This window comes from Haemaphysalis longicornis, unplaced genomic scaffold (assembly GCF_048455015.1).
Source record: "Haemaphysalis longicornis isolate Haplotype H1 unplaced genomic scaffold, Haemaphysalis longicornis Haplotype H1 scaffold_2, whole genome shotgun sequence".
Taxonomy (NCBI): Eukaryota; Metazoa; Arthropoda; class Arachnida; order Ixodida; family Ixodidae; genus Haemaphysalis; species Haemaphysalis longicornis.
In genome coordinates this window covers 229474964-229546411 of record NW_027526295.1, presented here as the reverse complement: position 1 = coordinate 229546411, position 71448 = coordinate 229474964, and the positions used below count along the sequence as shown (strand labels likewise).

Sequence of the window (71448 nt, the reverse complement as noted above, 5' to 3'; positions counted from 1 at the left end):
TAGTGAAAGACCGGGAGGCGAGGCTCATCCGGAGGCAGCAAGACATACACTGGGCGCGCGAAGCCCGAATCGTCCGTTTTCCATCCTTCGGCGGCAACCAAGTAAAAATGAAATAATTTCTCCTTAAACAAAGCTCTAATCCATTTATCACGCCACGACTGAAATGGTAGGGGGAGAGCTTCACGAATGGTCGATGAAGAGAAGAGGGCCGGTGCAGCCGGGGCGACAAACCATCGTCATTCGATGACATTTGCAGCAAAGCAAGCATATACGCGGCCAACATTTTTTCATTTCCGATCATAAAAACCCATCCGACGTTTATTATGTAAAAAAAAATATGTTGCTCTAGGTGATGTATTTACATTTTCCTTCAAATATGCCTAATGGTTCCCTTGCGATAAATAATGTGGACATACATGATTCGCGGCAGAAGTTTTAGTGGTCTGGAACGCTTTCGCCTAAAAAACTGGCCGAATGTCTGCTTCCTTCGTTGCAATTGTCGTCGAAAGACGATGGTCTACAGCCGCCCCTGCTGCATCAGTCCTCGTCTCTCCTTTGTCCACCCGCGATGCTCTTCGTCTACCATTTCCGTCGTGGCATGGTAAATGAAATGGAGGTTGGCGCATGATAAATGGCGCATGATACACCTGGCGCATGATGAATGCGCCAGGTGTGTGGTATCATCATGCGCCAGGTGTGCGGTACTGCGTCCGCGTGCGCCTCGCCTCACGGTCTTTCGCTAGCCGCTCGGCACGCTGATGACACGTTTCCTGGGCACGCTTGAGACGACGGGCGCCGGCACGCCGGCAATGTCCTCCTCGGTGTTTACATTGCGTTTTGTGAGCATGTCTTCGCGTCTAGACCTGGCCCTTCATCCCCACTGCCATGGTCATTGAAGGATGGAAAATCGCGTATCTGTCGCCGTCCTTTCCAGAGCTATGTGCTCTCCGAACACAACGAAATTCGACTCCGCGTAGTGGAGACAACTAACACAAATCGCGCAACGCAACGGCAAAGATATGTCTCTTGGCGCTGGTGGAGTCACCTGGCATTGGCCCTGAGAAACGCACAATGGCGCGCACCCAGGGCCACTGCCAGCTGGTGTTTTTTGTTTGCGTGCAATCTTTTTCTACTGTGGCTGTAGTGCTTCATTTGCTCGCGCGAAAATCAAGCATCCACGTATTTTCAATTAAGGAACACTGCAAAGTTCTCTCATGTATTAATTTTTTTTGCCTCAGATATGCTGGTTCAATAGTGTCGACCAAGATCAGCATTGCCACCCCACAAAATGGCTGTGGTTATCTAAACGTATCATTCAACATCTGCCTTAACATTCGCCGGTAGGCTGTATCAAGGGACAGACAGACAGACAGACAGACAGACAGAAAGACAGACAGACAGACAGACAGACAGACAGACAGACAGACAGACAGACAGACAGACAGACAGACAGACAGACAGACAGACAGACAGACAGACAGACAGAACAAAATTTCAGTGTTGAGGTAGCACAAGAAAGGCTACCGTCTATGAAAATAATGCGCTAAAAAGGCGTCATAGAGAGGCTTGAAAAATAAAAAAACTAAAAGAAATATTTCGGCTGGATGTGTTCCAAGCCTAACACAAACGGAAGGCTCGAACAGATGGTACGCAGGCATCGCGAACGCGGGAAAATTGAATTGGTGAACTATTATTGCATTCATAAATCAAGAAATGAGAGGGGACCGGAAGAGCGTGAGGGGCGTGGCAGATACGGTGAGAGGACGTGTGGAGAGAGGACAGGGTGGATACTTGCGAGAGGCAGCAGAAACTATCGCCTTTCAACATTTTCAGTGAAGCAACCAATACACGGCCAAATTGTAGTGACGATTCCTTTCAGGGAAGCACGCAAAGGCGAGATTTTCATTTCTTCAAGTTTCCAGAAGGTCGTCAACGAACTGAAAGAATGGTGATAATTTGGCTTAGATTTAGTGCACATTCCGAGTTTTGTGTAACTCTGCGCATTTTATAGGCGCCGCATATATGGCGAGCCCCAGCCAGTTCCTTAGCGTTCTTCCTTTTTTTTTTTTTTTTTTGGGGGGGGGGGGTGTTATTGGCGTAGCACTCTAGGGACATTACAGCGGCATTGCAGGAACCTCTGTACAAGAGGTGTACGTAGACTGGCCAGAAAGTACTTCTACAGCGAAGGCGTTTACAAATGTCCACGTTTGTCGATGCAGTACAACATTCGCGCGTAGGGAAATAACATTTGTTATTGATGGGACCCAATATCTGTTAATTAGAAGTTAACATTTCATTTGGCCAAAACAAAAAGAACATAGGCTGGACGAGGTATGATTGAAAGGCGCCAAACCCTTCATCTAGTTTAAGACCACCATGAGCTGAGAAGTGCAGCTCTAACCGTCGGTGAGGCCCGACGGTGCAATTGTTACCTCCTTCAGTCTGCGTAAACCACAGTTTATGGTGCATATATCTGAAAAAAAAGTTGTAATGCTTCTTCTAGTGCAGCTAGTCTAGCAGAGTACAAAACGACTTGTACCCCGCATATACCGGAAGCGTGCAGGACTTAATTGCACTTTACAAGTAACAAAATACTTATCAGTGGCTGGAAATGGCGATCTGTTTCGTGGTGAGCGCTTAGCAATCTACGCGGTCTCACGCAGGGCAGGGAGTCACAGAAGGCTTGTGAATATAAACTGTTGAGGTCAGATATCTTGCAATTTTCCTCCTGAGGCTACCATGTTGGGTTATGCGCCATTACTTGAGTGAACGAGTAGAATATTCCAAATGTAGAATATTTGTTTAGGGGCTTTGTGGCACCTTGGCAAGTACTCTGGCGGTGGGTGTTGGGGGGGAATGTTATAATTTGAGAAAAGAAACACGGCATAATATGTCAGTCCCCTTAGCTTAGCTGTGACCAATCATTCAGCAACGACTGCGGTATGGGGGAATTTCTAGGGGAATACCGGGTTTTCTCCGAAAAGCAAAACAACTGTACTTATGAAGAGCGCTCCCAAAATAGATTACCGATTGGAACGAAATTGAGTACAAAACTTAAAAATAAGTTATTCCGCACAAGTTGATGCTGCATCCGAAGGCACTCGGCTGGGCTATTCTGGGTCGACTGTTTTGACTGACGGTCACAATGGCGAGGTTAGAGGTTAATCATGCTCGATCGACGCCGGAGAATCCTCGAAGGTCCAAGCAAACACGTGCCAGGAGCGCATCCTGCAGCCCGGAAAACCATAAGCTGCCAAGTGTACGGGCTTTAATTAGGTTGGGAGAGTGAAGAGAACGAAGAATGGTTACTTATGCGACCCCGCGCCGTGATAGCGGAGCCAGAGGCGAGCTCCGTCAAGGACGACGATCAGCGCTACTCTGTAACGACGTTAATGCCCCTGACGGACAAAAGTGATGATCGTTTGCACAGAAAAAAAGCAATTACAATAAAAATAAAACGAACAAACAAACAAAAAACGTGTTTTTTATCTACGGTGTATTATTACTCAGATTTGTACATCTGTACTTGGTGCCTAGAGCATGTCAAAGGGCTAAAAATAGAGCCTACCAGTCGTAAATATGCTAGGCAAGCAGCGGAAACCCAATGTGGCACAAAACAAGTTGGCAGCAGAGGTGGCCAAATGACCTTACTGCTATGTCCTCATCCTTAACGCGAATCATAATTGTCTGTCTAGCTCAACCTTACCTTTGAGGTCGCGGATGGCCTAGAAGAAGAAGAAGAAGAAGAAGAAGAAAAGTTGATTGAAATGCAGTAGACAAGTAATACAAAAGTACAAATTTTTTCAGACAAGGGTCCCAAAGTCGAATACTGCACCGGGACCCTGGGTAAGTTAACAACAGGGGTAAACACTGAATAAACTTCAGGCAGCAAACAATAAATAGCGACAAGCAATAAATATCCAAAAAAATAACAAATAGCAGAAACAAAATCAATTGGAAATGTATGGCAATTACAACATAAAAAGAACTACAATATTTCGAGTAAACCATAGAAGCAGAAAAAAAGTGCGAGGTAGGTGTACAAGGCCGTCATATAAATTACACAATAGGTATGGCTAACAAGAACAAGAATAAAAAGCTCTGGAAACACAAAATAATTAGACAAGAGATGGTTTTCAAGGATGATTTAAATGAAGACCCGCGTTTATTGGATTTAACAGCAGCTGGTAGACTATTCAAAATTGATACGGTTGTGAAAATTGAAGTCATTTTGCCGTAATTAGTTAAAACACGTGGTAGTAGAAAATTTTTTACTTGAGGCAAATCTTGTGCTGTTCTGGTTTACTAAGAATCTGGGGTCGATGAAATTAAAGCGCAGTTGGGAACATAAAGACTTAAAAATATTATGCTTAAATTATATTAAAACAACTTGTTGATCGGTAACACATTATAATGGCGCAAACAATCCTGGAAATTGGACTGAGGATGGCTCCTGGTGATAATGCGAATTGATTGATTTTGGATAGGTTTGGCTGATGATGTATGACAATGATAGGTGTGCCCCATGCTACAATCTCATAATTTAAATGGCTACGAATCAAAGAAACGTAAAGTTATAAAAGCGCATCATTTGAGAAAAACGGAAGAGCTTTAATTAGGGCCCCAATACCTTATGCAGTTTTTGTCTTAATAAGGTTGATATGAGAATTAACTTTTAGGTTAGAGTCCAGTAAATCACCAAGAAACGGCACAGACTTACAAACAGCGATAAGATTGGTATCAATCGTTAAAGCAGGAATGGAGGGTATTTGTCTTTGATTAGTTCTAAAGATCATATACTTCGTTTTCTCACGGTTAATATACAAGCAATTATTACGGAACCAATTAACCATGTTCACGAGTTCAGTGTCTAACTTAGATGTAAGGCCATCGATGTAATTGTCTGAAGATGTCATTGTGGTATCATCCACACATAAAACGCAATGACGTGAATTCAGGCAATTAGGAAGATCATTGATGTACAATATGAACAGCAGGCGTCCAAGTATCGACCCCTGGGGCACGCCTTGATTAATAGTTTCTGATTCTGAAAACATACCGTTAGTGCACACAACGTGTTCCCTGTTCAAAGGGTAGTTTTTTGGAACTTTAGGCAAGCTCACACCACTTCCTGTGTAGCCCCACTTAGCTAACGCCATCAACCTCACCTTAAACTTCAGTTAGCTTAAACCAGATGCAAATAAACAGCTCCATTTGATGACCTGAGCTCTAAAGCTTTCTTCGAATGCCTAGCGCACTCTGTGCAAGTAAAGCTAGTACCTTGCCTACAACACTAATAAATGTGTGCTAATACTTTCAAGATACAATAAACGGTGATCTACTAAATGGTATACCACTGAATTTTGGAGCGAAAGGTTCGTCGCATAGGCTGCTTGCAGGTTCGACAGTGTTGTATAACCACACCCTTTTTCGAAGCGGTGAGTGTCAGGATTAAACAGCGCGTACGTATTCAGTGAGCCCCGAGGTACAGGTACAGTTAAAATAAAATATACGTATTAATAATATTGGGTTCACTTCTTGTAAAAATTTCACATTCCATGGGAGTTTCTATGCAAGATATGTTTGGTTTCTTTGTTTGTCATACTTGACCGGCAATGATGAAAAGAAGTCTGTGTAAAAAAATGGAGGCTAACACTAACGCGTAAGACGTGCAAGTACCTTCACGACCATCACGTCTGTTTAAGTCCACGATTGCAGCCGATTTGCTTCTTTTTCGCTGCTGCAATGATCTTTACCACCTTTGTTGCTACAACGGGGAAGAAGCAAATCGAAGAAGCAGAACGAATGAACGGAATGCGCACACTTAAACTAGACACCCGCAGGTGTGACGTGCACGTGTTCTGTGTCGTGCAGGTGGCGTGAGTGCTCTTCTCACAGTCACAACCGAGTGAGAAAGCCGTTTGACTCTCGGTCGTAGCCGAGTTCAATGTGACAACTATTTAAAGAAGCTATAAAAATTGTGGCCATAGAAAGATCCAGCTTCATAAAGCACTAAAAAAATAAAGGCAAGGACGTTACGCGACGATTTAAAGAAAACAACTTTGGAAGAAGGAAAAGCGCCTGGGTAGTTTAAAGAGGACATACGCAAACTCAAACGGCAGCTAGAGATAATAGACGAAGAATGCTACCGCGGGGCACTCGTTCGTGCGAGAGCCGAACGATTAGCAGTGGGAGAGACGCACACCAAACAGGCTCTTGGAATCGACAATGCACGTGCTCGACGAAATACGATCGACGAAATCGAATGGAATGGACGCGTGTCAGATGGACGACATCCACCAGTTTTTCTTTGAATATGATCAGTCTTTGCATACCGATGGCGTAATGTGGAAGGCTTTCGAAAAGAGTACCTGAGCTGTATACCAAGCCTTGAGGATGAAATAAGAGATAGCTTAGAACAGCCCATATATGTCGCAGAAGTCAAGTCAGCAATTGACAATTTAAACCCAGGGAAGTCGCCCAGCTCTGACGGGTTAAGCGCGGCCTTTTATAAGTACTTCAAAGAGGAGGTATCACCGGTTTTAATGGCGATGTTCTTGGAAGCATTTCGTCGGAAATCCCTTCCACCGTCGTTTTCGTCTTCCCACACGGTGCTGATACCGAAAACGGAAGAAACGGAAAAAACGAAAGTTTCTAACGGCGTACTGGCCATTCACTTTGTTGAACGCTGATTACAAAATATTGATGAAGGTGCTGGCGCAGTGGTTACAAACTGTAATCACACTTCTCGTAAAGCCACACCAGACGTGCGGCATCAGAGGTCGCAAAATCACAACGAATATACATACGGCGAAATGGGTTCTTGAGTGTTTTGACGCCGCTGGAGGCGCCGTCGCGCTTCTCCAGCTTGACCTTGAAAAGGCATTTGATTGCGTGGTTGCTTTGCCCGAATTCTTGTTTTCTACAAGTAGTATGACAGAGGGCATTTATGGATACTTTAAAGAGATTATTGTGTCATCCCGTTTTATGTTTGCTCGATTTTCGATGCACTATTTTGCCAATGTTTTTCGGAAAAAATTATGTAAAGATGTATGCGGTGTAGTCTTACTTGTACCAATATACACAGTTTTATACCGTGCAGGCCCAGGACAAGCTGTTCTAAAAAGGGTGACGAGAATGGAAGTATCACCAGGAGCGAAGTCTTTCTTCTTTAAACTACATATGGGCACGCTTTCAGATGCAACATGGATGAAGTATAATGGGATTTCTATCTCATGGGGAACTTACTGCTATATTCGCAAACAACCGGAAACTGTAGAGCATGCCTTTCTCAATTGTTGGGCAGCAGTGCTTCTATGGGATGTTCTCCAAAGGACACTTCGAAAGGACTTTCCACTGAACCCCCATCGCATACGGTTTTCGTCTATATATAGAGAGAGGATGGGGTGCCGTATGATCTTGTCATGTTGTTGGGCCTCCACAGTATTTGGCGGTCGCGCATGGCATGGCTGAACTGTGATGCAGACTCGCATCCGACGAGACAATATTTCCGCGAAATTGTTTCCGAGTTTATTGTTGTTCAAAGAACGAAATTTTCTGTTTCTGAGTGGCTGCCGAGGGTGGAACACCTCGCCACGGTTAGGGAATTTTAAAAGACAACGCCAGCCCACCATGGCACGGCGGCCTTATTGTTGATTGGGTTTTTTGCGTTGCACCTTTGCGTTGTGCTGTACTGTTGAAGACCGGCAATAAAAAAAATGGCCGTAGCTGTGTGGGTAAGACGGCTTACTCTAGCTCCGTTGATCTACCATACACAGGCTCGAATCTTGCCAGTGCCGGTGATTTTTGTTCTTTATACTATAATACTGAATTTTGTGAAACTCTGGAATCAACGAATTGCTAAACAGCCCCGCTTTTAAAAAGTAAGTGCTGTGATTTTTAACCTCAGCTTAGCCTTATCTCGAACCTCAAACTCGCTGTGTGAGGTTGAAAAATTTGCACACATATTCACTAACCAAGAAAATCTGAGCTGTTTATCTAATCTAAATCTCCTCTCTTGTGGTGAGGATGAGGTGCAATCGAGGTTGCGGTCCCGGGGTGTCGTAAACTCGTGATGTTTCTCGCTTCTCGTCGCTAGCAGCCAAGTGCAGTTTGAGTTCCAATAAGCTTCTTTGCTTTCTCTCCGTGCAGTCACAAGTTTGGGGTCTTTTTACACGTGTTTTCGTGCCTGACTTCCCAACACCTTGATTTTCTAAAACCCGTAATCTCTTGTTAAAGTGAACACAGAAGTGACGGTGCTTCGAGGTCTGGGGGCTTATTTTTTATAAGCGCCAATGTATCTACAGCATTATGACTTTCATTAATTTTTACTAACACGTAGAAAGACTACAACAGTTGCTTCACCAAGGCATTTTCACCTTAGAACAATGGAAAGCAGATCAGTCAATTTTGACAACACGGAGATTCGTCATTTATTCAATCAGTTACCGCTGTACTTGCCAGCCGTTCCCAGTATTTACTCTCCATGTAAGCTGTCGTCTTTTATTTATTCCTGTTCGTAACGCAGGCCCGTTCACAGCTAGAGCGCTTCTAAGAAGCATATAAGCTGATGAATTCAGTGAAGCGGATCGAGACGTACGAAGGAGCAACCAATATACGGCCAATGGTGGGTGTGCGTCAAGATGGCGGTGGAGGGTGAAGGCCACGACGTCCCCAAAGGAGACGCCGCGTCACGTCTTCTCTTGAGTTCGATGCCACCACCGGGCGTCGCTGACGCAGACGTGGAATACTAAAAACCGCTTTTACATTTTGGTGCGTCGCTCCTCTTCGCGTCAGATTTATTCCTGGCGGCGTCTTTGCAGGAACAAGTTACTCTCGCTTGCTCCCCCACCTTAGTTCCTCCTTTCAGCGTTCTTACGTTTCTCCTCATCCTCGCGTGGGAACTAAGCTAATCTTTTGATAAGCATCCATTTCTGGATTCTTCGGCTTCCCTTTCCCTCTCCGTCCCGTCTTTGACCCCGCTCTTTCCGGCGACGCAATGCCCTCCGCAAGAACCAGTGACGCTGGCTCCTGAAGAATGGCCCTGTCTTACAGCTATCTCAGTTTGACAGCCCGGCGCGGCGGGCGACTTAAGAGACGGCACTGTTGCGGGGAACACCGGCCTTTTCTTCCCCTGTAGACGCGACGGCTTTTTCTCGCTCTGCTCAGGCGGCGTTTGTGTGCATTGGTTGCGTGTCAGAGAAGCCGGTCATCGTTGGCCGCCAACCTTTCCCTCTCTAAACTGCTACCCACCCGGCCACCTGCGCCACCAGTGACTTTCCTCCACATAAGAGACATCCGCGCCAGCAGTGAGCTTGCACGTACGTGGTTTTCAGCCTCGGCCGTTTCTACCCAAGCTGTCTTTCGGTGACGTGAGTCGCGGCGGATAATAGGTAAGCTAGCTGCGGTAAGGGCTGTTGTGCTTGTTTAGGCCAGCGCTATATGATTATGAAACTATATATGTATAGTTTCATAAACTATTTAAACTAAGTATAAACTATATAAACATAAACTAAGTTTCATTAAACTATATATGTAATAAACTAACTACAAAAGCGACAGAGAGGCTGTTGGCGAGAATGAAGCTGCCGTGAAGTTGTGCCGAATATTGTATATGTCATTGTGAAGAATTCGCCAAGTTATAGTGTAGAAAATCTCCGATTGGAAGGACCCGTACGTAGTAGCCGATTTGTTAATTACAATTTGGCAGTTCCCATGTCAGGATGCCAGATATACGAGCCAGTGCGCTCAGCCTGCTCATTTCCAGGTCGAAGTGCTCTCGTTTAAGAAGCTTTCGGCAGTCCTTTGCGAAGTAATGTGTTATTTCTTATGTAAAGATTAAAAAAGAAACAAAGTATGTATTGCGCTGCCATCCCCCGTCCCGTATTACTGTGTAGCGCGTAAGCTAGAATGGAAAGGACGCTACCGTGCAACGCTTTCATGGTGACAGTGTCTGGGTTAGTTGGCTGTATACTTGCCCTTTGGAGAGCCAATATCGGGAGGAAACCCTTGACAGCTTTCTTTGCGACGTTCGTGTGCCCAGTGGTTGTCACGTAGATGATAAGAGACCGCGTTGCCGTCAGTCTAGACACGTTTTCCCTGCTTCGACACCGGGAAAAGCCCGTTATTTCAGCTCCTAGCACACACATGCCGATAGGAAAAGGACGTTGATCAGCGTTGTTTAGCAACATATAAGGTGGTTTTTTTGTCTTATCTTTAGCTGCAGTGTCTGTAGATAAAGCTCTAGCAGACCTAAAACACGTCTCCACTGAGTGTCATGTTTTCTCAGGCTAACAAAACGCTTCATTCGCCATGCAAAAGGAAGTGCTAGTGGGCATCTGTATCGGTGGTTTCCTGTCATGGCTGCTGCATAATCTGCAGAGGAGATTCTAACGTTCAGCTCTTTGTACCCGCCGACGATCTTTGCGCGCTCTTATTTTACATGCGTTATCTATGACGTGTGATCACGTACGGCGTGTGTGTTCTTTGAATACAGCTTAAGCCGTAAACCACCCGTAGCTGCGTCATTAAGGGTAACAAGACGGCCACGTATGGACCGTCTTTCCTGAGACCAGTTAAACTTTGAAACGGTCAAGCAATCACTTCGTTTGTTACTTCCCCGTGTGTGCTTAGTGTAGAAGGCTGCAAAAGAATGTGTAATAAGCGAAATCTCACTAACCCGCTTACTGGCATAGAATATTAAACGAAGCACTACAGACTCCTGAATCCTAATCTTGTTGCAGCATAAAGTTCGGTATCTTTACGTTTGCCCGGCTGATGGGACTTACTCAAAACTCACAGGACACACTCACCATTGTCCACTACGCCCGTCGTGGGTGATGTCTGAAGTGACGTGGAAATTGCTGAATAGAAGGAGGATTATGAGACGCAGTATTACTCCTCCTGATCGCAAAGCCGAAAACTGACAGAGTGGGAATTTATAAGCGCTAATGCCAGCACAGGGTGATAAAGACTGCGAGCCAAGGAACCCTGAGGTAAGGAGACCTGAGTTACTATCAGAAGAAACGCAGTTTAGCAGAAAAGCGAAGCTAGGCACACTGGTCAGGAATCAAAACCATTGGAAAAAAAAGCTGTCGCGTATTCTGCAAGCAATTGGCCCACCGAATCCACCAGCTAAGACTGATTGGGGCAGCAATCGGGGCTGATTAGGGCGGTAATGGCTGCAAATTTTGTTTTAATCAAAGATCCTTGGGCAGGCATCGGGTTTTCCATGTGCTTTCCTGATTCAGCAGATAGACGTACCATAGAGGTATACGCGGTGTAAGACTTTTCTGTAATTTAGATATGAATCAGTAATACAGAACGACAAGGTCGATTCGTGATTAAGATGCCCTTGGTAGACTAACCACGACTATCGCTTTGTTTTCTTGTCATGGTACCCGAGTATGCTTTCCCGCCTCATTGAGAAGGGCATTTCAGTGATTTTACATGGCTTCTGTTCCTGATTTGTTTTATGCCGATGGTGAATGACATGCCCAGACAACTACTGCCGCTATTTTTTGCCCATAGAATGCGATGCATGCCTGGTACCAGAGATGATTTGTCCGTACGCGCATCCTACACGAAGTCCGACCGTTTGTGAGCTCAACCTTCGCGACGGTGTATCGGTTAAACCCGCAATACATTGCAAAATAATTGCAAGCGAAGAAGAAAGCCAGAACTTTGAGTTGTTTCTTACGAATCTCGCTAACGCCGCGAGTATTGGCACGTCTTGGGCACAATCATTTTCTCTTGGACTATGAAGTATGTGTGCCTTTGAGGAAAGATGGCTTCCTCCGTGCATGCGTACGCCACAGTGCAATGTAGTGCGATCATCATGATCTCCTCCCACTAACCGAAAGCTGAAACGCTCCTCACTAACTCAACGGGAAGCAAAGGTGACTGCACACGAATCAAGTCTCCGCTTGCAAGAGGCCATGTCGGTTCGCTTGGACCCGCATTGACGCGGTGTAGGAGAGAGGAGTAGTTCAAACGGACACCCCTCGGAATGGGAGGATAATGTTCATTGAGTAGATCGTAGAAGAGAGGAAAGAGTGATAGTCTTTTTTGTGTGTCTGTTCTGGGCACTTTGTAGGCAGTCCAAAACTGTTCTCGCAATAGATATGCTATGGGGGAAAAAGAATACAGAGTTGCACTGGAGCCGTTCTGAGCAGTTCAGGATGACAAACAAGAGTGACTGCGAGACGCCACGATCTTTCTTCTTAGGGAACAGTATGGGGTCGTGTCGCAACATTTTCACTTACCCTAGATGAGGATAGGGGGGGGGGGGGGGTGAGGGGAGGTAATTGCGTTTGTTCGTATGCTTACAATACTCCTGTCACCACCTTCGGGGTTCGTGCAAGTTCATGTGGAAGAGGCATTGGGCCTTGACCTTCACTATAAAAACTTCAGAAGCGCTTAATAGTCTATACACAAGACGCGGAGAAAGTATAATCACTAGCGCTGACTTGCAACTCTCAAGTTCTTGGTCAGTGTTAATAGTGGTCATTTTTCTTCTTGTTATACATCCTCTGTTTTGTGCTATTTCGCTCTTTTTGCAACCACGAACCAACTTGTCCAAGCTTCAACTACAACAAGCTGGATTTTCGGTCAAATTCTGCTGAAACACAATCTAATTTACACGACCTCAACTGTCCTTCCGACACAGCGCCTGGCTCCTGTTAACCTCGACGGCGTTGCCAGTATCGTCTTCGCTTTCCGACTCTATCGCCACCATACGTGCGCCAACCGCAGTTGCTCCATCAAGGTCCCGTTGCCCTCCCTTTCACGGCGGCGCGTAATGTTTTCGTTCACTGGAAGCAGACGGAAAGAGGATACGCCGAAACAAAAAAGTGGAAAAAGCACGGGCTCATCCTTTCCGAAGCGGTGACTGGTGGTTTTATCTTTATTTCCTTGCTTTTTCAACCTTGTTTCCGCACCGCGCTGTAGCTTTGATTTCCCTCTCTCCCCGTGGGAGACGAAAAGAGAGAGCATTGAAAAAGGGCCGCGCTCGCCCGACACTTTTATTCAGGCTCCCGCGGTGCAGGTTCGTACAACAAGGCGGCCGGGTGTTGTTTCTCGGACACGGCTGACAGTGGGCGTGCGTGAAAAGAAGTGCTTCTTTTGCTGTCTTCGTTCTCTCATTCAAGGCTACCAAGTCAACCTCGCCGACCGCAGAAAAATAGGTGCGTGTACACCCCTACAATGTATCAGCCTCTAAAGAAGTTTCTGCACGCGTAGGCATTATCGCCATTACCTCTCGCCCTTTTTCCTGCCCATATCCTCGCCTGGTTATGCGATGTCAAAGACAATAGTATAATAACGTGGCAATTAAAAAAAATTGCTCCGGTAAAGGCTATCAGTTTGTATTCAGGGTTCTGCCAACCTTTTTATTCTATTTGAAAGCTAGACGGAGGGGTCAAAATGTATCGTTTGTTTCCTTCTTCACTTTAGTGTCGGAGGTGGGCTGGTATTTCCAAGGCATTGTTTAAAGCCGTCGGTGTCTTTGCAATCCATGAAAAGGTGAAGGGAATATCTCTCTTTTTTTTTTAGTGTTGCATATTTCTTTGGGCTGGCACCAGCGCGGATTGTGGGTGTAATTCGCGAAACTGGTTGATCGAAGCATTTATAGATGTATTACGTTAGAGGGATGATGTTTACATACGTCCTTTTGTACCCACCGGCTGGCCAGGAAGCAGGTTCCGCAATGCGTCGTGGTGTCGGCATTTAAGCTATCGAAATAGCTTTAAGGCGCGCCACGTCTGACACGTATTGTTAGTGACCGCCTTATTCTATCACCGTGTCCTTGAAATTGTTTTTTTTTTCCGGCTTTCTGTCACTGCAGTATTATAAATCTGAAATGGCATACATAAACATTGAAAACAACCTGCGAGGTCGCTTAAACAACAGCTACAACAAAATGAAAACGCACTTAAAACGCAAGAACCTGACGCCCAAAAAATAAGCCTCAGATGATAATTTTACCCTTCACCCCGCCCCTCCAAAATACAGCCTTGTTCACAGGCAGGAACAGACAGCATCCAGTTCTGTCGGCACGGAGTTACTTTGCATTCGTACACTGCTTTGAAGAAGGTATTGCTGGGGTTGACCTTATATCGCCAGAATAGATATCCGTTAGCTCTGCATATTGTGGGTTAGATGGATAGCATTGCATGCGTTTGGCAAATAATCTTGGCTACTCACTTTGAGATGTTTAAATACGCCTAGGTAGACATCCCAAAAAGTGCCTTTCGTTTGAACAAATTTGCATGCAGTTTGCAAGGTGGTTCTGACCAGTAATAATTTCTTGCTAGGACGCGCATGCCGCCATTTTGACCATAATTTTGGGACCATTAAAAAATAAAAGATGGGGGTACTTCGATCTCTAGATTAGGCACCCTTTTCTTAATGTTTATCTTAAAATGCACAGCACAAGTCTGTTTTTCCACGCTGTTTTTCTTTCTACGACTCCATTCGTGTGTTTGCGCTATTTAGTCGCGTCAAACTACCGGCAGAGTCATTATATGTTTTTGTGCAGTACCGGGATTACTTGGTGTTGACAAGTGGGCGTATATCTTTCCATAACTTTATAACACAACATTAGCAGGGCGTCACCAGAAGCGCCATCGTGGAACCTTACGAACCAATAATACTCCGTGATGCAATAGAAACTGTAAACCACAACGTCTAGTTCGACACATTATTCGCATTAATGCGACCTACACTCATATAAGTGCACTACTTGAAATAAACGTAGCGTGAAGACGGCTAAATAAATCTAGCCACATAAATCCCGGTGTTTCATTCATTGTCTAGGAGGCTGTCCAATTGATCGTTTAAATCCACGAAGAGTATGCCGTAAGACGTTGCGATTTGGTCCACACCAGAAATCTCTTGCCCTTGTTCACAATTTCCCCATAGTTCTACGTCATATTCAGTTAATTCGAGTGCATATTCAGTATCTTGGATGGCATAGCATCAACATAACATAATGTTCTATGCCCCACGTTGTTGTCTTAGTAAATCTTAAGAGAAAAACTCGGTCGGTGTATCGGTGCCTTTAATAATGTCTGGGGCTGATGACCTTTATGGAATAACCAAAAGGCCGGAGTTTTCGTTCAACGGGGTTTTCACTCTCTCTGGTTGCGTAGAATACAATCGTTTCAACGATTATTGTAGAACGCGCTGTAATAATGAATATAATGACTATAACGCGCGAAATAATGAAAATAATGACCAAGGCATTTTGGATTTTATGACTTACCGAGCTTGAAATTTCGTTAAAGTTATTTTTCACTCGTTGCGTTAATAAGGCCACTTGTTTTTACCTAACTTTCTCGTTTTGGGGCAGTTTACTGATATTTTCTTTGTAATGCTATTCCCGAAGGTACGAAAATGAAACGTTGGTAGACCTTTACGTTAAATACGGTATTACAATCGTCGATATCAAATTTGCATCAAGCCAACTGTGAATGGGTATGCCATTAAAATCGGGGCATGTTCAGGTCATCATGACCCCAAGCTTTTTCGGGAAGGTTTCTAGGAGTGGCCTCGCCAACTGCCGACAAGAGTATGCCTCGGGCCTCCCGAGGCCGTCAATGACACTCTAATTGTTTTAATACGAGCGTGCGCGTTGAAAGGGCATCGGCCCACAGGAAAGGCGAAAATCGCGTTTTGTGTAAAGTATGTTAACCTCTTTGAATGCCGGAAGTGTATGGCGTAGCCGAACTCTTTTTTTTTAGATTGCCGACTATTTATCACCTCCTGTATATACAGGATTTATGTGGACGAATTTATGTCTAGTTCCGGAATCATCAATCTGACCAGCGATATTTCTTCGGCTGTGATCTGTGTCAACGTCCTTCCGGGTAATCTTCTTAAATGAATACTAATCCAGCCCATCCGGATACATTTACCGGCGCAGCCCACAGCACATTTATTTCAAACCATGTTCTATGGGGCAGCCTCAGCGCCCGTCGAGCCAATCTAATTTTAACTTCTAAAGGCACATTCGTGAATAAATGCTCCACCCCGCAAAAAGAGTGGCTAGAGATTTAGACGAAGGATTTAGTTACTTTTGAGCATCACAGCTTGATAAACTAGGTTTTTTTATGACTGATCACGGCTGGTTTCAGTGAAACTAAAAGGAGTGGAATTTGGCATCACCAGTTCGTAGTTCACACGTTAATACGTCACCTGTGCAGAGCGCATATAGGCATATAGCGAAGCTTGGTTTAACTCATAGAGAAAGCAAGAGGATGATGTGTTTAGGGTCTCCATGCAGTGAACTGTTTCGAAGGACGAATTTCGATTGGTCAAAATCCTCAAAAGAGCGCAATCTTTATCACGAGGTGGTAAGGCTACAAAAGTGCAGAGGGGGGGGGGGGGGGGGGGGGTCGGGGTCTGCCAACCTCGGTAGCTAGAACTTGCACTACAGACTTTTCGCAATGAAATTGTTACATTTTCAACAAACTGCCTTGAGCAAGCCATGCAGACGCCAAAATGAGAATTGATTGATTGATTGATTGATTGATTGTGGGGATTTACGTGCCGACACTTACAGGCGATGGGGCGTGCTGTACTGGAGGGCTCCAGATTAATTTTGACCACCTGGGGATCTTTAACGTGTGCCGAAATCTCGAACACACGGGCGGTTTTGCTTTTCGCCCTCATCGAAATGAGAATCAGCTAGACAAACTGCTTTTTATGCAGTGGCATTGCGTGGTCGTTTTTGTGGCCATACACATTAGGAAAACACACTTCAGTGCGCTTGAGTCACTGCTAGCCTCATAAATGTTTTTGCTAAAGTACTGGACGTTAAGGTGTGGTCCTGCGTTCCACACTAAATCTGCCCTTGCCGTTAGTGTGGTAAGCCATAAAAAGCAGGGCACATCTACAGCTCCTACCTGCGCTCACAACGGTATAGTGAAAAGCACAATAAAACGGCCTAACTTCGTATGATGCCGCAAACCCTGGTGTGGCTTGGCATTACTCACACTAATCGCGTTAGTGAGGAGCACAGTACTGGGTAAGTCAATTCACCTTCTGTGTGGATGGGATTATTAAATGGGTAGGGCGTGTGAAAGCTGGCGGACACCAGTCTCGCACCTACATTGACCATTACACTGCAAGCAACAAATCGTTCTTATGATGAAAGCTCAAGCAGTGGAACGAAGTGGATCTGTTAGTGCGAAAATTTTCTTACGCCTGGTATAGAATAGCCCAGGTGTGTCGAACCCACTGCCCGCGGGCGCTTCCTAGCTGCCTAAGTGAAACACAAAAAGAAAGCTTACTCCACGAAAATACAAATGCCTCTGCGCAGGAAGTTCCCAGTACGAGGCTGGATGTCCCGCATGGCGTAGAAACTGCGAAGAGGGCCCAGCCAAGAGCTTAAGGCTGACATTTCTTCGCTCGTTACACCGAAGCATTGTCAGGTGTCGAAGCACCGTCTTTAGAACTTCATGCTTTCATCTCCTGCGTTTTGTGTGAAACAAGCTATTACGACTTCCATTGATGCTGTTACGCTCTATTTTAGGATACCTTTGGAGTCATGACGCAGTTTACACGAGTAATATGTGGAATTATTTGCATCCCCCAAGGGCGGAGCCAGGGGGTTGTTTCAATGCCAGAACACCCCGTGAAGTTTTTTGAGCGCCGCCTCACTACCTCACTTTTTTTCGCCTTTTTTTCACCTATGCTTTTTACAACCGAATCAATATGCCATAATGTAAAAACAAGAATAAGAAGAGTGTCCGTTTATTAAAGCCAAAAAATGACTAAAATTTTGTTCGGGCGCACGACCCACTTTTTTTCTTTTAAGTGTCGGGGAATAGCACACCATGAAAAATATTTGTGGCTACGCCGCTGCATCCCTCTCCCTGCCTTCCCATTGGAGTTCCTGCCTTTGGGACGATTCATTTTGAGACCACTAGAATAACCCCGTCCGTTTTACCAGTCCGGTTGTAGTACACTCAAAGCGCTTGTGCCCAATAATTTTTTCTTTCGAAACTTTATGTGGATCCAAGTCACAATACGCTAAGACGCCGGGGAAGACGCTACCGACTGTAGCACAAAGCCTCGGACAGTAGCAGTGAAAGCTTTGACAAAACGCTGTCAAGAATGACGGACAGCTAATACGATGTACTGAGACAATGCAGGTGAACAATCTGCGGCAGTGGCGGTCTCAGAAAGCCGGCACGTACCTTAGATTTCAGTCCGCTCCTTCTTCGACACGGGTTATGGCCGCTATGGTTCCCCCATCTGGACTCTGGGGTTTACCTCAGTCCACAGGTTTGATGTGCTGCAGTTGGGACTTTAAAACATGTTGCTGCCCCCTGACAAGTGCACCTCCATCCCCTGAATCGTTGGTGATCCTCAAAGTAAGCGGACCGTTATGAGGCCTTTTGTGAAAGAAAGCGCGGTGGCATGGGATGGTGGCTGTCGGCGGACGCAGGTTCATAGAGGTTTTCGGGTGATTTAGGCTTCTCAGTGGCATTTCTGTTGGTTCTGCTGGCATTTAATGAGTGGTTACTAAAGAGGAGGTACGGTTTGATAACCTTTTTTAGCATTCGTTTTTGTAGCACTTAATTTCATTAAAATATGCGAAGTTATTTCCTGGCACTTTTGCTTTCGACAAATTATTTTCGGTATTTCGTGCCACTCCTGTTAGTGTAAACGATATCATAAAGGAAGACTACTGCCCAGTTCAGAGTAGGATAGTGTACAATCACATGGAATCTAGTGTAGCAGAACGTACGTTTAATATGAAAAGCATTTACAAAGTAGATCGCCCTGTGTACGCCCACAACTTCGTCTCATAAGTCAAAACGTTTCAATATGGGCTTGAAAGGATGTGCTGGTGTCTAGGACGAGGGGGAGGCGGGTTGAGGGGCGCTGATTTTAGAAACAGACGTGTGGCCTGCGCATCACGCAGATATTGATCGAAAGCACGGGAAAACACCGAAGAAGCCCTTAAAAAGTGCCCAACACAAGAGCTATGACAGTGTCGTCCTAGATCCTAGATTATTCCCGTATTTCCTATTCAGACATCGTAAATTAAGTGACAGGGGGTCATCCTCCGCCATTACACTGTACATGATGCGTTACATTCCTCAGAAGGAAAGATTGCATACTCAAATTATGCAGATCTGCAGAGAACCTCATCGACATTTTACTTTGGCAGTAGTGGCCTACGATGTCCTTTTTTTTCGAAACAATAGGCTCAGCTGTTCACAACAAAATATCAGCCAAACGTCGCACGTGTCTAGCGATGCTATCAGGTTTGAATGACAGCTGCAGAACAGGCCTCCGCGAAAGTGCGAATCTGGGTTAGTTCTCCCCACCGCACGTGCGCGCCGGTATTGTCCACTTATAAGCTCGACTTCAAAAACGAAGAGCGGACACGACGTCAGCGGGGAACTGGGACAAACAAAAAAAAAATGTAGCGACTGCAAAAAGCTAACAAACGTGCATCCTTCAAGTAGCGCTCACCCAGGCACCACGAAAGAGGATGCACGGATTTTGTAATCACATGACAAGCAAAGCCGTTGCGCAACTTTGTTAGCATGGACAGCTTATTCCGCTTTTATCTCGGCTTACAACGTGCGGAGGAGACGGGTTAGGATAGAAAGGAAAGCAGGTAATGGGAAAGTTTGCTACAGGATAACGCGGGAATAGGAATTCATATTTTGCAGTTTCACACGCCGAAGCTACACTTGGACTATGAGGTGCGCCGCAGTGATGGCTACGGATTAATTTAGACCCCTCGGGATCTTTAGGGTGCCCTGAAATCTGGGCACAAAAGCGTTTTCGCTTATCGCATCCATAAAAAAAACGGCCGCCGCGACCCAAGTTGAGCGTTACTGAAACCTAGAATGCAAGCTCAGTGAAGCTAGAATAAATAAATGCAGTGTAGCTAGAATAAATCTAGAAAACTGCTCTCATGAAGTCCCACGGATTTCAAATACGGTATCAATGAACGCCGCTGTCCCGAAAGCTCCAGAGAACGGAGAAATTTCCTTTTAGCCGGGGACGTCGCCGAGCAAATTACCCGCACGTGTCGTCGCGGCTGCGCTATCGTAAGTGAACGTGCCTTCCGTGCGAGTAGCACTGCCTTCGCCGCCGACACCGAATATCGCAACCATGACGCGTCGCGGTCAGAGGCACAAGTAATCTCCGCTGTGTCAGGTTCCAGTCGACTTCCGTGCAGACGGGATGCGACAGCGATAACCTCGCCCGGCACGCAGGTCTTCTCGGCCAGACTGTGACGCTAGCTTCTCCGCCGGATATCCAATGCCGCGCCGTAATGTGTTGAGCTTCTTGTGTTGCTCCTCAGAAAACGGAACGTAACGAGCCTAAAAGAATCACTTCTGCCCGCATCCACGCGTATAGTATACGCTGTGCATCACCAATTCATTTCGGAGAATAAATTCTACGCAGTCGTAAGATGAAAACTTTAGTTATATTACAGATGCATTGTTACTCCTGCATGTTTGTGCACGTGTAGGCGCTCGTGTATGGTGGTGATGTTATTCTTTAACATTACAATATTTATGGAGACCGATTACCGACCGCACGACCGTGGAAAGAACCTAAACAACTAAGTTTAAGCATCAAAATTCCTTAAACTCGGTCCGCAAGCCCTCCTTTTTTTCGTAATACTGTTATACTACTACTTAGAAGGAAGGGGTCGGAACAGTCCTTAAAAACGTTTATATAAGGAAGCAGTAAAGCGATGGCACGCTGCCATCTCTATGGTTGTGTTTTGGTGAAGTGTTGCTTTCGATGCTTTTTGACGCGGTGCATGCCTGGCTCCAGTAAATGCCTGTCCCCAGGCAGCCTTCCCAATTCTACACCACTGGTTATTCCGCGCCCAGACCGTGAAGGCTAAGGCTAGAAAGCATGACAGTCTATTGCCAAAGTGGTGCGCTGCTGGGTGGCGTGCATTATTCCCCCGACCACAACAATTATATTACCGAAAGGGCCAATTACATTATTTAAAAACCGCATAACCGTTCTAGCGTAACTCCATGATGCGCCATTAAAGGCACATGATTTGTATGCTGTCTTGTGACCTATTTCAGATGCTTGAATTGTTTGTCGGTTGAGGTCAATATATCCGAGAAAACGATTTGCACCGTTACCACGTTGTGCGAGAGATATTAAGAGCAAGGTGAACAGTCTAAACAGTCACTTCTTCTAAAGGTCAACAGTCTCTATCCGCAGAAAAGTTCTAGATAAGCGGAGTTTCGAGTTAAGCGAACTATCGAACATATGTGGCCACGTCACTGAAATAAGAGCTAACGCTGGTAACAAAAGCCCCACTGCACAGGGGACCCTTTGTGGTAAAGGGGGAAAACCAATTTTTAGTATTGTGCAGGAGAGATAGAGAGACCAACATTTAGTATACTGGTTAGCAGGAGGATGTTCTTAGGGCCTCCACCCAGTGAGAGGCATCCTTAGTCCAAGATGCCCTGGTGATGGCTGGCCGTCCGGGCCCGCTCCACCAGACGGCGCTGGTCCGAGAGCTCGGAGCTGGTCAGCTGCTCCACCCACTGTCCATAGGTAGGGTCGGGATTCGGGGTAAGGGTATAGGCCTGTTTCCACACCTATACCACGTGGTATAGGTTGCCAGCAACAAGACAGAAGTTATAGGTGGCAGGGTATTGAGTGGGCTACATTGCGTTTAGTAGGGTGTTATGCGGATAGGAGCTGGTTTGTAGACGCCGGGAAGTGGTTGCTTCGTCTTTTTCGCGTTCGCATCTGGTCCCAGAAAAGCGTTCACGAGCTGTTCAATGCATCGCATCAATTCTGCGTCGCCACCGCTAGATTCTACCTTGTTCCCAAGCAGGGGCAGCGTGTTTCTTGCTTCGTCCGTTGTAGACATTTCTCGAGGCTCCTCGTCATCCACGTGATCAGCTGCGTCGTCCACAGCTATCTCAACGACGCAGGTGCCGGACAGCGGCTTCACACCTCGCGTACTCCACGTAAATATGCCGTTCTCGACCGTGCTCGGCGCGTAGTGGGAGCTGAGCGTTTGAACAGAGACTTGATCATCTGCTTGCAGCAGTCTGTGCCTTGCGTCCTCCCTGTCAATATTTCGAGATATCCGTGGTCCCCCGAAAAAAATCGAAATAAAGGGGGGCAAATATATATCACATATGGGAAATAAATGCACGGCGAGAAAATGTTTCGACTTAACCGATATTTCGAAATATCAGAGTTCGAGTTAACCAGGGATTGCTGTATATAGTTCGTTTTCTTGTTTTTATTCCACGGATCGATCCACTTGCAGGTTTGTCGATTTGTGTTCATCCTTACTAACATTGCAAAACCCAATTACACCCTGGGCCTTTTCCAACTAGCTATATTGCCCGTCGTGTTGATTTCAATATCGCGTTGTTGCTTTTTTTCTTTTTGGAAACACAAAATTCTGCGCTACAAAGTTACGCCGCGGGATTAGGGTGGCATGCGCTTTTTGGCCTGGCTAGTTTCACGCTGTCAAACTCAGGTATCTTTATAATCGCAGCCTGTGTTCACATAATGTGCCTTTATTAATTGCGTTCAAATAGAGCTTAATATTGCGTTTATTTTGCCGCGCTGGTAATTTTTTGTATGCAAGCATATCATACAGCTTCTATTTCATCTCGAGAAAAGTAAAACACAAATTTCCTCAACAAACAAAACGCTTTTTGCTTCATGGGAGGAGACATAAACCCATCAAGCTTCCGCCTCTGTGCCGCCTGCTGCTCTTTTTTCTGTCGTGTTGTGTTTGCCGCTCTTATCAAGGTCATTTGGTAGATTTCGCAAGCGGCGGCAGTATTTAGACGCTGTTACAATCTACGCAGATCGGCTTAAAACCAGCTGCTGTGTGTATTGCAGAAAAAAAATAGTCTTGTTTTGGTTGGCAAATAGGTAGCAACGCCGCAATAACATATGCCTCTCAAAAAATAAAAATAAAACAAAAGAATGAAGAACAGTGAGACGGATGGGATGGCGATTTACTTAACTTTGAAGTTGCGTGCTGTGGACCGTTTTGACGAGGGTATAATGACTTTCACAGCGACATATTCCGTAAGCCTAATTAGGGTTAGCCGCAGTGCTTGATTGTAACCTTGCCGGGTGCCATCTCTTGCTCAGCAAGCGCCATTATCTCGTCTGCGTCACAATGCTTTAGCTATACAACGCAAAGTCAATTACGGCGCCTTCTGTGTGCGCAAGATGAAAAGAGGGGCTTTTGTCCCTAAGCGCCGACATCCGGTCATCAAGGAGTCATAGCCTTGGCGGATTTTTTTTATGCGCCCGTTTTTGCGTCCTTCAACGAGCTTAAGAGGGTAGTGTTAAGGGCTCCCTCTTAAGGAAACTCCCGCAAAGACCCACAATAATTCCAAAGCGAGAGTGTTGCACAAAGTGCAAGGACGCAGACAAGTGAATCCTGTCTTGCAGAACATGCAGTCTCTATATTCTTCAAAAGTGCTTGGATGGTTTGTTTTCTAGAGATTGTGCGATAGCTGCATAAACTAATGCGTTTAGAACTGACCGGTTTACAAGAGTCCCGCGCTACTAACTGCGCCTGCGCGACTTTGCTTTAGTTAGACTTCAACGAGCTGATAAGTGTCAATTTCAGTAAAAAATGAATTCGAAGCGGGTGGTTCACACGAATGAGTAGTTTTATTTATCACCTGACATGGATCACCGGGTAACAGAGATGGGTGCAGCATAAATTTCCGTGAACTATTTGATTGTTCATCAGTGCCAGTTTAAAAAATGTGAGGTGCACGATGATTCAATCTCTTTCTTTCTTTTCTTAAATTAGAGTTCACTGACACAAATTTGGGGGCCTCATTGCACCGCACTACGAAGCTCATACTGCAAAGTACTCCGATAAGGCTGCTACAGGCCTTACAAGAAGTTACGTACCCCACATAAAAAAACAAAGGAAAGAAAAATGTGAACTAGTAGTTGCGGCGGACCGTAAAAACCCTTTCAGAGTTAATACCGGTTCCACTGACAAAACAAAAAAAAAGTTATTCGGAGTACACGGCTCAGTTAAAACTGAAAAGGGTATATCCCTGTACGTGCCTTGCATTGACTGATGACTAAAAACCTGAAAAAAAAAAAAAAAAAAAGCGGGCAAGAGCCTACGCGCACATGCTGCAGATAGGCAATGACAACAACACCACCGTTGCCGCGGTGCGGCTCATGGTGCAATTTTCCGGTAAACACACGCACGCCGAGCCAGATTTCCTCGATACGATTCACCCGGCCGCTCTGAACGTATAGCACTTGCCGCTGTTTATCTTTCGTGTCAGCCCCTGGTGTCGCGCGCAGATTGACACGCTCTGCACGTAAAGCGAACGCTGTCGTCACTTGCGCCCGGATACGGAAAAAGTCATTTTCTAGTGGCGCTATATAGGCTGGGAACCATCGAAATCGCTTGCCATTCCACCCGTACCATCCGGCCGGTCCGCACGTGAGGCAATTAGACCGGTGTTCACTCTCCACGGCTTGATGGCTTCAGCCTACTAGGCATTCACCTCGGTGCAGCGCTGACTGTTTTTAACAGCAAAGGGTAAGCAGGCGGATACTTCAAATGCGGGATGATACTTTATGTTGACTCCGACATTATTCTCTAACAATTAATTGAAACTTTGTCGGCCAGTTTAACGCTTGTAACCGTACCTTTACGACGGCTGTTTGCGGCGAGTGTGTATTTGGAACCGACTGGCAGCGTCCATTTTGGTCAATGCTTTTTAAGAAAATTAGGGTACCTCGGGCTTTCGTTGCTTTCGCTTTGAAAAGCACGTGAATTTTGCGGCTATCGTGTGTGCAGTGTTGAGGCGATTCGTTGCATTTTCCTGTGCTATTCCAACAACCGCCAACGTACACTCCTTAGTCGCGTCGTGGGTTAGAATAGCAAGGAAGGCTCCCATTTACGGATTGTGATGCTTTTCTACAGAATATGCGACAAAGAATTTGGTAAGAAGCGTCATTCAGCGGCATATGCGGTGTACCAATTAACAGCACCTTGAAACATGGAATTTCCATTTAGCGCAGATTTAGTTCGTGTTGTTATAGTATTAAAGAAGGTGAGTTGGCTATCCATGCTATGAAACAATGGGACCCAAGAATAACGTAGTTTTCTTCAGCATTGTCCAGCGGTGGTCCGTCGTGCGCCTTTCAGTGTTTCGCGTTTTCGCATAGTTCTGCGTCATTGTCGCCACGGACGCACAGTGGCGAACGGGCTCTGCCGCTGGTTCAATTCTCCATCGTTGCTACTGAATTTCCGATGGCGGTGAATTCCAACATTTCCCGCCCATTTTGGAAAGTGTCTCCTCCTGTCCCGGCCGCGGCGGCCGCTTTTCTGATGGAGGCGAAAAGCAAAAACGTCCGTGTGTACGAGATTTCGGCGCACGTTAAAGATCCCCAGGTGGTCAAAATTAATCCGGAGCCCTCCACTACGGCGCGCCTCATCGCCTGCGTTGCGTCGGCGCGTTAAACCACCACAATCAATCAGTCTCCTCCTGTGCACGTATTTTCAGGTGTTGTGAACCCCGAGCCTCGTATCACGGCACAAGTTCTATGCCGCGGTTCTCTTATGTACTGCCAATAACAAATCCAACCTTCATTCAAGCTATGTGCACATGAAACAATTGCCGCACAAAGGCCGTCGATCTGCCCATTTAGTTTTACCGCATTAACGCCTTTATCAGTGATTTTCTTTGTATTTATGCGGATGCTGCCATTGCTCTCTTCTTTTTCAATTTTGTTGCAGACGCCTTGTCCACTCGTCATGGCGCAAGCTGCGACGCGCCTCTTGTTCCTCGCAGCTGTGGTCACCCTGCGAGCACCGCCCACCATCGCCGCTGTGTGAGCACCTGCCTCGCTTTTTCTTTATTTGCTGACCTAAATAACGCACCCGCCGGCACGCGCTTTGGCTCTGTAGAAATATAGAAATATCAAAGCTGTCGCCAGTGGGGATTTCCGGGGACCGCGGGAGTTGAAATACTTTCTTACTACGCGGCGCCTCGCTATTGAAACTGATTGCTTTCACTCACGGAAGCACAATCTCGGGTGTGTTTACGACTGAACATTATCTGGTGTGTTTAGTCTCTAACAATAGCCATGCGATAACCTGGTGACTTCCCAAGTGTGCTTGCCAGTCTTTTGCGACAAACGGAATTGTTTTGTAGGTTGGATAGGGAACGCATCGCTTCAACAAGTTGCTGAGTGTCAGTGCTCTAGGGAAATATTTCGTACGGTAATACACTAACGTTGGAAACGTTAAAATGGCTTCGTACTACATACACCATTGGGCAACTGTAGGATTAGGTATTTTATATGGTTTCACACAAATGTTTTGCCTTCGACTCGTAAGTTCTGGCCCATTGGGGCGGAAATTCCAGCGTTCGGAAGACAACTTCTCTACATTGAACCACGTAGTTATACTTGCATTAACAGTTAAAGCCTTACAAGACTCGCGATCGGTGTAGCAACGTGTCAAATGGGAATCCGAGCGACTGCGCTCTTCGCACACCGAGCGGGGTCTTTTGTACGGTTCCCAATCTTGAGTTGGATCCCTGGGGCGACACATCAAGTAGTAAGGTGAACCTTCATCGCTGCGTGAGCAATCTCGCGAGACGGCTCGTAGACGTTCACGCGGAACCGAATTCAGAAACGCAACTTCTTCGTTCTTTTTCCTTCCCCTCCACTGAGCTCCTGCGAGCACTCTCCAGCTCGGATCCCAACGACCAGCTTTGACGGCTGAAGAGAGCCCAAGAAGCCGTACGGACTCGGGTGTCCTGGAATGAGCACTATTGTTCAGTGCTGACCGCTTTACGATAACGTTTATTCCCCCTTCCTCCTCGTCTTCGCCTATAGGCGCCGTTTCTCGCCATGATGCAGCAGACGTTACTGAGGATGTTACCGAGGAATCTCTCATTGTACTGGGCGATTGCAAAGGCTTCATTTGCCAGATTACTGCCGTCTCGCAGACGTTTGAACTTGAATTTGATGTTATACTTCTATGTGACAGCCCGTGTTCACTGCCCTCTAGTAACTATACCGAGTGGCTCGAAGCAGTGAAAATTTCAGACTTGAATTTGAGTTTTCTTTATCCTTCCCTGCTTAAGGACTTGGTCTGAAGATTACTCGTGATGTACGACTGTTTCTCTACTCGTGTATTAGAGTGTGTGTTCTCTTGAACAGGGAGTACCTCGTGACCGCACCTGGGTCTTTGACGCCGAGCACTAATGTCAAGATTACAGCGTTGGTGAAAAATCCCCCGTCCGCCGGGCAGCTCACTGTGGAGTTGTGGGCAACTCGAACAGGAATCAACGAGAACAGTACGGTGGTTGCCACGGAGTCTTACCCTGTCTCCGCAAGTGGTAAGTTTTACATCTGCCAATCCAATCTGGGATCCATGCATTCTCTTGCACCCAGCTGCACCCACGAACGTGATCCTCAACCGGCAGTTTTTGTAACCCGGTTGTAAAAAAATGGTGCCATGAGAGGGATCTGCAGAAACCAGTGCCGCTCTTGTATCTCAATGGTGGCACCTAAAAATATTCCGTTTTTTTTTTATGTGGGCTGATTACACAGGATATTTTCGATGCGGAAGTTCCGCAACAGACGTTTTGACCATACTATTCGTCCTCTCATCTTGTGGCGTCTATTCCACGTAAGCGTCGCTTTTGCTGCGAGTGAATGGGTCGGACTCGTAAGTAAATCGAGTGTTACTGTAAGATCTCCTTCTCTCTCTAGAAAACTCGATAGTATGACTACTGTTAGTTGTCATCACTATCCACGTTTCGGCTTTCACAGGAACGTTTAGCTTCTACAGGGGCCTTCTCTCATTTTAAGCCAATGTATCCACCAAATCTTGGTTCATTTGGTTGGTTTAAAGGAGTGGTTTCTTTACTTCCACGTTTCAGGGCCCTCACGGTATGATGGCGTCAATATAGTTACTCTAATGAGCTTTTGGAATAGGTCCGCCTTTGTGAAGTTCGGATTACTGTGGGGTTGTTCCTTTCTATTCTACCGCAATTTTACCCTGTCCCCGACCTCTCCATCCCATTGCTTCCGTTCCCCTCGTCTTATGCACTTGGACTTTTTTACTTTCGAGCGCTGAAAGGCAGTATCTACAGTTATGTCTCTCCTTACTCAACAGGCATTGATGATCAGCTCCAGTTTAAGGTCCCCGACCTTAACCCCAGGTCCTACTACAACTTGTACTTGGCTGTCTCTGGAAAATTCGGGGCCGACCAGTTCTACAACCGCTCATCTGTGAACCTGGAGTACGTGAACAACATAAATGTTATCGTTCAGACCGATAAGCCGATGTACCGCCAAGGCAGCAAAGGTAAGTTTATGAATCTTATGTCGTGCGTTATCATGCAGGACTCGCTACTTCCGACATGCCGACGCCACCTCGGCTGCCGGTCAATAATACTAACATTTAAGATTTCAGTCTCGCTCAATTTTGGTAGTTGCGCCACCATGTACTGCATCTAACCAGATCTGGTTACTTGTCTTCTGTAGACCCTTTTGTCTGCGTGATGAGCATCCTTCAGGGTGATCAAGCTTCCGATGAGAGGAGGCCTTGAATTGTAACCTAAAATAGCCTTAGCCAATCCGCACTGACGATTAATCCACTGAAAGTCCCTTTTGTGTTGTAGTGGCACTGCTCGTTACACGTTAATCCTTGCCAATGGCTGAAGCATGACTCGCCATGTTTCATCACAGGACTACTACAGTAACATACGCTGGAGTTCGATTTCCCCCTCCCCCCCTCTCGAAGGTATGCAACTAAAACTGTTTTTTCTTTGTAGTGAACTACCGCGTGCTTCTCGTCGATAACAACCTGCTGCCTGTGACGAACCAACTGGTAAGCCCTACATGTGCTTTGCACTGCAAGCATTCCTTTAAATGTAGTCTATAAACCATGAGCATTGTACCGCCTTTACTTTAACCTGTGGTAAGACAGTGTACAATAGTCTATCAGGGAAAAGTAACAGTGGATCATGCGGATCTTCAGTCTTGTACTGTTGCCATGCGTCGCACTCAGTGGTCCGGCATGTCTTACCGACCGACACACGCAGACTTAAGCAAAGTCGTTCCACCTGAACCTGCTATTCAAACGGAACTATTTGTCGTCCGCCATCGGATTTACATCGGCTTTCCATCGGCTTCCAAATTTTGTTACCTATAGTGATCACTCGGTTGTTCCTTTCTCCCGTATTGCAGGTGAACATCACAATCACAAACCCGTTTGGACAGCTTCTGTTCCAGCAACAATTTGTGAACATCACCGACGGTACGTGCTATTCATATCTCCTTATTAACGCGACAGCTTCAATCGGGAAAGGAGGCGGTCTGGCTCGAGGACTGTTTCATAAAAGTAATTTTTCGCTCTAACCAGCAACTTAAACCACGATAACTTGCGTGGACTGAACCAACCAGCGCTCCCCCCGTGGCCGATGAAAGCGCTACTGGCGTTGTCTGCGCTGGTAGCTGTTCGGCGTGTTTGCAAGAATTAGTTTCAAGGACTGCATAAGCAATCGCAAGGGATACCGGAATGTCCCCTGTATCCCAAGGGTTACACGGTAGTTCATCTAGGCCGTTTATTGAACGCGCTTGCTCGGTGCCCTGCCGGCTTGCGGAATGTCTTAATGGGGTACCACCATGTACGATGAACTCTAGACTATGTAAACTATCCGGAACTTTAGCTATAGGCCAGTACAACCACTACAGTGTTGCCCCATTTTTAGGTGCATTAGAGCAAATGGCGTTGGCATACTTGCAATACAGTGGATAATTACACTTGTGCACGGCCCTAACTACACTGGGTGAAACTGCTTGTACGGTATTTAAACTGGACCTCTTTTGCGTGGAGGTCAATCGCAAATACTTGCTGTAGATGCCTTTTGCGCCACACGCTGTGTATACCAGAACCAACCCTAAACGTGCTGCGTCTGTTTCAGGTCTCCTGCAAGATTCGTACAACCTCCTCGCTATCACAGATGAAGGGTCATGGTCGATAAGCGTGTCGGCAGGAACGAACTCCGGATCGGCCCAGTTCCAAGTGAAAGATTATGGTAAGAGGAGTACAAGAGAACACGTATAAAATACACACTCATTATTAACCTAATACACGGCTGGGGGATTGGGTCTGCTTCGCTGCTGCCATCCCAGTGTTGCAGTTTTGTAAGATACCTAAGGAATGGGAATAGTTTCTTCGAAATACGGCCCTTTCCGCTGTTGATATTTCTAATTCCGCTGTATGCGTTTACAGCCAACTGACCACGTAATGCTAACCCATTCGTTCCGACCGAGGCTTCTGCGTGGGTCCCGTCGCCCACCTTTGACAGCTTTACTCATTTTATGCTTCCTGTTTTCTTTCAGTGCTGCCAAAGTTTTCCGTCACCATCACCCCGGACCTCAACGATGTTGTTACGAATCCTACCGTCCGGTACACTGTCTGCGCAACGTAAGCATTTCAAGCACAATTTATGCCTGCACTTGTACTCGCACATGACAACTTACCACAAGCGAGCTATCGCAAGGGCTGCTTTTTTTCGCAGATGCGATTAGGCATTTGCACCATGAGTGCCAAGGGTACTAAAACTGACTTCAAGGGTGACTCGAAACCTTGACAAAAGCTACAAAGGCTTGCCGGCCGTTGCATGTAGCCCTCAGCCCTCGGCTACGTTTTTTCCGCTATCACCAGGTCATGAATTCAGGAACTGTCTTATTGTATCACTAAATGCTCTTGCAACTGATATATGCATCCATTCTTCTCGGTTGATGTAGCATCATGTTTGATCGCAGTATTCATAGTTGACCAGGTCGCGTGCACACCTCGCACGTCGAATATTATATAAGTGACGTTAACAACCCTGATGTACGATACGTCGACTCCACGTAGCGCGAACTCCATTCGAGTAAAATTTGTCTGACTAGTTTCTTTATTTTTGCCAGATACACCTACGGAGAAGGCGTGAAGGGCACGGTGCAGATCTACACGTCGTCATTCAGCTACTACTATCCAGTGGGCCAGAAGCCTGTCATTCTTCGTGTTGCAGAGGTGCGTGCCTCTCTTCGGAGCTGAATCAATTGTTGACTGAAACCATGTTGCCAATAATGGCCTTCACGAAGGCTGTTGGTGTGTCGTCACAATTCGCTTTTATTGCATCGTTTTGTAGTTACTTATTGGAAATGTTTAAGAACAGGCGTCGTACAAACTTCCAGATACTACTTGAACCAAGGGGTTGGAGGATGAAGTATAAAAGACACAAATATCTAGCTTTGATTAGAGCTACGAATTGATTCTGAAATCTAGGCGTTGTTACGGGATACAAACCGACGCACTTTTATGGTGCCCACAAATTATCTCCCTGGAGTCGTTCGTTGTTGTTAGCAGTTAGCATGAAGTGCACTTCTCGGCACCGCGGTTTCGTGATGTAAACATTTTCTCCGCAGCTTTGGTCATGCGGCGTAAGACTAAATCTTGAAACACTAATCCTAGGTTGCACAGTACAGCTACAATGCGAATAGGCAGTTACTACACTTGTGTAGTAGTGGCACACTATCGGGAAGGTAGTCCATAATTCTAACCACCTCAGTTGAACACAAACGTTGGCGTGTGGTGCGTGAGACAACTGGTCCGCTGAACAGTTGACTGAATATTATTCAGGTAACATCTGTCACACTTGCGCGACCAGTTTTTTGCATCTCAGTCTACCCGAGGTAAAACGTGTTTGCTTTATTTTCTTTTCCATCGTTGCATTTAGATCGACGGATGCTACAAGTACGATTTTAATGTATCACTGCTCAACACTGTCAACTACACGTACCCCACTTATCCGTCCATCAACGTCACGGCGAAAGTTATCGAGGACGGAACAGGTAAGCATATGGGCTATTCTTCTAGCAAAGATTTCGCTCTCATTACGTTCTTTTATTAGTTCTAATGTTGGGCTTGTTTGCTAAAGCCTTTTCAATTTTCCTTGCAAAATCGAATGCGCACGTTCGAAGAAACGATATTTTCGCATCTAAGCTGGATCAAGTACTTCCCATTCCCTTTTACAAACGGTGCACGTGTTTCAGGAGTTTCTCAGACGGCCACCGAACTGCACAGCCGGGGTACAACTCGGCTGAGGCTAACCTTTGGACAGAAATACGACTCCAGCAACCAGTACTCGACCGGCGACAACACATTCAAGTTGAATCTTCTGTACAAGAGCAAGGTAAGAATATAAACATTGAATTGAATTGAGCATTGAAACTAAACATTGGCAAGCCCTCAGTATTTCAGTACGTGTAAGGCACCCAGACATCTGAAGCTTGATCTTCAGATCTGACCGTTTCCCAGTTTGCTGATCATAACCCACGGGCACCAAGATTCGCAACGCATCCAATTGGTCTACATTTTGTTGTGGCATTGAGTCGGTAAAAACGGCATCATTGGAGCGATAAACGTAGAAATGTCACGTATATAGCCTTGTATAACAATATTCGTGATGTAGCAATATATCCTGTAGGGTCATCGTAGCATTTTCGGGCAGCATGACGATAAGTGAGCCTACATATGCCGAAAATGTCGCTAGTCTTGCGATGTCTACGTCAGTACCACACTCCTTTGAACATTTCTTGCCGAGGAGATTCTTTTCGGTAGCTTGCAATTCGCAATGATATGCAGTTTTCTGTAGTGCAAAGCATCGTGTATTTAATCTTACGCACACATTTTTGCTGCCTCCGGTGCCTGCCACGCCTTAATAGCTGTTTAGTCGCCTTTGGTGTATTGTACGTTAGTGGGCACCAGTTTTCAATAGGCTCAACTACCGCCCGTTTCTGCGGAGACTAATCGTCTACATCGTGCCAGCAAACGTGATTTCAATGCTCCGTGCGCGTTCGCCTGCAGCTCTCTGCGGACAAATGGCCGGCGGGTCCAGCACGGCGCGCTTTAGATGAGACGCCGATGGGGTAGCGATAGCTGAGGAGGCTGAGGTAGTGAACTAGAACAGAGTGGTCCGAACGAGCTGCCAAAAATGAAGCGAAAACAGGGTAACAAAAGCAAATCTTCGGAGGTCTTGCGATCGTCTCGCCGCCACGCGGTGGTGAGTGGCAACTTAATTTTTAAACAAACACGCAAAAAATTAACAATTATGAAATTATATAAAAATATAAACAAGCAAACAAATTTACATACATACTTTATTACTACTGCGAATGTGAAGAGGAATTCCCTGTACTCTTGCGAGGGTAGCGCCGCCGTGCGGCGGCCGGTCAAAGCTCTCGCATCGTCTGCTACGTGGACATTGCGACGCGGAGCCGTTGCAAATGCACCCCGTGGCTTGAAGACCGCAGGAATGTTAAAAACCGGGCGTAAAGGTAGTCCTCTGGGGTATAATATGCACTGGTGGCGCAGCGGTTCGCCAAATAAGTTTTGTTTTTCTCCTAATCTACCCTCGATTTTTCACGTTTGGTAAAAAGCGCTGCCTAGCTCAAGACTACCGCCTCGCTGCATGAACACGCACTTTTCAGGCGCAGATTCAGCAAATGTGACGTCGCACAGAAAAAAAACATGTATAGGCATCAAGTCTCGTACAATTCGGTGCTAAGAAGAATGCGGGGCTGTTTTAATCGCAAACTAGAAATTTGCCCGTGATTGTCTGTTCTAAGGAAGCACGAATATTGATTTCACAGCCAGAGTATTTATTGCACGTCCTGCCGGACAGAAAATAAATGCTAAGGTTGATATAGTAACCCTTAAGCGTAGTTGCCTAAGGTTTCGCGGGCAGGAAAAGAGAATCGCTAAACAAAACTGATATAACAGAACGGCCCTGGTTGGAATCTAACCTAGGCCTTTTACGTGTAAAGCGAGTATTTACACATCTTGCAGTCTTGCGTTTGCATCACCCCCAACGAATGTTACCCGTTTCTGGATTTACCTTTGATGTATTAAAACTATAGTCGTTTGAACTACTCTTTTCTAGTTCACTCTAGCTGAGGCACGTGTATCGTCTGTTTCTGGGTCAAGTGGTTTAGTGCACTTGCGAAAGTCCGGGCACGGGAGCTGCGATAATTTATCACGTAGCATGCCTTGGCGGCGTCTGGGACAAGCTTGGTTTTCCCGTGGTCGAGCTTATTCGAAATATCGCACATCACGAATTTCACTTTGTGGTTCATTTTATGCCAGTTCAGCAGCCTACATAGTCCGACTGTGTACACGGTGAACCCCGAAACTGCGTACTTGCTCACTCCCGCTATTTTTTTTTCTAATATTAGGTCACTTGGAACTCCCTCTTTGGTTATGATTTATTTTGTGATGTTCAATGGTTTCTAAGGCAGTTCAAAGAAAACTCGGTTACCTCCCCCCCCCCCCCCCCCCCCCGAACCTGACCCGGGGCATTGTCCAGTGCACATGGCCTAACGCCCATGCTTCCATCCCCCACCGGCTTGGATAATTCGCACCGTCTGCCTTACCAACATTTTCAGCTTAACTTTTACATCACGGCTTCCATTCGCCTACGCGACCTCTTTCCTCAATCTCGTGAAAGAGCCCTCTTCCTCCTCTCTTTCAAGCAAAAAAAAAAAAAATGAGTACAAAGCCGCAACTGTTTTTGTACATGTTCTGCGTTTAGTTCTTGCCGTCGTGAGTTCACAGCACCTTTTTGACATTTTTTTTTACTGTGCAATATAAAATTGTGTATCAAAATGTCAAATCCTCGAAAGAGGGAATTGTGATATAAAGTCAGGCTGCCGAGGATTTTTAGAACCAAGGCTTAGCTCTGCTTCTATAATCCGCCTTCCGATCTTCATTTATACATGTGTTGTTACAGCTGTACGCGCAGGAGCTGGATGGAACGCCTCGTGCAAACGAGGTCATCCAGCTGTGCATGTTCGTCGAGCGCAGCACGTTCAAGTGGCGATCTTGGGAGACCGACAACGTCCTTGCCTGCCGTAACTACACCACGGATGGGGAAGGAGTGGTCAACTTCAGCCTGCCTCCCTTCAGCCAAAGAGTCACGGGTGTCATCGTTCAGGTTGGTTTGGGAAAGTCGGCTCTTTTACGGTGATGGGGCAATATTCATTATCAAAAACATTAGCCCTTTCAAGTTTCGAATTTGTAGTATGCAACCACCATAACTTACTATAAACTGCTTTGACCTGAGGGTGTGCGCTGCAATGTGCGGTGCATGCAAGTATAGTATAGTACCCGCAATGTGCATTCAACGACAGCACTCTCGAGTTAGAATTCACTCACCGCGGCGGCTCAGTGGCTAAGGCGTGATGCTGCTGAGCACGAAGTCGCGGGTTCGATTCCCGGCCGCGGCAGCCGCTTTTCTGATGGAGGCAAAAAGCAAAACCGCCCGTGTGTGCGACATTTCGGTCCACGTTAAAGATGCCCAGGTGGTCAAAATTAATCTGTAGGCCTCCACTACGGCGCGCCTCATCGCCTGCGTTGCGTCGGCGCGTTAAACCCCACAATCAATGAATCGGCGTTATCAAGCTCAATTTCGGTATTTATAAAGCAATGCCCTGTCTTGATATCTGCTTTAATTTGCCATGTTTATTACTGCAACTTTTGCTTGCGACAACTTGTTACAGGGCATATAATACAAGCTGCAACGCAGATTTCGCGGAAGTGGGTACTAGTGGCCATAGCTATGCGGCTTTTCCAATGCTGTTATCCCGTATCTTTATTCCTTACGATTGAGCGCATTGATGCTACAGCGAAGTCTAATCTCCTTGCATCTCTTCATTTCTTGTGCAGGCGATTGCTGTCAACTACCCGCGCATCGTGGTGAAAAACGGCCCCACCCTGGAGAAGCCCACCGCTCAGCAGAACCTTGTCCCCTTCTACTCCCCCTCGGCCAGCGCCATTCGCATTGACAGAGGCGACGGTCGCGTGTACGCCTGTCAGGCCGACTTTAAGCGTCCTATCGTGATGACGGCCAATGCTAACGTCGACTACCAGATCTTCCTCTCGGTGAGCCCTCTCGACCGCACTGCGCCACTCGGCTTTCCGCGTCGCTTTTGTAGGAGTGTACAGAAAACGTGCTATTCTTGCGCGAAAAAGTAGGTCAGATTCCGTGCAATCACAGGTACTTGTGCTCGACAACATTCCTTGTTCCGGCGAACGGCCGAACGTGGCTTCCGTATGTTTTCCGTATACTCCTTAAATACGGCATTCATATGGACAACCATTTGACCTTTCTTGTAGTCTGGTTTAAGAAACGGTGACAAATTCTCCGAAAGCTATGCACTACTTCGTTATCGTGTGTCTGAAAATATCCCTCTGTTTAAGGCGGCTTTCTGGGACGCCAGATACGAACGCTGTATTTTAATTGAACGTTTCAGGAGGGATATACGCAGGCTTGTATTCGATTCACCTGCTCAGATTTCTCTTCTATATTACACCGGAACTCCAAACTCTCGTTGCTGGGCATCGTCTCGCATGTTAAATAAGTCTTGTCCCTGTGTTTGGTTTAATTCCCAGCTTACCTCTGGAGGACGCATACTGGAAACTCAGAACTTCACCAAGCGCTTCACCGAAGCGGAGCTCACTACGGAGCAAACTGACCCCAACGTCATCGAAAATGCCCCGGCTCCTCCTGGTAGCGTTGATCCCCCGGTCACCGAACCCGATACCTTCCGATCAGTCGGCAGCTTCGAGTTCCAATCTACGCTTCCTGCGGATGCCAGCCCCAAAGTGCAGCTGCTTGTCTACTACGTCCGCCGGGACGCCAAGGGAACGCCCGTGGAAGTTGTGTCAGACTCGGCTGAATTCACCGTTCAAAAGTGCCTCGAAAACAACGTAAGCATGCAGGCGCGTCGGCTATTCTTGGCGTAACTGTGCACGCGTCAACGTTCGTCGATATATCTTTATTGTGCGAACTGGAGCACATCGCCCAGTCCTCAAAATGCCTGCTTGATGGCTAGCGCTGGTGACAGCAGCATGCTACCATGCTTCAGTGCCTGCAATCCATGGTATTAGTCTCCGCCTGCATACCTCTTCTAAATGATCATTGCAGCGAACATTAAGCTTTATTACTAACTAAATGCTCCTCGGCGAAGTTACAGGATGCAAACAGTCTCTGGCAGAAGACTTGCTTAATTTTTTTGTTATGCGCACAGGCCCAGAATTTTTTCTGAAGTACGCAGTCTCCACTGTCATGCTCCACATGGCTTGACTGATGCAGGAAAACCATGTACTCAGCGTCTTTGCTAACGGTAAACTACCACAGTAGCTACCACTATTGCGCTGATGCGTGCTGGCCATAGATAGGAGACTTTGCCGAATAGATTTAATGATCCTTCACTCATCTCTAGTGCTGCCATTTTATTCTTTTCTGAATTTATACCCAGGTGACTTTGGCATTCGATCCCAGGAAGGCTCTGCCCGGCTCTAACGTGTCTGTCTCGTTGGCCGCGGCTGGGAACTCCTTGTGTGGAGTTGGAGCCGTGGACAGTAGCGTCGCGCTTCTAGACGGATACGACAGACAGAACTCCCGGAATGCGGTACGTACGTCTGGGGACGTTTTGTGTGCGTGCGTTTTACTCCAGCAACAATCTCAAAACGTAGCATTGTCTGCTTGGGATACCCACAATAGCTTGAGTTTTTTTTTTTTCATTGGCTGTATTCTGGACTCCTGGGATGCTACCTTTGCAAGATGAATGCACCCTGGGCAGCCGAAATACGCGTGCATTCACGCATACCTGAAATGCTATTGTCCTCTACAAAAAAAAAAAAATTACTAGTCTGTCAGACGGGTTTTGCCCGGCAAGCGGCCGTTCGTATGAACGTAACGCCATTTTTTTGGTGTGCAGCTGAACTTTTCGTTTCATAAGTTTAAGTGTCACAGCTTATTCCGAGGAGAAACTACACGCACTGGTGGCCACTAGCTCGACCGACTCCGACATTTTCGTAGCCCCCGGAGGCGTGGGGATATTCTGGAATAAACTAGCTTGTTTTGTAAAGAGACGGGCGGCACCTGTATGTGCTTGCTACGGTGCTTAACGCTTTATTGGTCATTTCAGCTCGTGAACCAGATCAGCTACCTCAACTACAGAAATAGTCGAACTTCACTCGTCAACCAGAGCTACTGTTACATGGGTAAGCTGGATTTCTCGGACATTCACTTCTTGAATGTGTTAACGACTAGACTAACCATTTTTCAGGTATAAGTGCATTCCGCGCAAGATGGCCGTGCCACCAGACCAGTGGTGGGGAGGGGGCATTGTCAGCCCGGGATGCCGTCGCCCTAGCTGGACGCCGTGCTCTGCGTGTCCAGCGAGGGCCTACAAACTAATTGTTGCGCCACACGCTCCAGAGCTTGTCAGCCGTTCCACCCACTGCTCGTAGCTAGGGTTGGAATGGGATGCGGGGTATAAAGCGGGGAATCGCTGAAGCTCCCACAACAGGTGGTGGAAAGTGTCTGGGGATGGGCAGTCGTGTAACAGGCCATGTGGTAGGGTCACGTTTTTCGATATCGATTTTATCGATGAGTTCGTAGCCTTCTCATGGCAGTGGCTTCACGCCGAGTGAGCCCTATAGTTGCGACGGCTGAGCCGGTAGTGGGTAAAATTTCGGTGAGGGGGGGGGGGGCTGGCAGTTGTGCCTGGGCGACGAGGATGTCGATCGGATGGGACGTGGAGACGTGGAGTGTGGACTCGCAAGCCGCGGTGTGGGTCGCATTGTTTCCGGGGAAGTCAGCGTGGTCGGGTATAAATACAAAGCACAGAATACATACGTACAAATAAAGAAGTATGTCCGCCGCTCCCGTGCCTACCTTATTTGATATGTTTCAGTGCCGAGTTATGCGGTTGATGTAATCGTCTAGTGGATCACTGTACAGCCTGTAAAAGCCTGTTCGGCTATTGCAAGATATCTGCATCTTGTTGCCGGCTAATTGTTTGACCTATAACTATCAGCATTCAGTGTTCTGCGAAACGTGACTTTAGCAGCTTCTATACTGTTCAGTTGTTGACTGTACTAAACTGTATCCGGTCTCGCAAAAAAAAAAAAATGCCACTTCTATTAGCGCGGGCCTTGAAAATAACTGAGCCATATTTGTCGCAGGCGTAGCGCGCTGTTAACGATATCGTCTGCGTTTGGTATTCGGGGGGGGGGGGGGGGTGGGGGGGGCTTGGCGAGTGACTTTGAGGCTCTCGTGCCTTATTGCGTGCCTTCCCATGAAGTGGGACTCGTACTGAACGTGCCGTATTTATCGCAATGAAAGTTTGGAGTTGCTCCTGCTACCAGAACTTAGTCCGCGTGTTAGCAAGTGTTGCTGCTCAAGCTAGGTCTTATGAAAGCGATCTTCGAATTATGACTAACTTTTCGACTATACGTCCTGAAAAACTTAAGCTTGGTCCTGAATGCACATTTGGGATCAGGATGTAATGCTTGATGGTACCGCCTTAATTTAGCGGAATGTGTCGCATGGTTTCAACAACACCCTCACCCCCCCGCCCACCCCCGATTCCTTCCCTCTGCATTGCTCTTTGCAGACGGTTATCTCTACAACGAGCCTTACGAGACATCGCCTGTCGAGGCGAAGAAAGGTAGCCGGCGAAGGAGACAGGTTGTGGCACCTACAGTGTCCTTCAGCTACGACTCCTTGAGTTCCTTCGAGGTAAGACTCTGATCCTGCTCGCAGTTCGACCTTCACTCGATGGAACTCTTCACTGTCGAACTGAGGAAATTTAAATTTCGCGGGTAGTTGCCACTCCGCCCATTTTCCTGGGGCCTAATCGTACCTGTAACTATTTCAGCCCCGTTACTTGTATCTGCGGTCGCATAGAATGCTAACATGCTGTGGCGGTTGGGTGGAGCAGTGAACACTACTCATTGCTTGCGAGTACATCTATAGCACTTCAACGGAGCGTGTTTCTGCTTAGACCCACAGATATATTTGGTAGATGTTAAACAAGGGGCGCCTACCTACTGATACTGTCCACTTGTGGGGCGCGCGTAGTGGTCGGGGTTCAAGATACAATACATTATTCGCGTGTTTAGTTCTGCTGCCGAAGTCTTTTCCGCCTAAAGAGCAAGTTAAAAGGGTAGCAGCCAGATGTCACTGGTCTTCAACTTTATTATCCTTTTAAAATGCTTTTTTTTTTCTTCAGAACGCTGGTCTCGTCGTCTTCACCAACCTTCCTCTACAGACAAGACCATGTCCTAACCGCGCATTTCCCGGATATCCGAACAATCAAGTACTCGCTACTTCGAATCGCTACTATCCATCATTCGGAGGCAAGTATAACAATACCTTCAGTTAACTTTTATTTTGCCATGCGTAGACTCGTCTAGTCCGCCACCAGGTTTTCACGACTCCAGCCAATAGGAATATCGATAAGCAATGAAAATCTACCTCTGCAAAGCTGTAATCAGTGTTGTCATTACACGCTCCTCCCCCCTTTCTCGCCGCAGCTGTGAACAAGGTGGCCTTCGCCCCAAGCGCAAGCGCTGGATTCGCTGGACCCGTGCAGGAATCGGCTCAGGAGGACTCCGCGGCAGCCATTGTCCAGGGCACCAACTCCGTTCGCACCCTCTTCCCTGAAACATGGCTTTGGCAGATCAAGCGGGTTGAGTAAGTAATTGTTTCACCACGTCCTGCTTGTTACCTTGCTAGCTCTCCGCCGCAATGTTTGATTCTAGGAATGGCACCAATGCCCCCATACACGTGGCCACATCATTTTCCAATGAGTTTTACACGCATCGGGTAGATATACAGCCAACAGGTCGGTGTCAAACCGAGCTGATTACTTTCGATCCTTTAGCTTGCAGGAATACCTTAAAAAGCTGCAGAAATGTTGTCTCAAAAGGCAATGTTTCTGGCCAATATATGTATGCATCTAAGTGTAGGATGTGAGGTGAAATGTTGCCATGACGTTTCGGGCGGGAACCATCCATTTTCATTATGATCAGGTAGCATTCTCCAGTGTATTACGTTATTAAGAGTATAAATGGCTTGTATGCGGTTAAACTCCAGGATGCAGGAGTGGGGCGTATATTGCAGATGGAAAGCAATCGTAAAAAAAAGTAAGAGGTAAGTAAAAAGGTAACTTAAAAAGCAAGATAGACGTGAATATAAGGCTACCTTGCCTAGTAGTGGTCGACAGGTCGACACAATTGTGGTCGTCATGGGTGACGAGTTGTGACTGCCGTCGATCAGCACCGGCTTCCAAGTGCACAATGGGAAAGCAAGGTCATACAGGCAGCACTTTGAATCAAGTGCACAACGGGTACCTATACGTACGTGTGGGTGTATATAATTGTATATGTATACGTATGTGTATACAGGGTGTCCCAACTATCATGCACCAAGATTTAAAAAAAGAGTAAAGGCGTAACTCGAAAGAAACCAGGTGCATAATGTTTGCAGTACTGTGAAGAAGCGGACAGTATTTTCTTCTTTAATGAGACTTAATTAACTAATTGTAATTAATTATCCAACTCGAGAAATACTGTCCTAATCACTAAAGTGTCAATGAGGCACTTGTGGGTAACCACGAGGGGCATCTAACTGCGGTATTTTCAGCGATGAACTAATTGCGTACAGATTTATTCTGACTGATAAAGGAAACCCGCGAAATATGAAAAATACCACGTGACGGCGCCTCCGCGCGCACCGTAAAGCAACGCCCTCAAACAGGCTGCCTGTGAGTTAGCCAGAATGAAATAGACAAAAGAAAGAAAGAAGAAATCGCGACTGAGTTTGTTCCTTATCTGCACACGCGTCCCGCGAATCTTGCTGCTGCTGCTCCTTCCATGCATGCTATTATCAAGGTGATGCGCTGTGTCTTCCGGCGGGTAACACGCGAAGCAGTTGCTTTTAATCAGCTTTGTTTGGGGACGCTGCTTTACAATGCGCGCGTAAGCGTCGTCACGTGGTATTTTTCATATTTCGCGGGTTTCCTTTATCAGTCAGAATAAATGAGTACGCAATTAGTTCGTCGCTGAAAATAGAGCAGTTAGATGCCCCTCGTGGTTACCTACAAGTGCCTCATTCACACTTTAGTGATTAGGACAGTATTTCTCGAGTTAGAAAATTAATTACAATTAATTAAGTCTCATTAAAGAAAAAATTACTCTCCGCTTCTTCACAGTACTGCAAACATTATGCACTAGGTTTTCTTCGAGTTAAGCAACTTCTCTTTTTTTAAATCTTGGTGCATAACAGTTGGGACACCCTGTATATGTATACGTATGTCTATAATATACCTCTGTGTGTGTCTGTGTATAATATACATTCGGCCAGAAATAAGGGTAGACAGCTAAGAAAGCCAAGGAAAGCACAGGGGGGCATGTGGTAGATCATTTTATTCTTTTCAACTGGCCTGCCACATTTTCCGCTTTGCTTTCCTTGGCTTTCTGAACTGCCTGCCCTTATTTCTGTCTTCATTCAACGAGCCGCTAATTTTCTCATTCTGATTCGGTATACCTATGTATATACGTATGAAGGGAGAAATGAAACTAGGAAGATGGTAGGGAACACAAAAAAAACTTCAAACAAGGTACAGACCACGATTGTTGCCAACGTTTCAGAAAAATACTTGCCTTAGTCGGGTCAAACCCTCGCTTGGCTGACATGCTTTATGCCAGCACGTATGTATGTGTGATTCATATGTGCATCATGATCCGATTGCATGAACATGCTCCCTTGCCCAGCTTTCCTCCTTACATTTGGTATGTGGAACACTGCACTCGGCTTACCCTGTACTCTTACAAAAAGAAGCCTTCTTCCTGACACGTCAGTGAACTTTTATGTGAATGTTTTTCTCGCGTGTATGTGTGCAAAACAAAGCTCCCATAAATATGTTCCACAGAAATATGCACCGCTCGCCAAGCTTCCTTGTTGACTTAGTCTATAAACCCAAAAACTCCATTTTCCCTAATGGGGCAGATATATTTTTCGTATGAAAATTTCAGAGGTGCGCGGTGCGCAATCTTGATGCAATAGGGTCCCATGGCGAGTTTGCTGGCATGGCGAGTTTGCATGGCAAGTTTGCTGGAGCGAACTTGCTCCGCTATGGACAAAAATACACGAACGTCGGCGGAAATACATGAACGTCGCTGGAGCAGTCGACAAGGTGTCTCGCACATTCAATCGCCGCCGTATCAAATGCCGCGCCGTTTGCTCTGCACGCATTATATACGGTGCCATCATTTCTGGAAACGCCAGCTTAGAGAGGCGTTTACCATAGTGACCGCAAAGCTACACCCTTGCCCTATTAAACAAGCTCCCCAGAGCGGCTCACGAAAGAAGGAAACTCGCTTCCCTTGAACTATGGGATAACCGTACCCGGATTTGCGCTGCGACAAAAGCAAATCGGAGCATAGTCCGCGACCATGGTTTTTATTTTAATCCAGACGATGGCCTTCAGTACAGCAGGCCAATGCACAAGCATGTTGCCAAGACCAATTTATGTCGTGCAGCTGTTATACTTTCAGGAAGTTGATACCTTGCGTGCTCGTCGGTGTCGATTGGCTTCTCCAGCTCTAAAACGTCGATGTCTTCTTGCTTTCGCCGACTTCTGCAGTCCCAGCGGGTCCACTGTGTACGAGGAAACCCTTCCGGACACCATTACAACGTGGCAGGGCACTGCTGTGTGCCTGCACCCACAGAACGGCCTGGGCGTCTCCCAGGTGGCCAACGTCACCGGATTCCAGCCTTTGTTCGTCTCGCTCACTCTGCCGGCCTACATGCAGCGCAACGAAGTGGCGACGGTCATAGTCACCGTGTTCAACTATGGCGACCAGTGCGTCGTGGTAAGTTTCATAGCCGCTTCACCCTTGCTTTTGAGATTAATTCCCCTCGGATTCCACCTACTTCCATAAGTCGTTGCTGGTACGATTTTTTTGTGCTTGGTTTCTTGCTGGTTCACTGCTGAACGCTTGCCTCTCGTGGCGAAATTCATCCAACTAAATCGGAGGCATCCTTCCTGTGTAAAGCAAAGCGCATTTCACTGAATGCACAATCGTACCATCAAGAATTAGGGTTTCCAGATTGACTCCCAAGATCCAAAGTTACTGCGAGGTGCTATATGGAAGCCGATGCTATCGCCACTCTTGATTTTTAGAGGTTAAAATTTAACTACAGTAGCCGACCTCCTTTTCCGGACTCCAAAAATTAGGACTTGCTGGATATTCCGAACTTTTCCGTTGCACCACCAGTTTTACCATAGAAGTAATGGAGATGAGCGGATCTTTCGGACAAAATGAAGCCAAAAGTTTGATTTTCCGGGCAAGTTTTTCGCGACAAAGCCACGGTGCGAATCTAGGGTTACGCCATTTGGAATACTAAGCCACCTGGCTAGCTTCGGATTGGATGAGGATTGGCTTGACTCCCACCCAGGCAACAAACTTTAATCTTGTGGGCCATAATTTTGCAACATAGTTTTGTGCATGGAAATAACGCACGACAATATCGTACGCCAAGTGACCACGCTGGCGCAAAGCGACTCTGACAGTAAGGGAGACGCTCTTGACCACCCACAACCGTCAACGCAAGACATTGCCGACGCTTTGGCGTTTCGTCCAATGTTTACGACGAAAACATAACTCCTTCAGAGATGCAAGCAAACGTTCGCACACTAAGAGGGAATTTAAGGGAAGGAACTATTCGCGACCTCTTTAGTCCTATTTACATGAAATAAAGTTGGCTTTTGCGACCCGCTGATTTTGTCTTTCATTCTTTTTATTGTGCTCTTTTATTCGGACGGTTTTTCGTTCCCCTCCCGGTCCGAAAAATCGCTCGGGTACTGTAGTGGGGTATGGGCGGCTGTCATGCGGCAAAGCCTTAACTAAGAGCGTCGCGTAGCCCCTACGTACCTCGCAAGTGCTGTTCTGAATCTCTATCCTCTTCCTGCAGGTCCGTGCCAGCCTGACTTCTTTGGAGAACCTTGAGATTGTCAGCAGCCCCAACAGCACGGACGCCCTGCTCTGCCCCAACGCCACAACCTCTGCGTCCTTCCCCTTCGACGTGCGCGCAACAACTCTGGATATGTCGCGGCTCGAGGCCAAAGTACAGACGAGGCCTGATGCTCAGGCCGAGTATCCGGGTGTCACCATTTCTAACGTCGCCTCTAGCGACACTGTTATTCAGTCTGTCGAAGTTAGGGTAAGTATCACCATTCTGGGAAATCTGCGGCGCTCTGTTACAATAAAGTTAAAGGGTCTATCTAGTAGTGAAATCTGAGTAACCCTCAAGCGCAGCCTCATGCGTACTTTTGATTTCTAAACGCACCATACCGTCCTATTACATCGTACATTTCCTTATCCAGTCTATGTTCCTGAGGGGCTTCAGTGGATTTCTCAAGCCTAGATCAGACAATTGGGATAGCATCCAACTCGCTGTTTTTCCAGTACAATCTGCAAGCGATACCTTATAGCGGTTGCTGCAAGTCCACATACTGTAAATCGTAGGTGACGCTACTTGAAATGCATGGGCAGAATGAAAGTTCAGTATGCTATACCCATATGCAGCAGTCAGCGGCTGCTTTACCCACAGTTGCTACTAAGGTAGTGCCACAATGACATAGTACAACGATTCCACAGTACATCTGCTTGTATCAGCAAGTCCCGGCTTTCGTGGTGCAGCAGTGTTCGCATAAACGACTAATGAATGTTCGAGAGCCCGTTAAGGTTCCATTGATTTCTTTTTATTTTTGTTTCAGCCTGAAGGATTCCCTATTCGGGAAATAAACACGTACCTGCTTTGTGCCTCGGGTAAGAACCCCTTTTGCATCGGTTGGGGGTTTCAGTCAGCGTACCATCGAAGTATTTTTTCACTAAGATGCCCTTTGCTACTACGCAGGTGACGAAGGAACTGCCCCCGACACTGTGCAAATTAACCTTCCCCCTCCAGTTGCGCTTGTGGAGGGCTCTCAGCGTGTCGTTCTGGTTAGCACTGGTACGAATTCAGCATTGATTTCTAACCTTGCCCTTTTAAATTTTTTTGCACTGTTTTAAGAATTTTTTGTGGCTGGCTTCGTCGCTCCAATGCTGATATTACTTCCAATATCCTTCCATTGTTTTCAGGTGACATTCTTGCTCTCAGTGTCAGTGACTTGAATGTTCCCACCATCACTTACTCCAACGCCGAAGGAACTTTGTCGGTGCTAGCCTCCAGCGTGTATCTTCTCAAGTACCTGGAAAAGACAGGAACTCTAACCGACACCGTCAGCTCTGGTCTCCGGTCACGCATACAACAAGGTTGGTGGTCCACTAAAGTGTTTTATCGCAGAATAAACCGTCAAACTGGTGTAATTGTGCCATGCCAACTGGAAGCCGTGCATTTTGGCCATTCCGGGCCCCCAGCTTGGATGGCACTATGCCCCTGAAGCAATGCTTCACTCACATGCCCAACATTCCATCTGTTCATTAGTCTTGCGGTTTCCGCATCAGGCATCGGTTTTTATGTGGTTCTGGGATCATGTGAGGCGATACTAAATTGACAGCATCGAGGCCTTTACTCTTGCTGCTTTGGAATCTCCGGCCATTTAAGTTCTTCCACAGCGGGAGCTCTTCGTAATTCTTGCTCTCCCTCTCTTCTAGCGTCCCAGGCCCAATACAGCTTCAGGTCTTCAGATGGCTCGTACGCATCCTTTGGCTCTAGCGAATACCCGCGGAGCGTATTCCTCACGGCCTTCGCCGTCCAAGCGCTCAGCGCCGCCAAAGAGTACTTGGGCGCTAACGTGGCGGCTGAAATTGACGCCAGTGTGCGTTACGTTCTCACACGACAGAACCCTGTCACCGGCTGCTTCGTTGAGAACGACCCCAGCTCGTCTCCCTTCGGACCGCGCACAGCGGTAAGCCGAAAACTGCTGGTGTGGAACCTGTTTCCCGGGTATCCAAGTTTCAAACTTCACCAACCTAACGTGTATACGCGAGCGGGATCAACCGCGCATAGAGTAAACCAAGTGCAATTGTGTCCGTTGCTGCACATAAGACAAATCAACTCGGCCTTTACTGCTTATAACGGAGCCACTCTCCGTTCCCAAGGGCTGTTGCTATAACGAGTGTTTACTGCTTATCTCTCCCCCTCCTGGCGAGCTCGCTTTGTGCTTGCGTAAGCATTGTTTTGAAAACTGGCGTTAGTAGGTTTCGATTTATTCTTTCAGCCTGACCTGAGTGCAGCGGTGGGTGTGATGTTAGCGGAGAGTGGCTTCAAGAACGACAACGTAACAGACGGTGTCCTGCGGTGCATCGACGCCAACAACCTGCCTTCGAACCACACGACGGCGCTGGACGCCTACTTTTCGGCACTTGCTGGTAGGACTGACCGGGCAAACAGTGCCCTTGACAAGCTTCTCGGAGCGGCTGACAAAACAAGTAAGCAAATTCCTTCGGAGCAAACGTCTGTTCTTACAATTTCTACACGTAAAAAAAAAGCCTTCTGTGCGCAAACGGCAACATTTCAAATGCCAGTTGTAGCGTTCTCTTCTGGGATGAGTTAAGGTTTTTAGATGAACATGCGGAACCATGCGTTAACGCACGAACAAGCGCTACCACCAATTTTCCGCGTCACATAAAACTATCTATGCCTTTGCTACTTTAGCTCTGCCATGGCTTGTACATTTCGCCTGAATCTATTCATTTCAGATAACCCCTAATGTACACCGAATGTTTTACAGCCTTTATTCCTGCGCCTCGAGCACGTACAGCTAGTCGCGTCTTTTATGCAGGTGCTGACAAATTAGCAGCAGTTACGCCGGTTAGAACGCCGAATATTACTCTTACAATATTTGTATGCCAACATCCAACCCGCAAAGGTTTATTAAGCGTATAGGGGTTGCTTGTGGTCGCATCATCGAGCTAAAACAAGACCACCGCTTCTAGGTGCCTTAACCGCGCTTCTTTTGTGCTTTCCCACAGTGTTGGACTGCTTTTTATCATTCTGTTTGGCTCGCGCTATCCATGTCAAGCTGCGTAGCTAGATTTCACTTGGTCAAAGCCAAATGAACCACACCAGTACCCAACCTTTCAAAATTGGGACCTGGTATCAAACAAAATTCGTGAAAACAGACTTTAAGCCTTGCAGCCAAGGAGCCCCGGCTAGCAATGGAGTTCTCAACCTTCTTTAGTCGCACGAAATTTGAAGCGCTATGCTCACTTAACTTCGTTTACATCCAGGTGGCCTGACCTCTTGGAGTGGAGTTGGTCTCTCGTACGGCTCGACAGACACGGCCGGCTACGCAGTGCTGGCCATCAAGCTGCTCAACCGAAACCTTGGAGAGGCTTTGCCGATCGTCCGCTGGCTCATGCAGCAAACCTATGCGAGATACTCCTTCTCCTATTCCGAGGTGCGTACTACACTGAAGACTGTAGGCCGTGCTGTCTCAAGCACTTAATAAATCCGCAAATGTAGCGTAAAATTTTCGGCCGCCTCCGCCGGTCGTTCCACCCTGCCCTCCTCATTTTTCCGCTACCGAACCTACTCCTAGGTGGTTCAAATATTCGTTTAATCAGTAGTGGGTTACGACGGTACTATAAGTATTCTTGAGTGTTGTAAGTGCACTACCAAATGAAAAGTGCTAACGGACTACACATACTGGAAAGCATCCCGCTGCACCGTTAAGCGTACGCATAGCGGACAAGGTTTATCAAAGCAAGGTGCCGTATAAACAGAACGTGAACACCAGCTGTAGAGGGTTGAACGGTCGTCTCGTGGCCTTTGGAGGGAAACGCTAACTGCATTCCTTGCGATTCAAATGTAGGCATTTTGCAAACGGTACCAAAGTTGATTTTTTTGTTTTCTGTCCAGAAGTTTGCGCCCGGTCGGGACATTATTGTGCTTTGCAGCACCTGCATTCCCAGCGCATTCCATGTATTCTGGTAATCGTGATTTTAGAGATTACAAGGGGAATATTCTGTGCGTATTCCCGGCGGTGCCGTGTCGGCCTCCTCTGGAAATGCCAATTCCGTAAGCTGAAATTAAACCTGCATACCATACGCGAACGTGCTTCCGGATTAATTATAATGACTGAATAACATCATAGTTCCTGAATTCTTGGGTATGCACATTGTGCCATAGCCATTTTCTGCAGTGTATTTATTCTCTCCAATACTCTTTGGCAGTATGCGACGCCAGAAACAAGAGCATGTACTCACGCTGTCATTTACTTCGTTATTTTTTTGTCAGTCAAGCAAAACTGTTTGCCCTTTAATATACAGGTAACAGTTCTTGGGAAGCACAAGCATTAGCCCCGTAAAGCTGATGTGTAGCGTTCCAGAGGCCCCATATCCCGACAGCTTCTGCGCAGAACTGCTTTCACCAACGAGAGCATGCCCATCAAATCGCCATGCCACTTAATTTGTTTAGGCAATTTCCCCTGGTGAAAGACCAGCTACAAAGCAGGAATGTATACATTTTGAGTGTTCGTAATTCCGCCCCCTTTTTCGCAGGCTTACACCGTGGCCGTCCAAGCACTAACAGCGTATTCAAGCGTCGCCTTTTCGAAGAACACGAACTTGACCTTGAATGTTGCCGTCACCAGTGCTTCACCCGAAACACTGTCCTTCTCTATTAACGAGCAGAACAAGCTACTGTACCAGGTAATCCGGATACTCATTGCGCATACTTTCTAGGATCTCAAACTGGCGATACTTGTACTTAGTCTTTATTGTCGTTACTAAAATGTTCTTCGTTTTCTTTCAATTTTCCAGGAGAGGCTCCTGAACAAGAGCGATTCGTACAGCTTTGAAGCTTCTCTTGCACCAAGCAGTGTTGGCTGTGCCTCACTCCAGGTTAGTTCTACACCGGAGCAATAGTAACAACGAAGCAATAGCTGCTTCTGTGCGAGTGTGCGCGTGAGAAAGGGTAAATTTAGTCAGTACGAAGTCTAGTTATTTCTTAAGGAGATTTTGTGGAATTGAAGCTCGCATTACAGGTTATTTTTCAGCAACGGGAAGCAATTGACCGATTGCTTCATGTGCTCGCGAAAGATTTTACTTCATAAGTGTGCCTAAATGCGCGGCTGTGACAATCTCCCGGCTTCATCCTGCTTCGCACACCGTTATAATACCCTGCCACTTTCTAGGTGAAGTACTACTACAACTCGAGAAACAGTCCAATCCAGAGAGGCATTCAGGTGAACGTGTCCACAACTACTGGCCCCGACTGTAGCTCCCTTCAACTGGATATCTGCACCAGGTCTGTTATTTTGCTGCCCTTCCCGAACTGCCTACGGCAATTCTGAGGGCGATTGCCCTTGCTGATCTTTCTGCCATCCCATCCCTGTTGCAGCGTGATGTCGGATAATGCCACCACTCCTTTTCTTTCCCATACTTTGATAGCGTATGTAAGGTGGATAAAAGACGTCATAATGAATCTCCACGACACCGTTTCACTTCCGTCGCATAGAGCCCAGTCGCAGTGAACTTCTGGCCATTTCTGGGACGCTCCCCTTACTTACCACCCTCATTCACCCCAATCGCTACGTTTATTTAGAAACTGCGTTATCGGTATTGCATGGCAAACGTACATTTCAAAGCTCGAGGTGGCTACAACAATGCGACCACCGGAAACCTAATTCAAGATGGCTGTGATCTGTTCTAGTTCGTACATTCTTGGGGGGGAAGCACTCCATCCTTGCCATCCTTTGGTACTCTTTGCCCTCAGTTGGTCTTGCGCCATACAAATACAATCATCTTCAAAAGCCGCTGTAACTTGACACAAAACGAAGCACTAGAAAATGCTGGTGTCGTGTGATTTCTTTTTCTTCGCTTTGTTCCGAGCTGCTTTTTCCCAAAAAGCTAACTCAACTCGCGCTGACCATGCGGTCTTCAAAAATCACTCGCGACAGCAGTTCCCATAAAAAATAAAGGACGGTACCGACTGCCACAGTTAAGGCTCTTCACATTTGTATGTAAACCTTCGATGTTTCCGTCCGCAGTAACAACTCCCACGGGACTCTACGGGGTACTCTCAGTAGCGTCAGTACCCCGCACATCCAAGGGTGTATTTTTATTACTTAACCGCCCACTTTAAAATTTGAGCTGCAATCGTTGGCGGAATTGTCAACATCTCATTGCGTGCTGTTGTACGAACTGCCCTGGCACCCATTCCATGGAACCCACTGCTTTAAATCGTCCTTGGGCGGTGTCAAAATTTAACGACCATTCCGGACATCGCTAGAGAAATGAATGCAGGGCATGCGCACGGCAACAATTTTATTGCCGATCTTCTGCTTCGACAACTCGCACAACCTACTACTAATCCAGCTCGCTCCACACTCGCACACTAAACAATGCCCCAACAGCACGGTGCGAACAGGGGCACAGTAATGTCTCCTTTAGAAAGTGACTGAATGTTGGTGAATGGAGGCATTATCCAAAGGACCTGTGCTACGCTGTACAGGAGCCTGTTGAATTGTTCTAACATTTTACAAGCATTGAGAACCAGAAAATTAAAGTGAACGTAACGGCCATGCCCGCATTTCTTTCAGATACACGGAAGGTTTCCTTCGTAGCTCGGCAATCATTGAAGTGACACTTCTCTCTGGATATTCTGCCGACGACCAGTCGTTGCAAAACGTGAGACCGCCAATTTCTAGCAGTGCATATGATTTGAGACACCTAACATATCATGTAAACTTGATAATATTATGTAGACGCGCTTTTTAAACAAATATCGAAATCACTTTTCAGTTGGTGAACACTGGAGTTATCAAGCGATATGTCGTGAGTGGCAACAAGGTTCAACTGATCATTCAAACGGTGAGTATCAAGGTCGAAACCCCGGTGGCCGCTTGCCTTAATCAATTTCTCAGTCCTTGCATGATGCCTAGTTGCACGTACGTATATCCATATGAAATTTTGCCTTTAGCACAACAAAGTCCCGTCCACCACTTTTCGATTTCCCTGCTTAAATGTTCTGACATTATTCTTGCATAAGTGCAGCATAATTAACTTTTTGCCTTCAGGACTGTGTTTTGTGTCTGACAGTTATGCCTGCCTGTTTCCAGTTGACTATCCAGCCCACATGCTTCAGCCTCAAGGAGAACAAGAACCTGCAAGTTACTAACATCCAGAACGGCTTGGTGGAAGTCTACGACTATTACCAGTACCGTAAGTGGACATCTCCATAAGTACGAAACAGCACATGATGCCACATCATGCTTCGAAGTGTCTGGAAGTTTCCTTGCGCATTTTCTGTGATCCTTCTTGAAGCTACGTGTAGCCAACGGGCGGTACCCTTTACAAAGAACCTAGGATGTAACATTGGAGGCCCCTATCAGACGTGCATTCGTTGCCCTAGCCGTGGCTATAATCGCAATGCTCCGACCTCTTCGCACAATTCCGTACACACGTGAAATTAATTTCCGCCCTGTTCGTTTTCTCGACATTTCATTGCTACTTCGTCTCTAAGCCACTCGCCTCCTGCTAGAAAACTCTTAAACTTTCCGATTTTCCTTTACTGAGAACAGATTTCTGTTTCCAGCGTACCCTCACGCACGTTTAGTTCTGTATTATGCCATCCCCTCACGCTGGTAGCAAAAAATGTAGTAGTGGAACGAGTCCTGACCCCAACCAGCCAATGCCTCAGTCTTCCAATTGAGAAACCTAACATCCCTCATTCCCTAACCCCTGCCGTCGAGCACGTACCCTCCTAAGATGTATGATGTCTGGTGGTGCGCCAGGAATGTAGACGCTTCCGTAATCATCCGAATTGGTACAGATTTTGTTTTATGCGAAGCAAAGCGTCATATTTCGCTCTACATTACGGCCACCAAATTTTCATACATTGGAATATTTCTAACAGCTTTAAGCGGACATTTTAGTCAATGGTCTCAATTCATTCCGTTTTTCTTTCGCTCGGCAGAGTACAAGGCAGCGGCTGGATACGGAATCGAGGGCAACTGTACGGCCATCCAAGTGGCCCCACCCACGCAGTTGAACGAGGTGGACTCCGTGTCGTTCGTCTAACCAGCGATTCATTCCCCGCTTCACAGCCTCCTCTCTGGACAAGCGATCTCACGTGCCGTCAAATCATGTCATAATTGTTTCGTGTATGCTATAAACCTGTCCTTCTCTCGTAATAAATGCGTCTCATACATCAATCTTACTCCCCTGTGTGCTTACTGTATGCGTCGAAGGGAGATACAAATTTACGGGCCCCTACAGCACGGCGGCATTCTGAGGGCACCGTAAGGATTGTTAACAGGTAATGGAGGGCTTCCTTTCCAACTTCACGGTACAGCGGCTCCGTACTTGCACAGCAGAGTAATAATACACGGACGAGAATCCCGCAGCAAAATGAGTAATCGGGTTTATTCTAGTTAAGGGTACTGGCACAATAACAGGGTCTTTGAGGGGGTGTTCTAAAATAAACTGATAACGAGAATTACGCTTCATCGATACCCGGCGTGGTGTACTTGCCCTTTTAATCGCCTTTGATAATGCAGGTAATCGATCTTACGATGATTAATGCTCGTATTTCTTTTTCTCCTGGATTCGGTCCTGGGGTACCGGGGTTGGAGTTCAACTTGGCGTGTGGGGAATTTATTTTCTTCTTTGTACCCCAAAGTACCGCTATAAAAAAAACCAGCATAGTTTCGCGCCTTCGATGTAAGCGCTTTGCGCGATGTGGATATAATATTCATGGGCTTGCGAAATCTCCACGAGAGAGAGAGAGAGACTAAACATGTTTATTGTTTCTTATTAAAGAGTCCTTAGGGTGGCCTCCTCATTCCAGGAGTCCATTGGCACGGGCCGTGGCTTCTGCCCTCTCCACCAACTTGCGCTGGACGTCGAGGGAAGAGCTGGCCAAGGCGCTCTCCCAAAGCTCATAGGTGTGGAAGGGATTGGGCGGGTCAAGTGGGCTTTGTGTACAGCCGCCGATCATGTGAAAAAGTGTTCCAAACTCCCCGCAGAAGCGGCACAAACGGGGATACAGGGTGAGGGCTATGTAGTGGTTTCCGCTAGGGTGGGGGTAAGTATTAGTTTGCAGGGCACGAAGTATTCTATCGTGACCCTTGGGTAGTTGTTTTGTGCGGTGGGGCGTACGTTTGTCTTTGTAGCCGATAGTGCGTGGTAATCTCGTGAAACGAGACTAGAGGAAGCGGACGCAGATCTTATTCAAGTGCTCGGCAGGTCAATTCTCGAGCTGTGAGATGGGCAATCTCGTTCCCTGAGAGTCCAATGTGCGCAGGCGCCCAGATTATTAGTCCACGAACTTGGAATCAGAATTTGGGGGAACATGTTTACAACACAACGTCACTGAAGCTCGGCACTCAGTTTGCCATCTGCACATGACTGCGCGTGATCCTTTGCCAAAGGCTTAAACGATAACGCACAAAACAACGTAAAAAGATGATTCTAGGACAACTCGGCATTGTTTTTCATGTAGTGACTGCGTGAGAAGGATTGATATGTGGAACGAATATGTCGGAATTTTTTGCACTGCCACGTTTCACAGATGCTGATGTAGACGGTTAAGTGCCTATCGCCGTATACAGCACCCGGAGGGAATTTGGAGCGTCGCCCCCACGACAGTGCGTTCATTCTATTCACGCTAATGACGTGGCGCGTTCAGTGACCCGTGTATAATGGCGCACACTGTTCGATAATAATCGTTTTCCCTTCGACTATCTGCGAAAACATCCAGCGGAGGTGCGCTGCGGCACGACAACCCCTAACGACGACTTCGAAGATGAATAAAGCGCACCTTGGCTCTAGGCAGGATAGCAGTGCACGTAGCTGCAGATGTTGGCGGACAGTTGACACCGCTCAGACCTGACGCCCGTAGTAGAGGTCTGGTGCTCAAGTGTTGCGTCGCAACTCGGAGGAAATAGGTCTCGTAAAATACCTAATTCGCAGCAAAGTACCCGGGGAAATATTGAACGAAGGCTGTAGAAGCGCACCCAAAGTTAGGCGAGCTTTTATGTCGCGCATAACAAGTACAGATGAAGTACACCCGCGATATTTCTTTCCGAGATAGGTACAAGCTAGGCACTTCCGGTGAGGTCCACAACTGTGAGTACACCTGCTTATATGTCATGTCCCACCCTTAAATCTACATAAAACTTGTCAAAACACCCTTATTTACAAAAAATGGTGAGTGGAATTGAACTACGAGAGCAGTACTGCCAAAAGAAATCACGGAATTTAACAAAAAAAAAGCAGAACATTTGTGTGGCTCAAAACTAGACTGTTTGCTCCAAAGCCCGCGATTGTACCCCGAGACCACTGAGGTTGGACACTGGAGTTTCTTCACCAGTTTCTGAACAAAACTAGTGTTCCAAACGAGCCAGGAGATACAGGAAGTGCAGGAAGTGCCGGGCTTGTATCTATCTGGGTACGGAATGCCGCAAGTACACCAACAGGCGCTCTTATAAGTGTATACGTATAAAGCCCTCCTAATAAAATGTTTTTGGACGTGCCATCGGGCATACCGCATGCCCAATTTGCCATTCAAAACGCGCAGAATTCCGGCTTCAACGAAAAAGTAAAGGCTGGCAACCCAAAAGTGGAGATATATCCACAGTCATTCGAGTGTCCAGAAGAGATGTTTGGGGGCTGATCGACCGTATAGCTGTGGCGCTTTTAGGCTACGCGATAGGATTCGGTTCACTTCTCGAGGGAGAGGGAGAATAAACAAGGCTAATGTGTTTGTGTGATACTGAACTTGTTCAGATCTTTTTTGTCCCTCGCACTGGTTGGCTAGAGGGAGGGAAAGCAAAACAGCTGTACGTGCTGCCGTATGCGCGATCTTTTTTCAGCGTACGCCAATGCTCTCTGGGTGGAATTGGGGGAGGCATTCTATCGTGCGCTCTTTCGTGGCGCATGCCGCACTACCGATCAACATCATAAGTGTTTTCAAACAGAAGACTGGAAGAAAAATTCATCGTATGACCACTCGGACAATTTCAACAAAATTCCTTATTATCTCGTTATGGCAGCAGGTCGTTGTCTTTCTTTTCTTCGTCGCGCGTGGTCACTGGTTAAAGGCATGAGAAAGTTGAGAGAGAGAAAATGTAAACGTTTAATGAAGCATCTGGTGGCAGTTTAGCTGCCACTCGATGGTTGGGGTAGGTTAAAAAATTCACGTTACTCAAGACAAGCTCGCCGATTACTCTTAAACGTACTGTTAAACCTGTCGCTATACTGTGGCGTTTTATTGGGGCTCGGCAACGGAGAATGAAAGGGCTGACCGGTTTGAAAACTGCTTTCTCACCTTAACAATGCCAGCAATGTCCAGTGGTGTGCTTACAGGCCTGCAGGGGCCATTGTATTATCAAACCAAATCAGCATACAAAATCAGCATGCATTTTTGCGTCACTATTCTGTATTTATTAAGTTAAATCGTGTCTTTCTTGGAACAATCCATGTTGGGAACTTTCTTGAAATCTTCCTTTTTTATGGCTTCCTTGTCCAGGGCCTTCTGTATGGCCGGGAGAAATTGGTCTTCGGCGTTTGGTTTGCGGGTGACAACGTGGTATGCGGCTGAAAACAGAAATAGAGGGACGTACACGAACGCTTTCTTCACGCTGCTCGCGAGAGGCGTGGAAAGGCGGATTTTCACAATAGAACCGCTTGAAGCACCCGAACTGAATTATGAGGAAAGTTCCGTACCTACTGTGCCGCTCTTAGCCCAAACAACTGCCCAGTTGTCGTAGTCCGTGTCGATGATGGCCGTCTCGATGATGACGTCACCTGATAACACCACCGCAACTTTACTTCCTTTGTGCTGAGGCGCTTTATTATACATTAAACGTCCCTTGAAGAAACAAACTGTCATTTCTCTGCATACTAATAAAATGAAAAAAAAACTTTAAGGAATGACCTAATGCCAGTCATTCGACTGCCTAATACTCTCGTGTTAAATTATTTACAGAACCTGAAGAAACTGATACAAATGTTCAACTAAACAGCATTCATTGCTTATTGGAGTAACTTAACAGGGTGGTGCACGGTCGACATGTATCTCCCGCCAAGCGGAACTCGATTTACGTTGTAACTTCGCATATAGATACATAGACCTAGTGTGTTTACGCTGAACGCAAGCACAAAAACGATGTGTTTCGTTGGTTGTACAACCGCTTTGAGCTGCTGAATTTTTTTTGTAATGACTTTCAAAACTTTTTTTGTAGTTTTTCGAGTCCTGATATCGACCCTAGCCCCAATAAATCAGACTAACACATGACTACTACAATACGTTGTAAAATTTCTTCAGAATACCTCCGAGTGTATCCATCCAGCGAGGAATATCTCTCCTACAACATATGTACTAGCTTGTTTCTCCATTTACGTATTAAGGTACGGAAACAATTGCCACGCCATGTAGGGTTTATTAATGATTATTGTTCACTTACCACAGCGGTATCTTTCCTTTTAGGTCGTTTTGCTTTGCTTGCATTTGGAACTTTATCCCACCCCTTCCCTTCTCATTCGACAGCTGTCTCATATCCTTAAGGCACTCGTAAATAAATAATAAATATTGCCAGAAGCCATCACATGCAAGTAACACAAGAACCCGTTTAGAGAATACGCCCAAGTGCATCCCGTCCGGATAATACAAGCTAATAAATTTTCCATGCTCAAAGAAACGGATGAATCTGCCGTCATGCGTCTCGGATCAGTCCAAGCGGCACGTTACCTCCAATTTTAAGGATGAATCTCGCCGGGTGTCGGTCGTCCTCTTGGACCTCGACGCTCATTTCCACTAGCTCGTTACTGCATTTAAAAGCGTGAACAAAATGTGCAAGAGGAAATTAGTAGTCTTCGAGGATTGTTGTGTTTCTGAGCAGAAAAACATAAAAACTGAAACTGAAACGGGCTAGTCCAGGTGACTTTTGTAGGTCGGGTAAATGGATTTAGTTTATGCAAGGCCATCACAGGCTAATCGACTTTTCATCATTGGCTGTTATGGTTGTTATGAATCATTTAGGCAAAGCGGTGCTCGCCATGGTTATGAGGCAGTTATTTGGGACCTGCTTAAGAAAAAATGCCCCGAATTTCATTTTTCCCACCATCTGTTCGAAAGTGTTATTCGAAGTCACTTGAATAACTGGCGATTAAGTACTTACTCTGTGTCCACGTATTCCGCGTTGAGTTTGTAAACGTTGTCGTGGTCCTTTGCGATCGTGAAATGTGCGCAGCGGTCGGTGTCCCCGTAAATGGCTTGGCTGAAACTGTCCACCCACCACTTCCCTTTGAACTGCAAAGGAAGCCGGCCCCGGTCAGAAGTCCTGATAGGCTCCCCGCCGCCGTGTACGCAAGGGGGAGGGTGTGGGAGAGGGGGCTGCCCCTCACAGAATTTTTGAGCCCGTGGGAGGGGAATAGGGGAGTGGACAGGTCAGTACATTTGCCTAACATACAGTAACGACTACAGATAATTAATTTCAACACGAAAAAAACTACCATGTCACTGACGTCGTCACGACCGAAGCAGGCACGCTTTCCAAGGCTCAACAAACCTCTCGCCACGTCCAATCATTAGGTCGAAGTCTAAAGCAGGCGTTATTCAACAGCGGGCGGTGGTGACCTGTTGTTGTCACTGACGCCCGTGAGAAAGAAAAGCACGGACCCGCGTCCCCGCTGACCTTTGGCCCCTTACCAAGCTTCAGAAACGTTTGGCATGCCTTAAATGTATTATTAGCATACAGGTGTGATAATAAAACGCTGATCGTGTGCCAGTAAAACGTTTTGTATGGCGCGAATAAGCGACAGAAAGCCGAAAAACCGCATGAACACCCCTCAGATAGGCAACTGTGTCCTCGTACAATCCCTGAACGGCGGCTATATACCACGGCGCAGAAGTCCCGGCACTCAAGGCCCATACCCTTGCTTCTTCTCCAAGGTAAAACGACGTGCGCTGTATTCAGCCGCACTCAAGAGTCTTCGCACAGTAAAGCATCTGTGACCACTGTTCATATAAGTAGCAAGGCGAGAGTCTGTTCGATGTCCCTAAGAGCTGATAACCCAGAACCACTAATCATGACACGCTGTTTTGGAACCTGTTTTGAAATTTCGGCACTTGCTTGCGCAATGTTTGCGTAATTGCTGCATAATGGCTGCATAGTTGCTGCTGCTTTTACAACTGACGGAGGGCGACTTGCAGCTTTGTTGGTTCGAGGATGTAGCGGGACGTTCGTCGTAATACGTGCGATACTACCTATTTACGTGGTTCTTGTTAAGACTTTCTGCAAGCCACAAGTTCGGGCTAAAAAAAAAAACCTTTGATTCCACCGTCAAAAGCTATCAACCTTGTGGAACTTCTTTCAGGAGCGTCCTAATTCCCGCTATTGCTTAGAGCAGTTTTAGATGGCTTGCACAAGCACTAGGACCGTCTTACTGGGGCATTTACCTAGCAACACGAGGTTCAACACCGCAATTGTGTGCGCTAGTAAGCCCGTGCGCGTACACTTGAAGCCAGCAACAGTGCTGCACACACTAGTACCCCGCACCGACAGATGTATTTTGGGCAACTTCTTAAAGGCCGGACTTTATGCTGATTCTGTTGCACACACATTGAGGACTACAAGCACTATCCATTTGAGCCCACTTAATGCAACAGATGCCCAGATGAGGTTTGCTTACGCACCTGCAATTAATCTACTTAAAACCAGCACATGTTCAGTTTGATCGAGCGTCTTTACTCTTCTTCGCGAAAACCCCAGCGAGGCGTACAACTCGAAAATTTAGTTGCTCGAACGTTCATTTTTTTAAAGCTAACTACTCTGGTGCACTTCCATAAATTAAGCGAGCACCCCGAAACTTAAACCTGTTCAATGACCACGGTCAGCCTAATTCTGGCCATTTTAATTAAATTAGCTCCAACTATCCAAATTTATTCCTTGATGTTCTTGATGACGCTACGTTTGGCGCGACGCTTGTAGTAACAACCTTCTATTTACTCTAAAATTGCAGACTGCGCGCGATGACATTCCTCTGAGTTAAATATTGAACAAACATTTCAGACAAAGAAAGCATATTTCGCTTACTTTATCTTTCGGGTGTGGTTCATTCGGTCGATTTCAGTACAGTCTAAATAGTAGGAGTTATGACATCAGTACAGAAGGGAAAGGATTAAGTAAATATTATGCGAACACCATACATTTCAGTTGATTTTATACGTTTGTAACTTAGACAACTGTTTCTGCGACAAACCTTCGCGTGGATGGTTAGAAACATCGGTTGATTGAAGGCTACAGAAAGCTCATGATTACCTTAGCAACGCGTATGACGCTGGTCAAGTACTTCATGCGTTGGAATTCTAAAATAAATTATTCGCTAAATCTTGTTGGCACTTCATATTCTAAACCAGCTGACATGGAGGAAATACGTCTAATGGCTTACCTTGACAGGATTAAAGTCATCCATAATCGTCTTCGGGTTTGCCTGTACCCCGCTTTGTGATATGAATACAGAGACAGAAAACACGACGACGCTCAAGCGCAGCATGACTATTCTTTTAGGCTTCCTGCGCACTTTGCACGGCCAAGGAAGAGGGAAAGCAGCTTTTAAAGCGGCTGCCACTAGAGGCATACCACGCGCCGCACTGGTGCACGGGCAGCTGCCCACACCCTTCATCCACATTTCCTTCCTTCCTAATAAGGTCAATGTTTACACGGTCGCATGAGCCATAATGGAAATCGTCGTTTCAGCATTACGCGGACTCAGCCTTGGCCGTCGAGCAGGAGAGAACTTTCCCCTGGTAATGCTTCAATCGTAATTTCAATTTCAGATAGGCTTTTTCATGTCTCGATTACGTGCTGTCATTTGGTTTCAGTACACGTGCATTAAATTTTCCTGAATTTTAGGTTAGACCGACGGTTTCTTGCTTTATCAGAACCACTCTAATTTCAATAGGCAGACTTTCTAACCGAAAAACAAAGTCGCAGAGGGGATGCTTCCACTCTAGGCACTGCACATTATCGGTAATCTTGCGGAGATTCTTTTCAACAATGTGAGGGTATATGTGAGTATGAGGCCAGTGTCTCCCGTAATGTGACTGCAAAGCAGATTCAGAAAGCTTGAAAAATAATCTTGAGTCTATACTTTCAAACTTGAAAGTCCAGTATTGTGGCAATCATTGGCAAAAGACAACATGCGGACGTTCTGGAACGCTGAGGTTTGTTGGTATTACGCTTGGGATTCCAAATATTTTGGGGTCGCATTTGCAAGCTACTCCTCTTTCAACGCTCAATGTAAATAAGTAATTTCCAAGGCTACCTCCGCACCTACCTTTACTAGACGTAATTTCTGACAGGCCCTTTTAAGCTAAATATAAATTGTTTGTGACCAATGTTCACTAGTAAATGCTAATTACACTTCTTATAGGGGTATTTTTAGATTTGCTGAGTTACGCTGGTGTGTTTAGAGTACGTATCATTGATAAAGATTCACGGACAACGGCTTGCTTAATAAAGTGCACTTTATTGAACGTGAATGAATATGAGCACGTTTCTTATTTATCTCGGGGTAAAAGTTTTATATCGACCTTCTAAAGACCTACGTATTGAATTACTGCAACACTGGTTGCAATCTAAACAATAAAATATTAAGGAACCAAAAGATCTGGAGAGCAGCATCTGTGGGGACAACTCCTTCAGCCATTTCATGCGTTATAAAAACGGCGACGACGTTTAGGCTCGTGGAAAAGGCGTCTTTTCGATTGCTCGCTCTAGGGCGGCTTTGTACTCGTTGTAAACCAGGTTGTATATGGTGGACTGGAGGATCTGCTCGATCTCGAGGTTAAACTTCCGCTGCCGTTCACTGTTCAGGTTGAGCTTCTTGTCCGGGACGGTGTGCAAGTTAATGTGTTCGATGTAGAACGTGCGGAGCGACCCCGGGCGGCCGGGAAGGGCGGTCGCTTCGAAGCGGGCCACCGTGTCCACAACGGTGATGTTCACGTAAACCGTCTTCTCCTTGCGAACCAGCGTGTCACCTTTCACCTGCAATTTAAAAACAGTTGTTCGTGAGAGCGCGCTAGTTTGAATTATGCCAGGCTGCAAAGCGGATAATATTTGCAGTACCAAACAGATAGGCGTGCATATCCTTGTTTGATCTATGGCCAACCTAAGGCCAACCTATGTGCCCTAGGTTGGCCTTTATATTGAAAGTGCTACCAGCCTCACAATGGATAAGGCAGTCTGAGAAAGTTTCTAGCCCGTAACCAGATCACGGTGCCCATTCAAATGATTAGGTCAAAAGGAAAGAAGTCCGCGTACACGGATCGGAAAGCCGAAAATTCCCGTCTTTTTCTGGACAATTACCAATGCATTGTCGAAAAACGTTACGCGGCGTGTTTTCCTCAACAACAATTATTTTAGAGAAACTGGGGGCAGGTGGCGTACCGTTTCTCTATTGAGGTGCCTAAAATGCATCGTAGGCCACCCGTAAAATTTTTCACGCGACTACGTAAGCGTTCTTAAGATGATCCACGCGGAATTAATTCCCGCGTGCCACAGTTAAACCTGGATATAAAGGAGCTGACAAAAATTCGCATTTTTTTGTTATATCCAGGTTTTCGTTACATGCAGGTTTCGAGTTAAAGCTCACGGAAATGAAGCAGAAAGGAAATCAATATGCTAGGAATCATTGATGCTGAACTCACCCTTGTTCAAGGATATCTTTCACACTGAAAAACTGCGTGATTTGCGCTTGCTGCTACAACACGCCCCGCGAGTTCACAAACATAACTAAGCATAATTTTTGTTTTTTGATACTTTTCGGTGCCTTAACGCCCTTCATGAACCAAACTTATGCTGGAAGGGCGCCTTTTCGCGAACTTCATGCTCTTTTCTGCACTCAAAATTGTTAAAGGAGCCATAAAGAGAAAATGCATGTTGGTTTTATTCGAAAGATTTTGTGTTTTATAGTGCCCCCATCGCTTGTCCGGATACAAACGGTGCTTTATTCACTGAGAAATTAAACAATTTAGGTTAAAATTTTGATTTTCCCGCTCAATCGTGCGTTTTCGTGGTCCCAAGTGACATCACAGGAACCGACCGCTCTGCAGCCTAGAATACCTTCATTCACGCATCCGCCGTACAGGGTAGAGACACGTATACGCTGGCGCCGCCATTTTCGCTTGCTCACTCGCCGCCGAAGCAAGTCATTGTGTCAAAACCGCGCTAAAATTATCGCCGCAACGCGGTTTACTGAAGAAGTTTGAATCATATTGACTGTTTCGCGTTGATAGGTCTCGTGGGAAACGAAAAGAATAACGCGTTGAGCCCGTTGGCCCAATTGCGGCGGCACGGGACCGTTCAAAGGTTGTCTCCACCCTGTACAGCGGTGTTGGTTTGTTCCCGCGTTTTTTTACGTTCCGTAACCTAGATGGCGCCACCATACCGTGGCAAGCGTTTGGTTTGTTTTTGCCCGCATTTAAACCTGGCTTGTTTTTGTTCTGGGAGAAAATATTCGTTCCCTGAAACAGTGCTCGCTCGACAAATGGGGTCACGTAAGACACCGTTGCTTGCGTCAATCGGCCAGTGTCGTCTGAGACAACCCCAAGCCCCGTAGTGCTGTGCAGCTAAATCAAGCATGCTGTGCGCAGTACGAACAGCAGAACGCATCAGTACTTCTATGTTTACATGTGCATTCGTAACTTCCACTGTTTGTCCCATCATTCTTATTGCTTTGTAAAGAATGTGCCCTAAATTTAAGCGCAAATCACTCGTTCGTCTAGTTTATAAGCTCTACCTAATTTTCGTCTGCTTCTGCCAGCCTCCGCCAATCGCAGAGCTTAGCTCATGTGACATCATATGTTCAGTTGCGGGAAATGATCTGGTGGGTCGCATGACCATTCCTTCCCGTTTTTACTAATTATGTAGCTTATTTGAGCGAAGTTTACGTTAAAAGTGGTGTCAGTATGATTCTAACGAGACAATCTTTTGAATGAACCAAAATTGTGTTTTCTCTTCATGGCTCCTTTAAAGGCATGCTAGCTGGGTCACTGTACCGGGCGGTGACGTTCTTCTTTCTCGCCGGCGGAGTTGGCATGTAACTTTGCGAGCTTGTCTTGAAAAGATAAATCTTTTCGTATTTAGGCAGAAGAATTAAATCATCCACGAAACCATAAATTTCCCTTTCATGTAAAAAACAAAAAGCCCGCTGATAGTTTTCGCGTTCCCGGGCGATGGTCGCTGATCTATCTTCTCTTCCCCATTACCCCTTACTTTTCCTGCCCCAACCCCCTTTGTACCACTACCTCAACCCATATTTCTACCCCCTCTCCTTCCCTTTCTCTCCCTGCGATATATATGTGGTGCAGGCTGGGAACCGCTTTCCCTCTCACAGTCACCACACATATCAGGGGACATACGCGACTACACTCCGACAGGCAGGCCTAGCACCCAACCGACACCGCACTCACACGTGGAAACGCACGAGAGATTGCGGCACTGGCGAAATTCGCTCAATTAGTGCATTTCGCCAGGCAATTTTTCAGAAAAATGGCAAGGAACCTTGACTAATCAGCGTAGCGAATTCGTTACATCCAGGTTAACCGTCGCAACGCCTTCGTTACATAGAGGTGGCAAAAACATGCGCTTCAATTAAGGTGTAAATAGGGAATTGAAAAACTTCGTTCAATCAAGGAATTGCTTACATTGAGGTTGGTTACATCCAGGTTTAACTGTATATACTTGTACTTCCATCACAGCATAAAAATTAAGCCGGAGTGCTGAAACCGATGTCACCAAAATAGGCCCACTTTGTCACAAGGACATCACACTCCCCCTTACCCAAGTTAGCTTGCCACCTCCACTCACGTATTTACCGACACATTGTTCACTGTGTTTTAACGTTTTCTCTACCCTCAGTTCTCTCTTTTTATATCCTAGTGTACAATGTTTTGGGGATACAACAGAGCAATTTTCATGACAGTAATGATTTCCTATATATTCAAAAGAACTGTAAATATGTGACCCGAAACTTTCTTCACAACTTTTTATCACATTTTGAATGTACATGCATTCTCTGGCGACTTCCCCGAGAAATGCATCCGTGCGAGAGTCCGTAACATCTGACACGATACCTGAAAAGAGATTTATTCTATGGCCGTAGTTGAAGTAAGTGATGAAATGGCCTTCGTAGAATAAAAAACCGTAGAATAAAAAAACGGGGCCTGGGGCCTCGAAAGGAAACATGCGTGAATGTGCATGTGCGGATCTGAGACCCTACGAAGAATATTTACGCACCATCTGGCAATTCCCACCAGGAAGTTTCTGCAAATATCTTCCTAGTCACAATCGAATCTCCGAGCAAAAATGTGCCATTTTTCTTCAATTTTTGTTCATTCCCTATCAATAAGCTAACATATTAACGCGGGAAAGTGCAAAAAAAAGGTCACACGCAAAGAAGAGAAGAATGTTTGGAAGATTATATGGACTGCTACAAGGAAAGGTAAGATGAACATCACCTTCATAAGTATCAAGATATCAACTGTATCAACTGCACACTGCGTTGTAGCATTCAAATTTTTGTAACGCCCATTAGTTAAACTAACATGCTCAAGATAAGGACCAAGCCATCGAAACCTACTTTAAAGTGAAACTGGTGAGATTCTAACGTTAAAAATGTTTCTTCCCATCGCATACAAACTCTTATGGGCTCTTACCCTATCGTTTCTTATTGGATACATGGTATAATAATGCGGAACATCACGGAGAGAGTAACACCAAGATGAAAGTGTGGACCCGCTTTGCACATTGAGAAAAAAATGACTACAACTACGCACCTCTGTCTTGAACGTGGCGTTAATTCCGCCGAAATCAACCAGGCAGGCTATGGTGACATTGCCTTCCATGAGGACGGGCGGGTGACACTCCCCGCTGCGACGAATGCCGGTGTCGAATCCCCGGATAGTTCCAGGTTTGACTTTGACGCTTACTTCGCGGTTGGTGACTCCGGTGCTGGGTATCTGTCAGTAAGCCCAAGTTGAATGTCCTTCACTGTCGCTTTTACTACCAGGTAGTGAATATAAATGCTTAGTTATCAGTTTTTTACCAGATTAAGTACCAGCACCCGATCACTAGGATGGTGATATATGGAGTAGTTGATGTACTACTGTGCTTGCGTTCGCGCTAAATGCACCCAAAATGAGATTAGGCCCCACCGCACTACTAAAATGGTCATATCCAATAAATAACTATTATCAAACAAATTAAATCTGCCCACAAATTCCTCCTTAATCAAGGAATCAATCAATTTCAATCAACCATAACCCAAAAAAATATTAACTTTAGCTTGGGCACAAATTCACAAACTTCATTCGTGGAAGCCCATAAGATTTTGGGTCCATATATGTTGCACACAGACGGCGATTAACAGTAGAAAATGCCTGTTCTGAAGAGACGGTAATTTCGTGTCACAATTTTCGCTTTCTTTTGTCTTGTTTCCACGAAATGAATAGCCGTTGTTAGAACCCACAGAAGAAAGTATAGCGTTGAGTACATACCTTGAATTTGAATTCGGGTATGGTTGCAGTAGGATAAATTGTTCGGTATTCTCTCAGTTGCGCGGGAACTTTATCCTCCAGCAGAACGTCGAGAAACCTGTTAGAGTCTCTCACCGTCGACAGGTGCGCTTTGGGAGCGAAACGAAAGTAAAGGGGCGAGAATATATTAGAACTTATCTTTCCATAAAGTTGCTCACTTCAGGGTTACTCAAGGAATGGCAGGTGAAGCCCCTAAAGCGCATTCGCTCGAGTAACGCTCAATTGTTTTTGTTTCTTTGAGCAAGGAATATCCGTACGGCATAGCCAGATTACCGCGAGCCCTTAGTAAAGAAGTCGTCTTTCAGGCGCTTTTACACAATATCCGCCATGGCATTCGCAAAAGCTTGCAAGATGAATTGAACGTTGTTTTCGAACTGAGGCAAAAATCGTTTGTAGAGTGCCAAGCTGATCGAAGTGTTGCAAGATCAAGGGATATTTCTTGGCGCCAGCCCCCAACGTTGAAATATTTACTACAAGAAAATACAGGAAATACATTTTTCAGCGCGACTACGTGCAGTGTTTCTCTTTTGAGTAGCGGAAACGCACCAGGACATTACACCGCCACAATCCATAGTGGGTTTTGTTTGAAAGTCCGAAGGGCAGTGCGTTCCTCACTCGGCGCGATTTTAAAGTTGGTTCATTTCAAGGCCTGCTTTGTTCCAAAAACAATTATTTCGATTTTAATGCGAGCTTCAAACAAACAATCTCGACAGTAACACAGGCGAGGCAGTGGCGACGCCACACCAACTTCTCGCCGGGATCTTATGACGTCACCGGGGGAACTGTTCGTGGGATTGGTGACCGCCGACCAAAGCCACTTTTACAATCATCCTTGTGAGCATTGAGGGCTGCCTGTAGGCATTTTGGACCACTTTATGCAAATGCTAACGTGGATTTACCACAGAGGGGCTCTTCGATTTACAGTCGCGGACTCACCGCGGACTCCCCTAGAAGCAGTCCGGCATTCGATTTTCCCGTGTATTTCTGTGGCTTTGTGGAACCTTCGGATTACCTGTGGAATATCCGCGGTAATTCTGAGACTGTAAATTGAAGAGTCACAATGACAAGTTTGATTTTCGTTTTCCCACCAATGACACTGTTGACGTCATGTAGCGCAAAATTTGAAAGTTTTCAATTCCTTTAAAAAGAAAAAAACCTCTTACGAGGGTGAAATAAAGTTTAGTGAGTAAGATAGTTTCTTTAAATAAATCCGGTTGCATTTCGCCTTCATGCCCCTTAATAAAATTTGCTGCACCGAGATGCTCCGTTGTACGCACAAGAGGGCTTGCAACATGCATTTTCGAAAGCCATGTACAGTATTACAGCAGAACCTCTGAGTTATTCGAACTGCAGCAGCTGCCGTGGCACACCTGGCAACCTAATACAATCTTCTCAATATTTTGGAGAGACTCGTTTGGAAGCAGCCGTACCGCTGCAAGGCCACGACGGTCTCTACGCCTGTCCGAGTGCAAGCGGGAACGGGTAGTCACGACGCGGGCTGCTGAGGTCACCTGTACGCCGGTCACCATGTCCCCCTAAGGGGACTTAAAGGCTCAATGAAATGTTTGTCTCTCTCGGCAAGCCGGTGTTAAGGAGGGCCTCTGTGAAAGCAATTGCGCCTCGTATTTTGGTTACTTCTTAAAACAAGATGCCCTTTTGTGTCATACGAACTACAGGGGGTAATACCTCCGCTGAACGCTGTTGGTCGCTACGGGCCGCCCAGAAAATGAGCTTAAAAGACATGCCTTGCAACGCCTGCGGATAGTCTCCAAAATGTGTTTCACGGGTAAAGAGTATAAATATTGGTTTTAACCCTCATAGTCCCCTGTGCATTTTTTAATACTGGGACACATGCAGCTACTTCGACGGGTTCGTTCATTGTCGTTTGGCATAAAAGGCAGAACAGAGAGAGGAAAAGAAAGCGAGAGGAGAGGGATTGGATTGTGATGGATTGGATGGGATCGGATTGGACTGGATGAGTCCGCTCGGAAGAGAGAGGGTGAGCACGCCCTAGGAATAACCACATGACGAGTGCAGTGAGAGAGGGAAGGCGATAGTTGCGAAGCTTTGACGCCATTTCAGAGAAAGCAGGTGCAGTGCGCCGATGGAGTGACTGATGGAGCGATGACGTAATTTTGCGAGAATAGCCACATAACCACTTCATGGCACCTAGAAGGAATCGCGCCGCGACGAAAAACGCATTGCCAAAAAAGCTCACCATCAAAATAACCCGAACGAGAGAATAAAAGAAAGCCTTGCCAGAAACTCAAAACAAAAACTACGCGTAAAAATATTTTTTCCCGTTTGCACCTCTACCTACCACAATCGTTGCCGAAACTCCCCCCAATTGAGGGAAGATTTGCTTAAATTGCATCGCTTGCTTTCGATGTATGCACAGACAGGAGTAGTGAGACAATGAGCACACCTGTGATCTGTTTGAATCATGGTGTTCCTTATTGCACTGCAAGCTCGGAATACGTATGTGACGAGAACGGTTCCTTACCAGCCGCCAAAACAGATGCAATGAGGATGGCTTGTCTCATCATCTTCAGGCAGTAGAATCTGCATAACAGTTGATTCACAACATAATATTTTCAGCAAATTATCATTCAAAATATGTGTTATGCCACAATGTCGCACTATTTCACCGGCTAGCCCAAGCTGCATACCTGCTGTGGGGGGGGGGGGGTAATCACAATTAAAATATTCTCACATACGCACCCACACACGCACGCACACCACTTAATTGCGCCTGAATGTTTCAAGGCTACACAGAGGCGTGTCATGGCGGAGGCTTTCTGGTTATTCTAGACACTGTATGGGTCTATTAATGTTGCGAAGCTTAGCGCGTGTGGACTTCCTAGTTTATATTTTCCTTCATCAGAAATAGCCTTCGGCACCAGACACACACTGCGCGACTACGAGCCCAGGAGCTCAACGCCATACGCCAATGCATTGCGCCATCATAGCGGGTGGAAATACTCTGTCTTCGTCTCTGCGACGAGGCTTGAATAACACCTCGCACTACTCCTGCAACGGTAAGAATAGTGCAAAGCTTGTGGGATTTTTTAAGTTTCCGAAGGAAGCCGCAAACTTTTATACTATCTAAACGTTCTTGCATGAATCAGCACTGAGTAAGCCGCCCTAACAAAGCGATTTTACCAGCTTTTACATAGTCACCTTTTTTATTCAACACTAATCTTTTCTGTTTCATGAAACGCAATAACCGTTGACTTTCTGACAGCGTTCTGTAATTAAAGATGTTTTTCAAAAGATCATCATGAACGTCCTTTTAAGAATCACATGCTCGGGTATAGGAAAGCTTGTACGTACCGCACGTGCCGTCCTCTGCTGGCGTTTCCGCTCGACTGAGAGGAAAGATGCCTCATCCGAACTGCTTTCTCACGTTCTACCTTCTCAGGTTCGCCGATTGTTCATGCGTAGTCGCCTTCCAGGTGTACAACGGCCAACTAAAAGAACGGTAGTGACCGTGATACATAGAAACCAAATCACAGAAAATTATCGCACACCTACAGAATGAATAGACATCTGTGTGTGTTAATCATGTATCGTCGGGAAAACTTTATTCATAGTATTATTGTGTGGCCCAGGTAGTCCATTGTTTGTGCCTGTATGGTATTGGGGTGTGCACATATTATTTCCGTTGGGGTGACGTGCCGACGCCACCACTGAGATACGGTACACGTGCAGCAGCTTACAACCCGCGATTATTTTGGAGCAGTTGGTCCTCTTGCGCGTTCCCAATATCTCGACATATGAGTGCTTTTTAAAGAGAACCTTTGTATGCCTCCCTGATGGTGACGTTTGCCCGATGCTCTGCAGGAATGCCAATTTTGTCTGACGGTGATGATGATGGGGGGTGATGTGAAAGATGGTTGAAATGCGAATATTTCTCTGGTCAAAAGCCAACGTCTTTAAAGCCCAAAGCCAAAGTCCGAAATCCAAATTGTTACGCCTAAAAATGCGCTGCAGGAAATCCAACTTACGCAATGGGGTTCCATGAAGGAACATTGAGCGCCTCAAGAAAAAAACGAATCCCGTGGTAGGAATCAAAACTAGGTTCCTGGCGTGATGAAGATGACGCTACCCTATTGGGCCAATCCGACACGCTGGAGGCAGTTTGGATTAAAGACTTTGACTATGACTCCGGTTGAAAGCTTTAAGTTTTGACCGTCTTTCTTTTAAGAAGGCGGGTTTTATGTTTTTTACGAAATTTTATTGTCAATAATTTCTCCTTGTCCTCAATTGAAAACCACGCTCTTGTGCAAGCACTACAACACGCTAGCTAACACGCCAGCAACACTTGATATGGCAAATGTTCCTGCATGCGTAAAAGTAAAATAAGTAACAGACGAATACTCCCCATGGTTAATGGTAAACTTCAGCAGAGCAGCAGCAGCATCTGCAGATATTTACACCAAGGTACGCCATGGTGGCCCTATGGCAGGCACTGTTGAGACTGTGTATGAGTTTCCAAGGATGCTAGTCATTTCCGCGAGTGAGGAGGGAGATGTATCGTAGAGGTCTATAACGAAAGGTGGTACAGTGCCAGTGAAACCGAGAAGTCTGGTGGTCTCGTAAGCATTCGCCATAAGCGGTGACGAGCCCAAGTAGATCATCACCTCACCACCGAATGTAGTGTACGAGGGGCCTAGAACTTCATGAGGGCGGGTAAAGGACATGTTAAATCAAGGGCAGTGTTAGTAGGAAGGTATAAACACAATAAACAATTGTCATGGACGCCGATGCATCCGTGACAATATTTATTAATAGAGTGACCAAAGCCGGAAAGAGTACGGAACGTGAGGTGGTGTTAGTGACGTCCCGCCATGGAGGCTTGATTTCCCTAACCCTTTTCTGCTCCCCACATGTGATCATTCCCCCTTGCGCATACATATTTCGTGTTCTTTGTCGAACACGCATTTTGTGCCCGTAGCAACGACTGGGATGCATTGTGGGTGCTAGGTTT

At 46.3% G+C, this 71448-nt stretch overlaps 2 protein-coding genes across 3 annotated transcripts; one reads left to right on the top strand and one right to left on the bottom strand.

Moving 5' to 3' along the window:
- Positions 1-13016: 13016 nt before the first annotated feature.
- Positions 13017-53070, top strand: LOC144170060 (alpha-2-macroglobulin-like protein 1). Of its 2 annotated transcripts, none has more exons than XM_077699588.1 (34): positions 13017-13184; positions 25772-25866; positions 27205-27383; positions 28166-28357; positions 28827-28882; positions 29242-29311; positions 29979-30092; positions 30400-30484; positions 30976-31081; positions 31788-31902; positions 32104-32243; positions 34839-35042; positions 35774-35989; positions 36500-36817; positions 37369-37521; positions 38041-38116; positions 39514-39638; positions 40132-40258; positions 40436-40595; positions 43549-43777; positions 44880-45128; positions 45685-45736; positions 45825-45920; positions 46049-46222; positions 46565-46818; positions 47131-47341; positions 48143-48312; positions 49415-49564; positions 49676-49756; positions 50050-50162; positions 51457-51544; positions 51659-51727; positions 51976-52078; positions 52833-53070. In XM_077699588.1, the coding sequence occupies exons 2-34, from the start codon at positions 25790-25792 to the stop codon at positions 52934-52936; spliced, it is 4656 nt and encodes a 1551-aa protein (XP_077555714.1). In that variant the 5' UTR covers positions 13017-13184; positions 25772-25789; the 3' UTR covers positions 52937-53070. The 2 variants fall into 2 exon arrangements, with proteins under 2 accessions (XP_077555714.1, XP_077555716.1); XM_077699590.1 differs by lacking the exon at positions 13017-13184 and adding an exon at positions 24409-24568.
- A 3210-nt stretch (positions 53071-56280) lies between these two features.
- LOC144168546 (uncharacterized) lies at positions 56281-69888 on the bottom strand. Its single transcript, XM_077697505.1, has 10 exons — positions 69792-69888; positions 68962-69020; positions 66420-66547; positions 65700-65882; positions 61606-61908; positions 60311-60538; positions 58039-58169; positions 57609-57685; positions 56585-56665; positions 56281-56455 (listed from the first exon to the last, which is right to left on the bottom strand). The coding sequence occupies exons 1-10, from the start codon at positions 69845-69847 to the stop codon at positions 56310-56312; spliced, it is 1392 nt and encodes a 463-aa protein (XP_077553631.1). The 5' UTR covers positions 69848-69888; the 3' UTR covers positions 56281-56309.
- Between the last annotated feature and the right edge of the window lie 1560 nt (positions 69889-71448).

Excerpts from the sequence above, each read along its gene's own strand:
- LOC144170060 (XM_077699588.1), top strand. The coding sequence starts at position 25,790 with ATGGCGCAAGCTGCGACGCGCCTCTTGTTCCTCGCAGCTGTGGTCACC. Across the intron at positions 36,818-37,368 it reads AAAAGTGCCTCGAAAACAAC|GTGACTTTGGCATTCGATCC; the intron begins GTAAGCATGCAG and ends ATTTATACCCAG. Across the intron at positions 52,079-52,832 it reads CTACGACTATTACCAGTACC|AGTACAAGGCAGCGGCTGGA; the intron begins GTAAGTGGACAT and ends TTCGCTCGGCAG.
- LOC144168546 (XM_077697505.1), bottom strand. The coding sequence starts at position 69,847 with ATGAGGCATCTTTCCTCTCAGTCGAGCGGAAACGCCAGCAGAGGACGG. Across the intron at positions 69,021-69,791 it reads AGCAGAGGACGGCACGTGCG|ATTCTACTGCCTGAAGATGA; the intron begins GTACGTACAAGC and ends ACTGTTATGCAG. Across the intron at positions 66,548-68,961 it reads TGCATCTGTTTTGGCGGCTG|CGCACCTGTCGACGGTGAGA; the intron begins GTAAGGAACCGT and ends TCGCTCCCAAAG.